The 72,089-nt window shown below is 37.7% G+C and overlaps 4 protein-coding genes across 11 annotated transcripts in view; 2 read left to right on the top strand and 2 right to left on the bottom strand.

The window, feature by feature from the left end:
- The first annotated feature begins 11,520 nt into the window (after nucleotides 1–11,520).
- Nucleotides 11,521–42,892, top strand: pot1 (protection of telomeres 1 homolog). 8 transcript variants are annotated; one of them, XM_081355406.1, is made up of 23 exons: nucleotides 11,525–11,584; nucleotides 13,278–13,331; nucleotides 16,588–16,716; nucleotides 17,165–17,286; nucleotides 18,264–18,342; nucleotides 18,775–18,872; nucleotides 24,459–24,566; nucleotides 24,697–24,741; nucleotides 25,261–25,366; nucleotides 26,483–26,613; nucleotides 27,207–27,500; nucleotides 27,592–27,747; nucleotides 36,056–36,225; nucleotides 36,561–36,652; nucleotides 36,742–36,765; nucleotides 36,947–36,979; nucleotides 37,364–37,520; nucleotides 39,352–39,542; nucleotides 39,622–39,757; nucleotides 39,907–39,989; nucleotides 41,741–41,835; nucleotides 42,081–42,186; nucleotides 42,276–42,886. In XM_081355406.1, exons 4-23 carry the CDS (start codon nucleotides 17,167–17,169, stop codon nucleotides 42,380–42,382), a joined length of 2,331 nt encoding a protein of 776 aa, XP_081211532.1. In that variant the 5' UTR covers nucleotides 11,525–11,584; nucleotides 13,278–13,331; nucleotides 16,588–16,716; nucleotides 17,165–17,166; the 3' UTR covers nucleotides 42,383–42,886. The 8 variants fall into 8 exon arrangements, with proteins under 8 accessions (XP_081211531.1, XP_081211533.1, XP_081211532.1 ...); XM_081355402.1 differs by having other exon boundaries at nucleotides 11,531–11,584; nucleotides 16,588–16,846; nucleotides 42,279–42,495; XM_081355404.1 differs by having other exon boundaries at nucleotides 11,531–11,584; nucleotides 16,588–16,846; nucleotides 25,297–25,366; nucleotides 42,276–42,494.
- A 389-nt stretch (nucleotides 42,893–43,281) lies between these two features.
- On the top strand, nucleotides 43,282–48,454 carry gpr37a (G protein-coupled receptor 37a). Its single transcript, XM_081355409.1, has 2 exons — nucleotides 43,282–44,264; nucleotides 46,950–48,454. The coding sequence occupies exons 1-2, from the start codon at nucleotides 43,428–43,430 to the stop codon at nucleotides 47,772–47,774; spliced, it is 1,662 nt and encodes a 553-aa protein (XP_081211535.1). The 5' UTR covers nucleotides 43,282–43,427; the 3' UTR covers nucleotides 47,775–48,454.
- A 14,843-nt stretch (nucleotides 48,455–63,297) lies between these two features.
- Nucleotides 63,298–67,694, bottom strand: spam1 (sperm adhesion molecule 1). The gene is made up of 4 exons (XM_081356916.1): nucleotides 67,656–67,694; nucleotides 65,802–66,722; nucleotides 65,079–65,168; nucleotides 63,298–64,066 (listed from the first exon to the last, which is right to left on the bottom strand). Exons 2-4 carry the CDS (start codon nucleotides 66,720–66,722, stop codon nucleotides 63,761–63,763), a joined length of 1,317 nt encoding a protein of 438 aa, XP_081213042.1. The 5' UTR covers nucleotides 67,656–67,694; the 3' UTR covers nucleotides 63,298–63,760.
- Nucleotides 67,695–69,948: 2,254 nt separating this feature from the next.
- Nucleotides 69,949–72,089, bottom strand: part of hyal4 (hyaluronidase 4) — a 10,212-nt gene continuing 8,071 nt past the window's right edge. Inside the window, exon 4 of the mRNA XM_081356915.1 lies at nucleotides 69,949–71,675. Within this exon, the coding sequence (XP_081213041.1) occupies nucleotides 71,205–71,675 (471 nt within the window). The 3' untranslated portion in view covers nucleotides 69,949–71,204. The remainder of the gene's footprint in view (nucleotides 71,676–72,089) is intronic.

Genomic DNA, 72,089 nt, shown 5'->3' with positions numbered 1-72,089 from the left:
TCAGCCACTTACTGGTTGTAAGTAAGGGATTGATCTGTAGAGCTTACAGCCTTATTGGTTATGTACTTATGCATTTCATTGTGAGTGCAATGCTCTTCTGATTGCCAGTGATTTTTGATTGATATTTTTGTCTCTAGAATCCCATCTGGTTAGGACACGTTGTAAGAAATTCTTACATCAACCACATAACAAAGAATTTTAAAAACATTAAAAACACCTTAGAAATCACATAATGATGCACTACTGTCGTGGTAAGTTTCACAGTTTCACGTATGTTTTTAGGAAAATGCAGGCTATAATACCATTTTCTCTTTTAAAGTTTTCATAAATGCTTCGTGTCAGACTTTAAACCTTCAAGAGGTTAAAATACATGAGGGAAAAAATCACCTCAGATCAATAATCTATAGTTTCTCCAAGAATGACCTTTACTAATGCTAGCAGTAATATGAAATATGAAATAAAGCTGTAAGGGACAATTTAGATGAGGACCAGTTAAAAGTCAACTAATCCATATTTAGAATAAAAACACCATTTCATGATTTAGTATCAAACTTGATCTTTACTAAATTGTGTTCTTTATCTATTACCCTGTCAGTTTAGTCTAAGGGGATTTGTACTTAAATTCATCACTGTTATTTACCAAATTCCTCTTGGGGATTTAGTTTTGCTGAGGGTAGAGTAAGTGGAACCTCCATGCTGGATGACAGAGAGCCCTCAACCGGAGGGTGTGTGACTGTAAAACAGTACATAAGAATAAGAACAGGTTAGGCATCCACTGCATTCATGTTCTTTTTTTTTTAAACCTATATACTGAACAATTTATGAAATATATTTTTGTTAAGTGCTTGGTATTGTCTTCTACTATAGTGCCACTGAAAGGCTAATATACATTTTAATGTCTTTTTAGACATTGGAATATTTTAAACTCTCAACAATCAATTACAGTGTTCTAAATTCCTACAAATGTCAGATATAACCTGTAGCTGAGGCTTGCCACGTCCAACAAAGTCCTTTTTTGAGGTCTGTGGAGGATCTCCTCCAGAGCGTGCACGTTTCCTCTCCACAGCTGCTCTCTGTGTAGTGAATATTTCTTGTAAGATGAATGTTGTTAAAGGTACTGGAAATAAAAGACAGGTAACTAGTGAAAGGAAAACACAACATAATGTGTTATTAAGGTGTTGAATGGATTAAATGAGCCTTGGCATAGATTTTCCAAGTCTGTAACTTGGGGTGGAAAGCTCCATTCTTCCAAAATATATTCCCTCATTTACACACGCCACAGAGCATGATATGATGTTAATTGCTTAATTGAATCATGCAATATACCTGTATGAAATCTTCTGCACTCATCCTTCTTCCACATTCATCACAGTTTTTACTTTAATTTGTCCCCCATCCGTTTGTTCAAAATGATTGAGATATATAAAAACTCTAACCCTGGCTTCAGCTAGAATGTGGTCACGTTTCATTTCAAGAGCCATGCGTCTCCCCTCTTGGTAGTGGGGATCCTCTGAGTCAAGGCTATGTTTGGTGGCCATAGCAACGCAGACATACAGACAGACTGACTGACAAAGACGGATAAGACAGACAAGTCAAGGAAAGATTAAGGAAATAGATAAAGACTGAGATAGATAAAGATATAGATATAGATTGGAGAGATGGATAGAAATACAGATAGTGAGATAGATGGACAGATAGTTTGCGAGAGATATACAGAGATAGAAAGAGTTGGCTCTTAAAAGTGCCTATGGGTGTTGAAAATCAGGTGTAGCTTGGTTCGAAAAGTGAAGTTTGACAGAATCTGCAGGGATAACAGAAAATGTAGTGTAGGCTAGATAAGTTGATAAAAGTTTTAAAAAGTGTACCCCAATTGTGAGAGATTCCCATTTCCTTATAAATACTTAAGAGAAATGAATAGAAAAATAACGATTTAAAAGATGTATACATATGAAATACACTACACATGTGTAGTGATGTTAGGCCAAGTGATATTGTTATTAGCCTACTGACACATTACAATGACATTCGAGAGAAAATACATCTAGATAATGAGAGTTAGCTTAAGTTGAAGTTAGCTAACCATTTAGCCAGCCTAATTTCACAAGAGTTTTTTTGTTTGTTTGTTTTGTTTTTGCTGATAACGAGGAAACCATTGGTCGGGCTTTAATTCGTTCCCCTAACATGTAAACCATCTAGTATAATGACAAAGAAAGGCATCAGTTATAACATTTAAGCAAATAGTGATTAGTAGGCCTACTTATGAACCTAATAACTTGCCTGGACAGTGGTTTGAGCGCAATGAGAAATCGCTGAAGAAATCACCCAATCGCAAAGTGGACTGGCTCCGTCTCCACAGCAACGGATGCTGAGGTTCATGGGTAGTGCTTGCGTCAACTAATTATTTAAATTATATTAATTTATTTTATTTTAATTAAATTCATATCCAAAACTAATCCCCCGTTCTCACAACTGAAGGAGAAACAATTTAAACTGATGGTCTTATCAGTCCATAAGGCTCATGGGTAGGCTACTGTAGATTTCCATTAGATGACATACCAAACCATGGAAAAACGGTATTTCTCAAAAAATAAACAGCAACATTTAGAAGCGATAGCCGTAGCACAACTCTGCAGTCTCGTTAACTGAATATATTTACTATATTTTGACTGGAAGGAACCACGGACGATGGTTTACAATGGTGAGAAGCCTACAGAATATAAAGCAATAAAAACAAGGACAACAAAAACATTTCTGATTAAATGTTGAGTAATGTAGCGCTTAAAGTTTAAAAAAAAATTATGAGAAAAAACAATGCTCCAGATTGGCAGAAAGAAAAACGAGATGCAGACATGACATATTGCGGTATATAAACTCGCAATTGCGTGTTATAAAGTCAGAATTGCGATAGCCTCTAAACTCGCAATTGCGTGTTATAAAGTCAGAATTGCGGTATACAAACTCGCAATTGCGTGTTATAAAGTCAGAATTGCGATAGCCTCTAAACTCGCAATTGCGTGTTATAAAGTCAGAATTGCGATAGCCTCTAAACTCGCAATTGCGTGTTATAAAGTCAGAATTGCGGTATATAAACTCGCAATTGCGTGTTATAAAGTCAGAATTGCGATAGCCTCTAAACTCGCAATTGCGTGTTATAAAGTCAGAATTGCGGTATATAAACTCGCAATTGCGTGTTATAAAGTCAGAATTGCGGTATATAAACTCGCAATTGCGTGTTATAAAGTCAGAATTGCGATAGCCTCTAAACTCGCAATTGCGTGTTATAAAGTCAGAATTGCGGTATATAAACTCACAATTGCGTGTTATAAAGTCAGAATTGCGGTATATAAACTCACAATTGCGTGTTATAAAGTCAGAATTGCGATAGCCTCTAAACTCGCAATTGCGTGTTATAAAGTCAGAATTGCGGTATATAAACTCGCAATTGCGTGTTATAAAGTCAGAATTGCGGTATATAAACTCACAATTGCGTGTTATAAAGTCAGAATTGCGGTATATAAACTTGCAATTGCATGTTATAAAGTCAGAATTGTGGTATATAAACTCGCAATTGCGTGTTATAAAGTCAGAATTGCGGTATATAAACACAATTGCGTGTTATAAAGTCAGAATTGGTGTATATAAACTCGCAATTGCGTGTTATAAAGTCAGAATTGCGGTATATAAACTCACAATTGCGTGTTATAAAGTCAGAATTGCGGTATATAAACTCACAATTGCATGTTATAAAGTCAGAATTGCATGATATAAAGTCGCAATTGCGAGAACATGCAATTTCGAGTTTATATCTCGCAATACTGACTTTATAACACGCAATTGCAACTTTATATCGCGTAATTCTGACTTTATATCTCGCATTTCTGATAAATAAAGTCAGAATTGCGAGATGTAAAAAAAAAAATATTTTTACATTTTTTTTATTCTGTGACGGAAACAAGCTTTCATAGTAACAAACAGGGCAGTACAATCTGAATATTATTTTTTCACAAAGCCAAGAATTTCCCTATAGGAGTAATGTGTGTCCATTTGACTGTTGAATTTACTGTCCACAGGAGTCTTGGTCTCTTGGAATGTCTCATTCAGTCTCCGTCTCTTTAGTCTCTCTTTCATATTTGTCACATATGGACACACACACAAGCCCAGCGCTGACAGATGCCTGTGTTCTCCATGGGCTCATTATGTGTCCACCACAGAGTTACTATCCATAAAACATGCGGCATTTCATCAGGAAAGTGCTGGAAGCAAAACCTCTGTCCAGGGGCTGCTCATAATAGGTCTCCGAGGCTCTGGTGTTGATGCTCTGAGGAACCCCAAGACCTGCATGCAGTCATGTGATGACCCCAAAATGACAAACTCTTCATTTGTATTGATTTCGACTAGGACCCGAGGTCTGTCAGGTATACTAATGTAAGTGGCAAGTTATTTGTATGCTTTGGAGTTATTCAGCCTGAGAGAGATTCTTCCTTATGCTAATTGACTCCACAAAAACATACAGGTTGGTTCCTTTCCTGAAAATGGACCCTCAACACCCCATCATCAACATTCACCTGACAATTGTTATTGAGTCAAAAAAATCGTTTGCATGGGAATTCCTTGTAAATGGAACATTTTGCGGTCTCCATTCTGCACGCCTCAAATAGCGCTATTTAAATGGATTCATCTTCATCTTTTGTACATCGCTGGGACTGAAAGCATGTTTGCAACAGTATCAGACGAGGTGAAATGCTGACATCTAAAGCAAAGTCTGTTTCCTGTGCGTTTTAATGCTTACCATTTAAGTGGGATAAATAGGGTTTAGTTCATAGAGAAGGCGTTTTCGTATTGCGCTGCATGCTTTTTAATTGTTTTTATGTAAACGTACTAGATGGACATCTTTGACCATTCAGCATTTCGCACATGAGTACTGCGTTTTTAATGCAGTGAAATGGCTTCTCAGACAAGAAAAAATGTTGGGCGGGACTTGATTTTATTCATGGGGAATTGATTGGATGGTTTGGTTGTGGTAGTTTTTAAAACCGTGGACCAATCAGAAGAAGCTGCATGCATTTACAGTATAGCAACTGTCAATGATTTTTTTTTTCATTTAATAAAAAACAATAGCGTTGAATTAATCTGTTATTTATCATAGCATATTATCTTTGCTACTTTTTTACTAGTCTTTTTTATACTTTTTCACAGATAATTTTTGAACTCATGGAGCTCATTTTCCATAACAAGACCCGAAAATCGAAAGCAAGCAGACTTCTGAGAGAATGCTGAATCACCTAATTGGCCAGCTTAAAGCCTTACAATTGGCTGTCATCTTCAGTACTTTTTGACCTGGAAAAGTTTGTTGAGGAGAGACAAATAAAAATGTGATACCCATGAAATACAGTCATATCCCCAGTGTCTCAGCTTGGGGATTGTGAGAATGTGTGAATAGGTTCTACAAGACTATAAGTGTGAAATGAGCCAAACCTGTCTTCACTTGTTTGTCACGAACTAAACACAGCACAAACTTCAGACGGATACACTTATTTCTCTCATCACAGTGTGCTTTATGGTTTACTTAGTCAATATTGTTTTGTTTTTTTATTACAAAGAAAGATCTAGAAACGATGCATTGCCATAAGATTTATTTTGCTCCAAAATGATCATGTCAAGTCTGAGATTCATGAGATTGTCTATAAACCACAGCAATAGTAAACCACGAACCATCCAATCAATCACCGATAGACACAATCCTGCCCTACATTTGTTCTTGTTTGAGAAGCAGTTTCTCTCATGAGACAATATGGAAGAAAAGACTATTGCAACTTCCGTTTCATGCCGATAAAGAGTTTAGATAACATTCTCTTGCGAATGCCACTGCAAATGACCAATTTACATATATATTTTTTGCATTTTTCATTTAACATGCCTGATCACGAAAAGGTGTAAATTACAAACACATCTGATGGAAAAAGCGGATTAGTGCTATGGAAAAGTGTCTGGTTTACACATTATCTGTGCCTCATTAATGGCAGCCCCTTGTGTCCAAAATCTAACAGGATCATGGTCTTGAGTCAGTCAAACAGCCAGCATCTTATAGCATGTGCTTGCATAATCTTAATTTAGTATTGAGCAGGCAGACATATTGGAGTAAGATCTTTGAGAATCTTGGCTCACTCATACAGGGATCCTGTCATAGAATCCTATGGGATACAGAGAGGAACCTGATTCAGTATCAAGCAGGTGGGACGCTGGAGGGCCTGGCTGACATTTTATATGATTTCACAGTGTCTTTGAGTTTCAATGCAGCAATGCCAAGAAAGTAGCCAGAGGCGACATCCTATCAGACAGAGACCAGCTTAGCACAGGACTCAATTATCCACGGTGATGTGCCAGAAATGCGTTGAAACATGGTTAAATGGAGAACAGATGAACCTTATATAATAAATTCCGAATAATCAAACATTTTCAGGAGCAATAGCCTATACATGTCAGCCTTATTAATCTAAAGAATTGATAGGCTACTACTTTACTGTTCATGGACCTACAGCGTAGTACGGAGCCCCTGAAGGGACCTGTGCAAAAATCGACAGACTTTCGTGTGTGCATGATAAACTTTTGCGCATGAGAAAACTATTGCGTGCTCACGAGAAACTTACTTTTGATGGGAATGATAGGCTATGTAGATTTTACTATGATAAAAAGGTTATTTTATGAGAGAATGCAAAGAAGGGAATGTCGTGACAGGTAGGATCCATTTGCGACATAGTATTTATTAGTAATATTGAGTGATATTGTGTATGGTTTGAAGAAAGTATAAAATACAGATGTTTTCTTTCTTTGACTTTCAGGTTTTGATAAGACTTAAATTGTAATTGCATGTATGACGCTGATATTATGCATTTTAATGAATAAAGACAACATGAATTTAATTATAAATATTTGTATGTTGTTTAATTGAAATAAAACACGAAGTGTTGTCAGCTGTGTGCTTGATGATATAATGCTTTGTCATGAATGATGGTATAAAAACATTTTGAATGAATTAAATATGTAGGCCTATTAAATCACAATTAAGTTTTTAGTGTAATCTTAAATGTAGTTTTTTGCGGCCTGCAATGACTAGTACTTTGCAGCTAATAGAGATATTCATGCTTTTTTTCCCACAGTAAAGCACAGTCCACAAATAATGCAGTCCTACTGTACCTTTACTAGCGATATTACACCAAATATAGAACATTTATTCACAAGATCAACGTGCTAATATTCCACAAGAAACTGACTGTCATAAAACTTTGAACTGCGTGCACTGACGTCACTGCCACCCACTAAGGTGCCACCCACGTTCAACGGCTCTGGTGTGATCCAAGCAGGGGGGTAATCCAGCGTCCAAAAGGCATACCACCCCTGAGGACCGCCATTGGCTAACAAGCCATCACCTGCTGTTAGCATTACATTGACTCCCATTCATTTTGGTGTCATTTTGACAGCAAATAACTTACATCTGAGGTGTTTAAAGACTCCATTTGTCCATTATTTATTTCCAAAAAAACACGAAAATGTATAAAAGGCTCCATTACCTTGTATCTATGGCCCAGTAGATGCAGTTTTTATAAAAATAGGCTAACGATTGTGTCATAACCGTGCAACTCTCTGTCGCACAGTAGAGAAATTACCGTATGGACAGGAGGAGAAGCTCGCGGGCAATCGGGGGGACGTGGAGGCAAAATGACAAAGTAATTAATCAGAATACTTGGCAAAAGTTTCTCCTGCTCCTAGCTCATGGACACCTCCTACTCACACTCTCCATATCTGCAAGTTTCGGAGAATGATTCTGATTTCTCTTGGCACAGCTACTAGAAGACAGACGGGTTGCTCACGTCACATGTACGTCGTCAAGCTCAGTTTGAGTCTGCGCAGTACGCTCAGCCATCAGGAAGTGAGAGCTTCTAATTGACTTCACTTTTCTCCGTTGAAGCCTATGGGGTCGCTGTGTCCATTTCTTATACTGTCTATGGATCCAAGTAACAGTTACGCTTTCTCAGATGGTAAGAGACACAGACCCTCTCATCTCCCTATAATAAGACAAATCTCTGGAGGCATGCTCCAAGCACACTCTCATCTCATCCCTATTCCCACATTTGTAGTAATGACACTATAACACAAACCGGAAATTGTAACACGTGAGCACGCATTAGTTTTCTCGTGCGCATGCGAAAGTCTGTATATTTCTTATTTTTGCAAAGGTCCCTTCAGGGGCTTCCCAAGGGTAGGCTACTCCGTAGTATGGGATAAGTAAAAAAAAAAAAAAAAAAAAAAACTTTACATATATGGCTATGTAAGCAAAAAACAGTAAAAATAGATATATGCAGCTCCACATAAAATATTAATAACACTGTAAAAATTACATGGGCAATAAGATATGACAACATATGTTTTTACATTGCTATAACTCATCAAAAATAAGTTAAGCAATTTTCGACTTTTTTTAATAAGTTATACAATATTATTCAATATTAAAGGCAGGGTATAGGATTTTTCTAAAAAAAAAAAAAAAACATTCCAAATTTGTTTAAACTGTCTTTATATACCAATACATAATTAAAATGTAAGTACTCTGAAAAAGAGAGTATAAAAACCAAGTGTCTGTAGACCTCTCACGACTGTTGTAAACACAGCTCATTATTTCCATTCACTCCATCCCCCCCTTCTGAGCTCCTTCCAAAGCCACGCCCCCAAAACACATGAACGCGCGACGCCAAACGCTCAGGCTCAGCTGGAAGACGCATTTATTTACCTGAGACGAGTGGAGAGGAAGGAGCGCAGTGCATGCAGTGACATCATGTCTGAATCACATTTAATAAAATACATAACTTTATCACTATAAATATAAACAAATACGATTTATTTTAGTACTCACTATCAAGCTTGCATATCGATACTGGTAAAGTTTAAAATATATTTTGTTTGATTCGGTAACGAGCTATATTTAGGCTATAGGTAACAAGCTATATTTATAAGGCCAAGCTAAAAACAGGTTGCATTGATACGTTTTCCCATTACCATCAGTTACACTGTGATGAAGGTGAATTTCGTGTAAGATTCATAACATATACGGTGTTTTGCATGTAAGAGTTTCCATGATGAAAACATTGTTGACTCTGATGAGGACTACACTCAGGAGACAAGTACCGCTTCGAGGACAGGTCCGGGGTCGAGGGCGAAGCAGAGGTCGTCGTTCAAGAGTGCGGGCAACCAGGGTCCGAGGAAGTAGTTTTTGCCAGAGCCATAGAGAGAAAGAGTTGCGACACTCTTTGATGTCGCCGCTATGGCTGTCACGTGGTTCCTGTAAGCCCCAATAGTTCCAAAACATACGCTGGCTGTCATGTTCTTCTATGGGACAGACAGCAGCGATTGCATTATTGAACGGTAAATATAAAATAAAACACACACCCAAGTACTTTTTCAGCTGTTATTGCATTTTTATTAATATCAGTTTTGCATTTGGAGATAAGTTTTAGGCTACATTTTGGAGGGAAAAGCTTAGTGTTCATGTTCGCATGGGTAGTAGCACTGGCTTTAGCGGCTCTAACTTAACTTTTCCATATCATTTATCTGATGATGGACGTCTCATGATATTTATTTTAGCACAACTGGGCTGTATTAGGCTATTGATTCCCGTGATTTTGCTTATAAATTTTGATTCAGCCATCAGCCTACCTTCGTGATCACGCAAAGAGGTCTGCCGTGGCGGTCCGTCCGTAGGCTACAGAGTTCGCGTAAATATTTTTTATTAAACAATGACAGACAACAAAAATGTGTGCTTGTGTGAGTTTGTGTGAACAAGAAAAACAAAAACCATGGGGCAGGTGATCCATGAAACAGACAGGACTGGTGATGGCCATAACAATCCTAGAGGTCCAGCATTGTTCTCACAAGCCGCTTCACTCAAGACAATAAAACATAATGAAAAGTTAGTATATCCCAAAAAATTAAAATAAAATAAAAGTTGCTATAAAGGTAGTAGTGATTCATTACCGAACTCTTACTGTCACAGCTGACGAAGTCGCACTAGCTAAGTTAGCAGGCTGTGGATGGCTGAAAATTGGTTGAAACAACCAACATAAAATATAAATAATTAAGCTGTGCATTTACAAATGAAGACCAGTATAAGCATCGCAAAGGGCCTCTGATACAATATAGACAGTTGACAATTCAAAAGAGGTCGATATTTCAGCAACTTAACTCTGGAACAACTCGACGCGCAGCAATGTAAGTGAATGGGGTCCAACGCCAAAACGACAGTGGAACTATTCAGGGGTGCGTTTCCCGAAAGCATCGTTGGCCAACTATGGTCGCAAGTTCATCGCAATGTCCATTGAACTCTATTGGTAACGACGGAACTTGCGACCATAGTTGGCCAACGATGCTTTCGGGAAACGCACCCCAGATCTTCAAATCCCGGAAGTAGGCGGTTAAAAGCGCCGCCATTATTTACAACGGAGGTCTATGGGAGTGTCGCAACTCTTTCTCTCTATGGCTCTGGTTTTTGCCTTGTTTGCCTTCGCTGACTGAATATGCAGGTGCTTTGGATTTTGAATGCTCTTTCTCTGCCATAATTTTACTCTTCGTAGGTTCTGTGCCTCTCAAATCAAACGGGTGCGCGCGCATATGGGCAGATCTAGCAAAAGGGGTGGTAGCCATGGTTGCGAGAGTGAGTGACAGTCACCCAAACCAATCAATTGTTTCGTCCCGAATGGAAATAATGAGCTGTGTTTATTGCAGATTAAAAAGTCTACCGTCACTCGATTTTTATACTCTCTTTTTCAGAGCACTTACATTTTAATTATGTATTGGTATAACAAACCAGTTGAAACAAACTTGAGAAAGTTTTTTATAAAAATCCTACCTACGTTTAAGTCAGTATAATGTAATTAAAGTTGAAATGGCATCCACGTTGATTATATTTTTAAAAATTAAGGCAGAAACCTTTTGTTTACAGTGAAATATTGGCTATCCATATATCTCTCTCTCTCTGTGTGTGTGTGTGTGTGTGTGTGTATTGAATAATCTATTTAATTACTGTCATCCTTACTGACATTTTTTTTTTTGCTACCAAGCCCTGGTTAATTTCTTAACCTGATCACATTATGTTCCTAATTAATTATTCATAAATTCGTTATATCTGTTGTCCAAATCCAATGTTTGCTTTTTATGTTATATATTAAATTATTTACGATTTCATAACTGATTTCATAACTAACATAACTTATATTCGCCTACACAAAAACAACATACATTTCAAATATAACCCATCTTGTGGAATAATGTTTTGCTTTCGTATTTCATAAGTTAGCAAAGGTATGCAGTGTCAATAAATACCATAGTCTTAAAGCAAATATTCACGTAGGCTATAAATAATTTATTGCTCCCTTTTTTTACAGTCTATGCTCCCAAGCTCCCAAGCGATATGATTTCCGCGGGGTTTTAATGCACGGTTTAGTGACGTAATATCCGGTACATTAAGCGCCCGCCGTCCATTCAAACCTCCAGGAGGAGGAGGAAGCTGAAACAGCGAGCGGTGCATGTGAACACAGTGAGTTTGACATTTCAGCTGTATGCAATAGTTTTCAGCTGTCAGAAAGAAAGTATATATGCGGAATGAATATGCCAGACAGCTTGCATTGAGTAACTTAAGCAGCAGTTAGCTAGAGCAGAAGGTAACTTTGTTGTTTACCTCGGAAGTGCAAGTGTTTTACACTTCTGCTGCTTATACATTGGCTCCATTTGCTTGGCATTAAGAAATGCATACTGCAATGAAACGTCTGTTTGTGAAACGGAAGATGCATTAATCTTGCAGTCTAGAAAGTCCTAATATAAAGATTTTAGATTTTAATCAGAGACATAGTTAAGTGATTAATGTTAAAGGTAAACGCGAGCGATATTGTTTCATGTTAATGGCTCATGTAATAATATCGCTAACGTTACCATTGACAGGAATGGCAGCCGCTCTTCTGCATAAACGTCAATGTAGAAACTCAATTACATAAAGGCCAGCAGTTATTGCAGCTAAACAACATTTACCTCGCCAGATTCCGAAAAAATAAAGTGGACCATTTCTCTTTCTCCCCCATTGTCATTATCGTTTAGCGTGTGTCTGTGGTAACTGTGCCTGAGGAGCTGTTTCCTCTAACATTCACTGTTGAGATGTTGGCATTATTACTGAAGCGTTTTGTTAACAGGAGCTCATAGGGTCACATTACCATGTTCCTGAAGCGCTCTGCTATTTTTACACTCTAATATATCCATTTAAACACAGCACAGGGCCATGCATGTGTGAAAGGTTTACTTGTCCAGTCTAAACATATTATATTTATTCAGTGCCCATTTCTGTAAATTGGGCATTTTTACATAAGCACCAAATGCTTACAAGTCTACAACCATTTTTTTTATATCACGCATAAAAGTCCTTTTTGTACAAGACTGAATTATATGGTAGCCCATTTCTAAAACATAAGAAAAAATATGCTTTAGTAAATCTTATTTATGTAATAAGAATTCAAAACTATGACATAAAAGTCAAAACTATGACATAAAAGTCAAAACTATGACATAAAAAAGTTGAAATTAGGACAAACTAAGTTATAATTATGACATATGAAGACATAATTATGAGACAAATAGCAATACTAAATTGTATGTGCAGCACATTTGTCAAAACAAACTCCACGAGGCATCAGTGATAGCTTTTATTTCGCCAGAGTCCGCTCTCGAACTGTATAATGACCCCTCTCAGACGCTCCAGCAACGGACGCAACCCGACAATCGGTATGGATTTCTGCCGATAATCAACTGTTCCAGCAATCCGTTATCGGTGCCGATCAATCGGTCAACCTCTAAAATGAACTACAGTTTGTTGATTTGCATGTTGGTCTGATGGCTCGGCTTAACTTAACTCGACCCTTTTCACACTGAACGCAATTGATTGTTTGCCTTTAGCTAATTCACGCCTTCACGATTGGTGGCGCTGACCGAGAATACATTTTTCCTCATGTATGTATCTCGTAGGTTTTCCCATTTGGCTTTAACCACAGCATAAATTAAGATAAATGTTGGGAATTTAATTAAATAATTGGCATACACGCATTATTTGTAGTGTTTTATACCTGCTCAGCATTTCTAGAAATGATATGTAAAGAACATTTAAGAATAATATCTGTTCTCAGGCACCAGTGATAACACTCAACACCCATTCTCTTCTGGAATATTTTTCTTCTGTGTTCACACAGGTTTTCAAAACAGTGCCTCAACTCTCACACTTTTGTGCAACAGCAGTGGCTCGGGTAAGCTCAAATCTAATTTGACAGTTTGTTTCTTTGCGGGGTGATGGGGGGGGTATCACACACTCATTGAAAAAAAATCTCGCTTTGTCACGCTGCGATTGATCGCGCCCGGTGAGAATGGCACCATACGGATCTATTGTTTCGATTCAAGAGTGTCATCACAACATACATTTGCGTCTCTCAATGTGAAAGGCCCTTAAGGGTGTGTTTAATTTGTGAGTTCTCAGCTGTTAAAAATACCACCAAGTGCACATTTAGCCCAGCACACAGCATTTGTTTAGTTAGGTAAGTTCCATCTCAAATATACGTCATAAAATCTGTCCAATCAGGTTGTGACCTTATCCTCATTCGTTATGTTTTGTATCTTAAGGTCTGGTGTTAAAAATGATACTGTGAATGCTAAGCGAACCAGGACTAAATGTATAATTCTCTTTTTTGGTCCGAACCAAGAGAACTGAACTACAAGTGCAAACACCCTAAGTTGGTGGTTCTTGGCCAGACTTAACAGAAATCACTAGAACTAGAGTAGTTTCAATGAATTTTAAAAACCTTTTTAAATTCTTCCAGTAAAAACAATTCTTGCCCAGCAAACTTGATTTTTCTACTGTTGTCCATCAAGCATGTTCAGATTGTTCAAGATGCAACTGGTTGTGTGTTGCTGCGATGTTTGTGGTGTAAAATGGTGTATTTACTTTGAATCATAGTGTTTTTAGGTTATGATTTTGGAAAAGGGAGGAAAAAAAATATCCGGTCTAGGTTAATTAATTCTTGTTTGGAGTTGAGAAATCCCTTCAGGAAATAATTAGACACACAATGTATTGATTTTTCTGTCTTTTCCTGAATTCTGTGCTTTTAACAGTAAAGCCTAATTCACTTTGTGCAGGCTTAGTTCCTTTCCGTTCCACTTCGGAGGTTTCAATTTCCTTTTTGGAGTGCCTGGGAGAAATGCGTAGGAATATTCATAAGCGCTACATAAACAACATCTCTACGGTTCATCCTGATGCCCTGTGTAATGATGTCTTCTGTACGCAGTCTTGGGGCGAATAGCACAACAGGATCAAAATGTGCAGTGTAATATATCTGCAGTGCCAAGACATCTAAATAAGTTTTTTTTTTTCAGGGACATATTTGAAACTGGGAATGCAAACATTAGTTCTGTCATTGTTTATTGTCATGGTTCTTCAGTTCTGAATTGAGGCGAGGAGACATGATTAATTCCAACCCTTTTAAACAACTCTAAGAATCATTCAGTGTGCTTTCAGTGAAGTGTAAATTGTTGGATTTATCGGCTTTTCGATCTGAGGAGATGTCCTGTCAGAGGTGGACTTTCTATCACCCGGAAGCTTTATTTTGGGTGTATTTAAAAACACTCTTCAAGGTCAGTGAAGATGGAGACTGTCTTGCCCATAAGCCCACTCAGTTTAACACACTTTTACCCAGGGGTCTCTAACTCAAATTAACAGGGGGCCACCAGTCAGGTGGTGTTTTCAACAGATTCATCCAAATCGAGTCCCGAATTACTCAGTGTTGCCAAGAGACTGAGAGTTTAGGCTTAGCCGGCAGGTTTGAAGTCCATTGGTTCCACTTCCAGCTTGCTCTGTTGCTCTTTATGGTCTGTTTAGAGGTGTAAATATTTGTTCTGACATGTGATTTTGGTTGCAATCGTACTATTCAGTGCATTGTGAAATCAGAAATTGGGCCAAAATCCGATCAGTTTTGATTGATTCATAATTACCGAAAACGCACACACTTAAAAAGTGCACTTTGTAATAATGTCAAATTAAAAGTTTTTCTTTAAAGTATATTTTAAATAATTGCACTAAAATGAAAATTCTGAGCCGAAACTTAAAATTCAGGATGCACTTGGCTGAAAACTGAAACGGAAAATAAATGATAAATTATAATCAATTAATTAATAAATCTTGTTTAATAATAAACACTCAAAATATTATCATATTTCCATAAGAGTGCTACATTTGATCACTAAATTAATGTTGGTTCATGTGCGCTTGATCTGCGCTGCCATTTCGTTTGAAATGAGGCGGCTACAGAGATCTGTCAAGCCATATTAAATAGTGCCTAAACAACATTTATTGTTTGAATTTCATAATAAAATCAACTGATTTTAAAGTTTAGGCTTTGCTTCATATTAGAAGTAACAAAGCACAAGCTTTTTGCAATTATTGGATGGCAGGCGAGCTACTACTAATGTTTAGTGAAGTTTTGTTAACGCATCAGTGGAAAACGGAACAAACTAAAAGATTTTAGACTTAAAGGGTTTGTTCACCCAAAAATGAAAATTATGTCATTAATGACTCACCCTCATGTCATTCCAAGCCCATAAGACCTCCGTTCATCTTCGGAACACAGTTTAAGATATTTTAGATTTAGTCCGAGAGCTTTCTGTTCGTCCATTGAAAGTCAATGGACGGCATACTGTCCATGTCCAGAAAGGCAATACAGAGTCAGACATCATCAAAGTAGTCCATGTGACATCAGTGGCTCAATCTTAAGTTTATTAAGCGATGAGAATACTTTTTATGCGCAAAAAGTAAAGAAAAATAACGACTTTATTCCACTATTCATTTCCTTCTCTTTGAAGTTGACGTAGTGTTTTTGCGTAGCACGTCTGTGTTGTACGTCACACGCATCACACATGACCAGCGTCAGCCAATAGTGAGACTACGTGTGACGTACAACACAGACGCGCTGCGCAAAAACACTACGTGAAATAGCTCGAGGCCCAGAGAGAAGGAAATGAATAGTGGAATAAAGTCGTTATTTTTCTTTACTTTTTGCGCATTACGGTCTCTGTAGTTTGTTGGCTAAAATGTACTTCTTTTTCCTCAAGGGTAGTTGTGCAGTAATAATCAGGCTTTATATTAACAAAAAAAAAAATATATATATATATAAATGATTATTGCATTATATTATTGAATTGATATAATACAAATTATTTAATGTTGGCAAACTAACAGAACAAAACACAACTAACTCAAACTAAATAGACATTAAGTAAACTGTTAAATATGCATTATAGATTTGTATCATATAACAAAAAAATTCCTGAACCACATCTGTTATTTATTGGGCATAAAGACCATCTTTAAATCATGCTTAAAATCAAGATTCATTCATAGAATCTAAGATTGCATGATAATCAATCATTAAATTCTGTGATCAATGCATTTAACTTTTTTTATTAGATCAATGAATTTTTACACCTCCAGTCCTGTTTTGTGATTTGATTCATCAGAGATTAAATCGGAGCCCTTTTGCACGTGCATCCAGCAGATGTTGTTTACGAGGGGTCGAGATTCGAGACTCTACAGTGCTCAAGGACGTTAAAGGCCAGAAGGTCTATAAAAGATCAAGCCCCTCGATGGTACGCTCTCCCAGATGTTCAGGTCTTCAAGAAGCTCATCCAGTTCATGGAATGAAACTTCGTTTCCTCTGGATAGGCTGTTGTGCATGCGCGTGTTTCAATGGAGCCGCTCGAGAGGTTTTCATTTCAGGTTTGCTTCCACTGATTGAAGGCGAACTGCACCGGTAGTCTTTTCAGAATTAATTAGTATAATTTGTGATCCACACCATTTTCTCAAGATGCTTTTGGTTAGATGTTTATCAGTTCAAACACAAGGACACACGCATGTACATGCAATTCTTCATTCTCAATTATTCAAACGTCTATTTTTGTGGCTCGATGCCACATGGGCTTAATTGTTTCTGAGAGGTTTGCCATGTGACTTTGGCACAGTATGTTGCTTTAGTTCTCATGACGCATTTTTTCTTTTGCTTGGAAACATACACAGTTATTTTTCTTATTGTTACAGACATGCCAGTACAAAAAGTCAATGATTCATCTGACCTAGATGCCAAGGTCCCTGCTCATCTCCAGCGCACATCTATAACAGGCCTCACAGTGACCTCTGACCCCTCGCACAGATGTGTTAAGGTTTGATGCTGCTCTTTCAGTGGTTTCTGTTTTCTGCCTGTTATTAGGCATATTATATGCAGTTATATAACAATTATATCATGAGTTATAAGGAAATCATTTGTTAAAATTTCTCATTAGATTACAACTATAAAAAATTCATTATTTTTATTATTTAATTATTTGTATTATTATTTATTTATTATTTATTATTAACTTCTAAACAAGAATGGATTTCTATTATTATTATTATTATTATTATTAATTATACATTTTTAAAATATCATAATAATAATAATGATTTACTATATTGTTTTGAGATCTGAATGGTCAAAAGTATTACATGTATATTAAAATTCATATAGGCAAATCAAATGTTCAATTGTTTTAGGCACTTTTAAATTGTTAGGCTGCTGTACATATTTGATAATGGATACTGTATATATATGTATATATACATACTGTGTGTGTATATATATATATATATATATATATTAAGAATAATTATAATAATTATTATTATTATATATATATATATCCCTATATATATATATATGTCCTTTATATATATATATATATATATATATATAATTTTTTTTTTATTATATATAAATGCATTTATGCATTTCCTGTAAATATATCGTTGTTGGGTGATATTCCTTGGAGACCCACCAAATGGTGTGAATAAAAACTGCTGTTAATATCAGTAAGAATTGTTGGTTAAACCAATTATTGGATGCCTTTATTTATTGTCTGGTCTGTATTGATGGTCTTCCAATGTTCACTTTAAGTGTGCATCTGCTTTTGCATGAACTACTAGTACATCATACATTTGACAAAACTTATCAATCCTCACAGATCTTTAATTGAAATGTAATTTAGAATTTTCTTTGATGTGCATTTGATTTAAGGTTATATGGTGAGGAATTGGCTTAATACTTCATAACTCTTGCTATTCAGTTCTTCAAGTGCTTATTGGAGTTATTTCCTCTGGATAGGCTAGAGTGGTTCACAAAGGTCCTGTGATATCCTGCGCACAGAAAGATGGCATCGAAATGCTTAGAGCTGAGATCAGAGGTGAGTTTCCCCATTTGAATTTCAATTCAAAGACAAAGATCATGAACAAGCTTGAGATATATCAAGCTGATCTGTTTTGTCAGCAGCGACACTCAATCTGTCTGGCATTCACACCTCGCATCCTGTTTAAAGCTGCTCTGGCGCTTTGGGTTTTAAAAGATTTGTATAGAAAAATCTGCCGTCCAGGCTGCATGGCTTTGCTCCATTAAAATGTTAACTAATATACTGCCACTGGGTTTTATGCTGTGATGTATCTAGAGAAAAGAGGCACAATATGAGGCCAATTTGATTGCCTGGAGTGGCTTTTTCAAAGCATGCTTCAGACTTACTCATGTCTATAATTTTTAGCTCTCAGCCCTGCAGATTTTGAGTCTTGAAATGAAAGCATAGCCAGTCTCATTCTGTCCTTGCTGTTTTCTCTCTCTTTCTCAGAGGAGGACCTCCCTCAGAGTACCACTGAACATACATCAATCAACGTCATTTTCTTTGGCACATTGGCCAAGGACTTCTCCCAGTCTGTCAGACAGGGGGTAGGCTTCTATAAAACTTTAAAATATTCTTAGGAGTATTTGGAAAATATATGGAAATGTACATATTTTTCAGGCTGCCAAGATATAAAAAGGAGGAGGAGGACAGGGTCATATAGCTAAAGTAGATCTTGATGGTTTTCATCTGTGTTTGTGTATTTGCTCTATAAAGGCTCACTTGTGTGTTTTATTTTTTTCAGCATTTTGACCAAACAGTCATTATACCCAAAAGATTCAGAATGCTTAATTCAAGAAGCAAAATTCAGTAAATATTTTGGTAAAAATAACAAGGCATGGTTTCATGCTGTTTATTCATGCCAGTATTTTTCAGTATCTCACAAAAGTGAGTACACACCTCACATTTTAGCAAACATTTTAGTATATCTACTCAAGGGACAATACTATTGTATAGCAGTATATATTTACTGTCCTCTGAAAATAACTCAACATACAGCCATTGTCAAAATAGCTGGTGACAAAAGTGAGTACACCCTAAGTGATAATAGCTGTACGTCATTTAACTATGCAAAGCCACATGTCTCATAAAGTTCATCATGTTCATGTTTTTGTCTGCTTGACAGGACCTTACAAATTTTTGTATCTTGTATTAGAGCAGTTACAATTTGTGCTTTTGAGTGCATTTCTTTCATACTGACCACTTCAACATGGCACCTCATGGCAAAGAACTCTTTAAGGATTTGATTATTAGAATTGTTGCTCTCCACAAAGACCTAGACCTAGGCTATAAGAAGATTGGTACTGTACAGGCAAGGGTCATACAGAGGTTTTCCAAGACAAAATTTTCAAAGAAGTTGAGTCCTCGTGCTGTGCATCAGGTGCAGAACTGGCTTCATAGAACAGACGCATGAGTGCTGCCAGCATTTCTTTAGAGGTTGCAGAAGCGGGAGGTCAGCTTGTCAGTGCTGAGACCATACGCCGCACACTGCAACAAGTCGGTTTGCATGGCCGTCGTCCCAGAAGGAAGCCTCTTCTGAAGCTGGCTCACAAGAAAGCCCGCAAACAGTTTGCTGAAAGCAGCCTGTCCAAGAACATTAATTACTGGAACCATGTCCTGTGGTCTGATGAGACTAAACCTGCGTTTCCACCGTAATTACCCGGAACAATTTGTCCCAGGAACTTTTTTACCAGAAACGTTTTTCCCCCAGACCTGTTGCTAGCCGCGTTTCCACCGCGGTCTAAAGTACAGTGAAGATTAGGCAAATAGTCCGGTGACGTAGGACTGCGTGCGACTTTACAGTTCCCACTGGATTCCATCCTCTGAATTTAAGCTTAATAAAGCCTGAACCTCGTCATCGGTCCATCAGAATTTTTTTAAAGGGCACCTATTATGCAAAATTCACTTTAACATGGTGTTTGAACATAAACGTGTGTTGGCAGTGTGTGAGCAAAACCACCCTAGAATGATCAAAATCCACCCAGTGCTTTTTTTACAATCTCAATAAATCATAAGCACTGTCTCAGAATGAGCTGTTCTCAGATTCTATGCAATGTGACGTAGAATTGCACAGGCCCCTACCACGACTGTTGATTGACACTGCAGTTTGAGCATAGACCCGCCCTGATGAAGTGGGACACAGTCCTCCATTGTTTCGACACTTGAGCAGCTGTAGACAAGAATGTCTCCTAAGCGATTGAGGTGTTTTGTTGTTGGATGTAAGAATGAACATAGCAGTCTTCATTTACTCTCGATACTCGAGGATGGATCTGTGCCAACTGTCCATGATCCAGCTTACGGTCTCCGGAGCGACAGGCCTGACGTTACTGACCACGGCAGAAATGAAAGTGAGAGCGCGCACTTTATGACAGCTCATTGAATAGTTTTACGGATTTACAGTGTAACAGTTTTTTAAGCACAGACTGAAAAGGTGTGTATATATTTGTTTACTGTTAGTTGTAACGAGTGTTTTGTGTACTTCGCTGTGTATGTTCCATGCTAATGAAAGGGAGAGAGAGAGTTTTGGATAAGACTTAAATGCTCACATCTTATACTGTGTTTATTTAGCTGCTCTTACAGTGATTTTCTGGAGTAAAGCTAACGCTTCATTTGTGTCATGTTCAATAAACTTAATTGAACTCAGAGTAGTATAGTAGTATCAGTATATTTTGTTCATCATTCGGACGAGGTCTGCTACAGCAGGCTTGTATTAATAGTGGATAAAAACGGATGACAAATAAGTCATACCATAATTAAGCTAAACTATACCTGTTCAATCTCAATACAGTATATATTCTCTGGCTCTGTGGGCATTATTGTCCGACTCCGAGTCGAAATGAACACCGCAACTGAGAGTTTCAGTTCTGATATCATCAGATGAGATTGTCCTGGCTCTGAGCGCGAGCTCGCGAGGCTCCGCCTTTTGGACAGCAGCAGCAGTTAATTTGCATTTAAAGGGATACACACTAAAACGGCGCATTTTCTGAGCCCCAAAAAATGACAATTTAAACATGCTGTAAAAAATCATGACATCTTGTGAAAAGGGTCATAATAGGTGCCCTTTAAACTCTTTGTTGGTTTGAATAGCAAAACTGTGTCTTGCCTACAGTCGAGCATGATGGTGGTAGCATCATGGTCTGGGGCTGCATGAGTGCTGCTGGTACTGGGGAGATGCGCTTCATTGAGGGAAACATGGATTCCAACATGTACTGCAACATTCTGAAGCAGAACATGATGCCCTCCCTTCAGAAACTTGGCCGAACAACATGATAACGACCCCAAACACACCGCCAACATGACAACTGCCTTGCTGAGGAAGCTGAAGGTGAAGGTGAAGGTGATGGGGTGGTCAAGTTTGTCTCCAGACCTGAACCCTACTGAGCATCTGTGGGGTGTCCTCAAGCGGAAAGTGGAGAAACGCCATGTGTCGAACATCCAGCAGCTCCATGATGTCATTATGGAGTGTCATTATGGAGTGGAAGAGGATCCCAGCAACAACATGTGCAGCTCTGGTAAACTCCATGGTCAGGAGGATTAAGGCAGTGCTAAATAACAATGGTGCTCACACAAAATATTGACTCTGTGGACACTGTTTTGACATGTTCACTTAGGATGCACTCACTGTTGTTGCCAGCTATTTTGACAATAATGGCTGTATGATGAGTTATTTTCAGTGTATATTGCTATACAAGCAGCACAAAGACTACTCTAAAATCTATCCAAGTTTCATTTCAACAGTATTGTCCCCTGAGAAGATATACTAAAATGTTTATTGAAATGTGAGAGGTGTACTCACTTTTGTGAGATACTGTATATATATTTTGAGCATTTTAATGCATGACAAATGCTTCAAAAAGACTCCTACTCAAAAAGAGTTTTGATTTGGGAATATTAAAAAAATGCTCTCAAGACAAAGATTGCTAAATTACTCTAATAAATAAATAGCCAAATAAAAAGTGCATTAATATCATCATAATCAAAATAATCATGAATACAACTTTTAGTTAACTACATATTAACTGACCGTCACAAATGGCATTTGCGACTGTTTTATTCACAATAGAAAATTGGTTAAAAATAAAAAATCAAAGAACTTTTAATTTGTCCTTTTTTCAATCCGATTAATTGTTTAATCCTAGAAATAATCAACAGATTTATCAATAAACAAAATAATTGATAGTTGCACCCCTAGTGATTAAAGATCTGCACTTTAACTGTTTTGTCCAAGTCTGGTGTGGCAAATCACATCTCGTCTGTTTTAATAGGAGATTTTGTCCTAACAAGTGTGGGAACTGTGACAATTGAGGCATGACAAGACATTTTGTCAGTTTGGTTTCTATTTTTGTCACATCGTGTTGAGTAGCCCTACCCACAGCGTTGTTGGTCCATAATCTTGAAATCTTATCATGTTGCACCTGGTTAAGATACAATGCAAGTGGTTTGTGTCCCAAAAGGGCCAATTCAAGAACAAAAATTGTACACTTGAACAAATCACTAGAAGCATCTTCTAAATGAATAACCAGTTTAAAACGTAATTTATGGTAAAAATATTAAATGTTCTCATAAATAATGTTGCTATGTTGAGAATGTCATATGTTTCTAGAAGTAGATTAGTTTAAATGCTATCTACCTACATGAAAGCCCTGCCATTTCTATGTGGCAAATATTTCTGCCTGAGTTCACTTACTTTGAAAACAGGTCATCTGATGTAACCTAATTTGTGTGAAGATGGTTTGAGAGGGTGCAAAGCACTGCAGTTGCATAGCCAGTATTTTTCTGCCTTTCTCCTCCAGCAACACAATGGTCACAGCTCAGATCAGCTCCCCACTGACAGACAATGGCTTTGAGAGAGAAAATCGGCCTTGAGAGACGTGCCTTCAGTCAAAACTCTGCCGTTTACTCCCCAAGGATCCTCTTTTTTGTCACTCTCAAAATTATCTGTTACTTACTGGAAAAAAACATGCCATGTCACCATTTATATTTCCCAGAAGGGTCTAAACTTTGGCTCTGAAACCTCCTATTCTCGAAGTTGGAGGTTGAACATTGTGAAATGCAATGGTTAGTCGTCATTAGCGTTTCATTGTGTGACAGCAATAAAAAAAAAAAGAGTAATTTATGAAGTGCAGTGTAGAAAACAAGTTTTTGACAAACAACCTCCAATTTTCTTTGTTGTTGCCAGGAGCTTTTTGGAAGACAGATTATAAAACTGCCATTTGGCATGGGTAACTGCGATTCTTAAAACAGTGGCATAAGATAAAGCTTTGAATTGATGAGCTATCATGATACTTGGCAGCTCCTATATAATGATAGAGCTAAACATTATCGGTCTAATCTATGAATACCTGTGAGCAAGGATTAAACTCTTAGATACGTTCTGTAAATCAGCTTAATTTATCCAGATGCTGAAGTCTAAAAATAATCACAAACTTGAATTTGATCCTAAAGATTAAGGGATGAGATGCCATTTGTTTAGTAGTCCTTTCCACTCAAGGTCATTGTTAGTGGTGTTTGCCAAAGCAAGAATCTCTATTATTGCTCATACTTGTCTTTGGGGACTTGAATAAACCCGTTTGAGCTATACACATGAATGATACCTCAAATCATGTGGCTTGTTGTGCAGATGTTTCTAAGCCATCGAATTAGATTTTTTCCTGGTGGGTGATAAAGCAGGCATAGAAAATCCCATATACAGGACAAGGAACAAATAAGGAAATGTAATAGCCAGAAAAATCTTTAGGCAAAATAGGAGAAAAAAAAATCCTTGCTTTTTGTCACGATACAACAGGCTTTTTTTTTTTTTTTTCTTGTTGTTCTTTGAAGAATTCATTCTTTGACATTGAAACTCTTGTTTTAAACTACCAAAAAAAGCTGATTATTAATAATATATTTATTTATATTTATACACACAGTATATAATGAAGTTAAAAATGATATAGCAGTCTGCATATTTAAAAGCTGCATATGAACATCCAACCCGATCTCACGGCAATTCGGACGTATTTTACGAGGTGGCTAATTCATATGAATTCGTACGAATGACCCGCACCTGAACCTATCTGTCTCTGAGGTTTCGAAAAATCGTACATCATGAAATGCATTACAACAATGATTTTTATTTTTATTTTTTTATTTAGGATGTTGTCCTATTGGCAGACTTCAATATCAGAAAGTCTCCATCTTTTCTCAGAGACAAACTACATCCTTGTCAGCTAGAGATGGATGGCAATGATGCCTGTGTCTATGTGAGTGTTATGTGCTTGCATTTTTAAAATCCCCACCATCCTATTCTTAAACATCATGAAAACCATATTTCTTACCATAACAACTTTTTCTAATATTTTTTTTAATTGCTTGTTTTGTGATGTTTGATAGGTATGTCCCTTGGCTGCCCCCTCCCAAGGTCCCTCCTGTTCAGAGGTGCAGTATGCATTTCTTTTCATGCAGATCCTTTCCAATTTGTTCTAATACCATATATGCAGTTTATCCGCCAGAGATCAAGGAGATTCTTTATTTAAATTGGCTTGTCTACTGTCTCTGTCAGCTTGTCTCTGTATGATTGTGTGATTGGCTGTTTCTTCACTTGAGTACAGCGTCCCTTTTAATTTGCCAACCTCTTTTGCATTTGCTTGAGCCAGATCAAGTGATTTAACACTACATGCCTCCAGGCACTTTCAGTCTAGACTAAATGAAGAAATTCAGGGAAACTTGCTCAGTGTTCGTTTTCTTGCCTCCATTGGATTGGTTGACATTGACAATTGATATCTGATATAATTATTGTACATTATTGTAACCATGTTATATTATGGTAAAATATTTAAGTTTTCTGTTTGTGGTAATCAACATTAGGCCATAAATGAGATTTATAGAGCTTAACTTTATTGAATGTATTGAACCCAGAACATTCCTTTAATGGCAATATTCCCTGTTTCTGTGAAGGCCAAATACACTTATGTTCCTCTAAACAATTTGAAGCACAAGACAGTGGTGAACGTCTATGGCGTGGTGACCTTCTTCAAACCGCCTTTCCCCTCTAAAGGTTCAGGTCAGTGAATTTCCTTCATCCCAGCAAGGCTGTAATAGGGTTTCCCATTGTTATTTGAGCTCTCTGGAGAGTGAGTCCAAAGGAAAAATGTCTTTCTAAATGACTTTTATGGCCACTTACGAAATATCCATCAAAACAGAGGGAAAAAAACGTGGTTAGACTTTATTTAAGGTGTCTATGTAACAGTGTAATTATACATTTAAGTACATAGTAATAACAATTAACTACATGTACTTACTATAGGGTAAGGATTAGTGTTTGGTTTAAGGTTAGTAGCATGTAATTATGTATAATTTATAGTTATTACTACATTAACTACGTGTAACGTGTAACAAGGACACTGTCAAATAAAGTGTTACCAAAAACTAATTAATATTTAGTTTATACATAATTTTTTTGTACTCCAGTGATCAAATAATGTTTCAAAGACAGCCCAAACAAAACTGCGACCTTGGCTTGTACTGCTGATCGTGAACAATGAGGTTTGCTCTCTGCAGTGTTTGAATAAGATCATTTATACCATCAAGTCGCAGACTACATCTCAAGAAAAGCTCATGCAAACCAATTATTGTCAAACCACTATACTACTATACTACCTTCATGCAATTTCATAATCAATACATTTTAGTTCATTGATCATGGCTTAGATTGTAACATGTACGCTGTGGTAAAATGCCAGAAATCAGTCTCTGTCACACTCAATTGGCTTGTTGAAGTAATATTTTTTTGATAAGTGAAGGAATGTATGCACCCATTCAGTGTAATCAGTGGAGGGAGTTTTGCATCATCTCCAAAAGGTGACCAATTGATCCTGGATCAATGCATTTTCTCAGTTTTGAAATGCTTGTGCAAACGCAGAAGTGATGTTTGTGCAAGCAAAATCATCATCAAATTAAAGAAAATTGCAAAATGTGGTCAACTGTTTTCATTCATTTTATGTAATCAAAACACTCTTAAGTGTTTATAAAATGTTGATGCATAAGTGTGGCTACTTATGTGTTTAACAGTACAAACGGTACTTTAAGCCTTAACTACATTTGGTCATTTGGCATAGTCACAACAGCATAAACCTCAAGCTAGAGTTTTTTTAGTCAGTACCCCATTATTTGTCACTAGATTACTGCTCTGCACTAAAGATCACAGATCAATCAGATGTTAAAGTGAGCTGCAACATCTTCTCTAAAAAACTGGAGGATCACCCAGTCATCTTCAGAGTTGGGGACATTATCCGACTCCACAGATTCAAGGTGAGGAGGTTTGACCTGTTTATTCATTCTTCAGAATATTGAAAGTGGGCCTAAACCCACTTGTGCTTTAAGTAGAGTTGTCCAGTTCTGGTCTTGGAGGGCTATCTTTGCTGTAATTCAACACACCTGCCTACTAGAAACTTCCAGACAGTTGCGATGGAGCAAGTTGCATCTGAACTCTGCTGGAGTGCAGCCCTCCAATTGCAGAAATTGACACCCCTGACTTAAAGCAATCTAGCAGTACCACATATTCCCTGAAATCACAAATACATCACCAAGATATTTGTGAAAGAGTCTCTGGAAAGCCTCATGTTTTATGTGAAGCATCTCATTTGTGTAGAGCTGAATAATGTGTCCTACATGAACTGCATTTGAGTAGGAACCGCTACTAGTGTGCAATAGCACAGTAGTTTGCCGACCTCCCAACAACTAAAGATCTGTTCACCCTAAATCTTAAAAACGTTGGTCAAATGTAGTTCTAAAACCCAAATAAATGTCTTGGGGACATGTATCAAGATGAGTTTCTGGAGTATCTTGACTTACAAGTCATTCAGACTTTAAGGCTAAGTGTATCTTTTCCCATTTCCTCCCAGGCAGAAATATTCAATGACTGCATGACACTCTTGAACACTTATGGTTGGTCTGCAGTCACATTCGATGGAATAATTGACAGCCCAGTAGCCCCTCGTACCTCCAGCAAATCATTTCACTTTGGAGAATCTGATAAAAATACAGTGCAGGAGCTTCGCCAGTGGGCTGCCAGCCAGTCACTGATATCCAATGACCCCACTGTCTCGCTGTCCTCGGTACATCCCGGGATGTACTTTGATCTTACCTGCCAGTTGCTGGCCAAGGCTGTCATGGATAGTCGTTGTATCCTACTGAAGGTGCTTTCTGCTATTTTACCTTGAATCTGAATCTTCAAAATCTGAATCTTAAATTCAATTTGTACAACTAACAGTTTCCCAATTTGATCAGGTGTGGGATGGGACCAAGTGTGAACACCCCCTATTGAACGTTGCTGTTGCATCCGACGCATTAGAAGGAGAATCCACTGTTGCTAAAGACAGGATGAACCTGACAGCCAATGTTATGGTCTATGACAATCACATGGAGGCAGCTCAAGACTTACAGGTGAGTTTTGCCATTGATCCTGCAGTGGTTCGATAGCAGGAGTGTCCAATCCTGCTTGTGGAGGGTCGTAATTCAGCGTTAACTAAACGCATCTGAACCAGCTAAGAAAGGTCTTCAGGAGTACTAGAAATGTACTAGGCTGTGTCCGAAATCGCATACTTCACGGATGACCTACATTTTCCGGTAGTGCATTTGATGGAGACTTTACTGTCCCATGAGGCCGTGGGAGAGAATTTGTGAATGACAGTGAAGCTACGCAACTGATGCTGGCAGGTCATATGACAACATGTTGAATGTAGTACGTCCGGATTACATTCATACTACACACAGTCATGCTGTATAGAACCATACTTTTTAATGCTCAAAATAATGAATAATTGAATGCTCAAAATAAAATAATATTCAAAATAAGTACCTTGACAGTTTGAGATTTCAGACGAAAACCTAGAAACTTTCTGAGCAGGTGTGTTGGAGCTAACCTTTGTAGAAAGGTCTTCCAGGAGCAGGACTCGATACCCTTGTTCTATAGATATGCAGGATTATGTTGCCTGTTGGTTTGAAAACATGTTTATAAGGACAAATGTTGTCAAGCTTCAATGGGGAACAACTCAGGTGCACTTCCTGCAAGAAAGCCTATTCTACAGAAGCAGTAATCTCATTTGATCAGCCTACAACCTCTACCACATGAGCGTCCCTTATGATACTGTTACTATTAATGCCTGTTTGAACCATCCGTCGCAGGAGACCCACGCACCTACTCCAGCACTTTTAATGATGAATTAGGTGTCAGGTAGGACACTTGTGGGCACATCTTCTCATGGTTTATTTGGTAGGCGTTCATTCTGCTTCAGTCTACTGATTGTGTTTGCTGCTCACTTCAATCCTGCCCTGCCTGTTTCCATTGTAAAAACCCATCAAAATGTCCTCTCCAATTGATTGTCTTATAACGGCTTCTGAAACGCATAGTCTCCAGAACTACTGGCTACATTTTTGTCTTCTTTCTATAAAAATTTAAACAGGAGCGGTGCTGAAAATGCTACTTTTTTTAGCCCCAGATTGTTACTTTTCTTTTTGTTATTGTACATTTTTTGGTTCATTATTGCAATATTTCAAAGAGGATGGTGATTTTGGTTTTTGTTTTAAGCAGTACAGCATTTTCTTTTGGCTCTCAGCATATTGGTTCTTTTGGATATGCACTGTGTGAGTTATGAACAAAGGTGGGTGGAGTGAACAGAGTGTTCAAAAGAAGAAACAGCAAGTTTCTGACTATTCAAGTTCTTGATGAGAGAGCTTCTATTCAGCCATGACCTGCTGAATTCCTTCATTGTATTTTTAATTAGAATACATATGTAATTGATCTAATTACTTCCTCAACTGTTGTAGTCCACTGTCTGAGCCTGTATCAATGCTGGCTTTGCAAAAGGCCACAGAGGGAAACCCTATGTGTTGTTTTGTACAGTCCCTGTAAGACCACTTGAATGGAACAGCGCCATATTACATTATGGTCAGTCTTGCTTGAGCTTTGCTTTTTGGGATGGTTCATAGTTCATGTTTAGCCTAATGTCTGGTCCACTTTGCCACTTAAAGTGTGGTCATATTAGCAAAATTTCACTTGCAAAAACAGATCCATTGTCAGTGTTGAGATGTATGAAGCTCTGCTCACACAGAAGTCACTTTCAAACCAAGCAGCTTTCTGTTGGTCAGTGCCACAAATTCACATGATCAACTTGAACTTGAAGGAAATCTGAATGGGAACTTTTTTGCCCTCACACAAAAATCCCAATTATGCTTATTCCAATTGTAATGACTGGATTTCGCCTGCAAAATCTCGCTGAGCAATGGTGACAGCAGCTTTATTCTTGCTAAGAACCACTGGCACATGTCTGATCAACATGCAAAGCATCAAACAGGTTGTTTCAAATTGGAAATTGATGAACAATGCATTAGGGTATTTAATAATCAAAGTATCAGTAAAATACACTGATGAAAATGTTTAAGGAAATTAAGTTTTTTTTTTTTGGTAACTTAATCCCCAATGATCCAAAATGCAATTTTAACCACTAAAGACTGCATTGAGTCAGAATATTTCCCCACCATTATCAATATCCTTGGCGAAATCATCTCTAATATTGTGTGAAATTGCTTGAGCTCAGTGTTGAGAAGGGAGAAAAGGCGAATAAAGCCAGCCATTAGGATTAAGTGGTCTGAGAGAGATAGCTTTATGAGAGAGGAGAGAGAAGGCCAAATCAATACGGCTGTCATATTGAATGGGGGCCTTCATTGTGGGGGTTTGCGCGCACACACTTTCTTGACTTCGACTTACAACATAAATCACTCACCCTCCACATATCATATAAGTCTAGTGTGGCACACATTAAAGGAGACATGCAGTATATGATTCTGTTTTATTACAAATCACCTGGAATGTTCCACTTTAATGGCAATGAATTATACTATTTTGACTTTTTGTTGCATGAAGCATGTAAAGGCCTATTTTAGTCAGAGTTAGAATTACTATTGTGGGTTTTTTTTCTTCTCCACTGGATCTTCTTGAGGAATCTCTGAGGACACACCAGATCTTTCACCTAATGGTTTTCCCTGTCTGTCTTGTGAAATTGTCTCTGTTGCATGCTTTTTGTTCCATTTGCATCATCTGAGTCCCAGGCCAGTTGCCAAATGCCCTTGTCATCTCTTTTATAAACTGGGAATGGATGCCTAATACAATAATAATAGAGATTAAAGTAGTGCCAGACGCCTGCATGTGCACAATGTGAAGGGAAAGAAACACTTTTACTACTACTTTTACTTCAGATTTGTTCAACTCCCCTAATCCGAAGTATTACAATTCAGGGCATTCAGGCATGCATGATACCTCAAATTGTGTGGCTTGTTTAGGAGAGGTGTGATATTACATTTCTAAGAGATGTTACAAATCACAGAATTACAAAGGAGGAGAGACCTGAGCCATGGGACTAGATTATCATAGGCTCCCATGATAGCCTTTAAGATTTAGCATTTTGGTGAGACAAGATCAGTTGCTGCTTACACCAGGTTGTAATATGCATCTCAAATGCAACTCCTCTGGCCACTTGGATTTCAAGGAAAGGGTGTCCGATCTGCTTAAAACATTCTAAATGAATACGAGCACCTGCAGCATGACTGGAGCTGATGCAGTATACTGTGACATCCTGCCTCTATACACATGTGACTATCAATTATTCATAGTGAGAGAGAAATCAAGCACCTGGGTTAACTTAACACCCAGACTGTAATCGCTTCAGACAGCCTCCATATGACACTTATCCATTGAGAGAGATTGTATGTGTGTGTGTGAGGATGTGAATGACGTTTTATGGCTTCGTTTGGCAAGACATTTGTTTTGCAATTGTCTGAGATCTTTAAAAATACAGATGTGCACAAATATGTACAAATGAACAATCAATCAAAATCCTGCATTTTTAAAAAGATATATATTTTTCTTTTCCATTGTCATTGATGGTTCAACATTCATGAAATCTTTCCACTGCACCAAAAGTTTTTTATATCTAGTGGAAAAGGTCTATTTAGATTAGATTATTAAAATATTCTTTATAGTAAGGAACACATTGTTCTTTTAAGAACTGGTCACAGAAAGGTTATGTTGGGGAACCAAAAATGGTTGTTCAATGGCATTGCTGGAAAAAACACACAACAAAAAAACTTTTGAAACCTTGATTTTTAAGCATATGTGCTCATTTCTCTTTTTACAGATTGCTTTCATCTAATACTCATTTAGAGTCAATCTTTAAAACACTAATAATTTACACTGCTTAATCTTGCAAATCTAAAAATTAATATTCTTTTTTTCATACTGTACGTTATAATGGTATACATTCATTTATAGCATTTAAAATTAGTAATTTTAGTTTAGTGTTTTTTCATTTATTTATACAAAATAGATTTATTTAAATTTTGGCTGTTTATTGATTACCTGTCAGAACATTAAAATAATTATTGTTAATGGACCAGAATTTTAATATTAGTGCATTTTTGACTGTCTAATGATTCAAGCACAGCATACTGTCAGCAGGCATTCTCGCACTCATCTAGAAATAATAATAATAATAATAAGTAAAAATTAAATCTTAAAATTATTTTACACTGATTTAAAAAAAAGAAAAGAAATTATATTCTAAGCACTCTTATTAGATATGACTTGTGCAAGCATGTGGTAGGGCACTTCAGGAATTGTCAGCTGTCAGACAATGGAGGGTCTGTCTTAAGCACAGTATTTGCTGACAAAAAATGCAGCGGGTTTTTGAAAAGAGAAGCGAGAGCAGAGAGAATAGATGCAGAGTTACAGACTTTTTTAGAAATCTGCACAGCTAGGGGTTTTTTTTATTATTATTATTTTTTTCTTCCAAGGCTTGGCAGCCCATATTCTAGCCTGGACTAGAAAAATAAAAACACAATGCTTTTATGATGCAGTTTGTAGTCTTAAAGGAACACTTGAGGTTAAAGTGAACACCCCTTTTACATTCGTAGTACACATTATTCCATATTATTATTCTAAATATTAGTTTTTTTTTATAGTTTTCAAAATATAGTAACTTGCTCTGCATCTGAAGTAGTGTCACATTATGGAAGTACAAGAGATTATGAATGGACCATAATCACACATTAAAGCAATAGTTTGAAAATTACAATTATTTTTGCTCCCCTTCATGTTGTTCTCCTATATATATATATATATATATATATATATATATATATATATATATATATATATATATATATATATATATATATATAGGGTTAGGGCATTTTTTTTTATATAAATGCACCCAAAAACTTGTGCTTTTCAATCAATTACCATAGAAAATATTTTTTAATATAATAAAAGAAAAATCAAGTATATTCGTACCATGTTGACTTCTATTGTAAATTCATAACTATCATACTTGTGTTTAAAATGATTTTATGTGGTACATGCTGTCCATAGAGCTTAACTTATATTGAACCTGGAATTTCCTGCAAGTTTGTGGGTGTTGCATTGGCCGTTTTGTTATTTATTGTGTGCTGTGTCATATCCATATTGATGAATGATCCAAGTGTATGTTCTTCTGGTCATGAAACACTTCATTATGTTGCAAAACGAAGCTTTTTTCACCCATCTGGTCAGCGCCATATGTTTTTCAGTGAGTTACCTTTAATATCTATTATATTTATACATATACCTTAGGCTGTATTCTTGTGGGTTTTGAATTATTGTTTGATGTCTTTACAAAATACTTTCTCAAGAGTGCGCTTTGCCTCTATTTGTTCATTTTCACCAGCGCGTGTTACGGGAATTGGTTTGTTTGCGGGAAAGGCATCTTTTCTTGTTTACGGAGCGTGCTTCCCCGGCCCCATTCGTTTTTTTTTCCATATAGATGAGGGTCAGGACAAGGTTTGTGCTATCCAGCCACACACATCAACAAAGCTAGGGGTAAGTGAATTTTCCATGTAGGATGTGAGAGTTGAGGAACGTTGGCGTTTTTCTGCTGCTTTTGCCAGCACCGCCAGAAGAGCTTCACGCCAGCTAGTGCACACCTGTGCCGAGCAGCCCGGCTCCTTCCCCTGCTGTGCGTAACCAACCGTGCAGTGAGCTCGAGTAGGAGAATACCAAGTATATGTAGATCTGTCTCTACCATCGGCTTTATGTTCAGTCATTTCTCAAGGAAAATGTTGCAAGCCTGATGGGATGGGATTTAAATTGTCATCATGTACTCATTCTCATGTCATTTTCTGCAAAGCTATAGATGCTCATAGAAGCTCCTTTTTCATATAATAAAAGTGAGTTGGGACATGGGCTTGAAATGCATCATAAAAGTGGTTCATGCAACTTTGTGTGCTATGTTCCAAGTCTTCTGAAGCCGTACAGTAGCTTTGTCTGAGAGAAACGGATGTGCTGACCAATCACCATTGACATCAATAACGAATGAATAGAATAACTGTTTAAAGGTACACTGTGTAACTTTTGGCACTCTAAAACAGAATTACATGCATTTTGCAGAAGAACATTGTTATGGTTGTGCTTCGGCTCTGCGTGACTACATGGATGAATATGCTGATCCTACTGCTCATAAAATATTCACTACTTGGTTTAATCAGATATAACCACTTTAGATGGAAAGGATCTCAAGCTGACTAGCTGAAGACGTTACTGTCGCTATACCCATTAATAGACACTTGAAAATAAATGATTGCATAGCAACCATAATGTAGTGACCCTTCACAAAATAGATAATGCTTACTATAAACTCTGTTAGAGATCTACATATGGATCTTTACCTGTTCAATAAAATACCTTACTCATCTGTTGAGTTATAAAAACGCCATCACTGCTTTTATATTGAAATGTAAAAGCGACGCTTTTTACATTTCAAATCCCTCAGTTCTCAACATCTCCAAAAGTTAATGTTGATTCTCATTTGTTATTCCCTGGAGGTTTGATTTATTTGCTCCAACTTTCTCGCTCGTTGTAACAAGTAACCTATGCCATTCCCGGAGCAATTTTTCTCCATTTATGGATATGATGAGACGCGCACGGGTGACTGAGGCGAGTGATGTATGTTCGCAATTTCCCTCAAATATCCCAACATGTCTAAAATATACTGGTCTAAGCACTTATTTATAGGCTTACCATAGTGAATCAGGTTAAGACAAAAACACGTTTTGGAAGAAGGATTGATGATGTATTGACTCATTTAAATGTTGTTAATTTTGTATAATTTTGTACCAAAATTATTAAAATGTTTCCTCAGAGTCAGACTAAGAAAATAAATGGCTAACTGTTCATTGAAAGGTTCTTTGAGGATCCAAAAATGGTTCCCTATATGACATTGCTTTAAAAACTCCCTCTTTTTGAAGCTTTATTACTTTATTTAGTGTATTCAAAATCAGAAAGTGATGATGATAATGATAATGGTTGTAATAAAATGGTACAGCATATCCATTATTTGTTTTCTAGAACAGACTACAGTGTATCACTCATATCTCAAGATTTTTTTGTAAATAATGGTGGAACAGATTAACATTCTGATCAATTCTTGTCTTGTCTGTTCAGAAGAAGAAAGCACTGAGTTTAGTGAGACTGTATTGACTGTTTTTGCTGTTGGATATGATGAAAAACATTTGGTTCTCTCAATAGATCCAGCCATGTTTCTTCAAGGCCAACTTTATCAAGCCACACTCCGAGTTCTCTTTTTAGCTCGAATCTCACACCCCAGTTTTCAGTTGTCAGCTTATCAAGATGGTAATGAGCTGAATCAAATTTGCACTCTGGGATATGGTTACCTTACCTTGTTCCGTTTATGGAATAAGTCTGTTTCAATCAAATATTGATGCCACCATTCAGTTTATTCAATTATTTTGGTTGGCTCTGTCATAATGCCTTTTTAGGCTGTTTAGAAGCACTGCCTAGGGGCTGTATTGCATCCAACCAGTTCTTGTGAATGCCAGCACTATGGCTTACTTCAAATCTCTGTACAAACAAAGACTTGGAGGTAAATCGAGTAAACAAAGAGATGGCTTTCGCCCGAAACCCCATATATGACGTCAGAATTGTACAGCTATAGGAGGACTCCCAGAACCTGATTGCAATCTGACACCATCTTGTTTAGAGGTGTTTTGATATCATATCCACTTCTGTTCTATTTAAAGTCCATAATATGAAGACAATCTTATTGCACAAGAGTTCATTAAGTGATTCTCGGTCTCTCTCTATCTTCATGTTGCTCATAGTGATCTCAGGGGACCAAGATTTCTTTTCTTTCCATCTTACTGTAATGTTGAGACTCTGTCGCTCAACTCTAGTGCCGTAGCTCCCCCTGCTGGATTGATACTTGCATTTATTAATTGAACTACTAGAACAGAGATAAAAAAGGTCAAAGTACAGGAAGTACTGATTAGTTTATTTTTTATTTAAAAAAATTATCCAAATTACAATGAACACAGACAGGCTTTATATAGAGAGAAAAGTGGCCTCTTTAAAACTTATATAGGTACAGAATGTTGCATTAAGACTTTTTCCAAAACAGCTGAGGGTAAAGTTGAGGTATAGCAGTTCGGAAAGGGTTGCAAAGCCGTTTTCTTTGTCTGAATGGCTGAAAATAAGCTAAATAAAAGTTTAAGAGTGGTATAATCAAAGTCTCGACTTGACTCCTGTAAAGATATTGTGGCAGAACCCGAAAAGATGAGCTCGTTCTTGAAGAAATTCCATATTCATCAACCTTTAGATTTAAGGAATCTGATGTTGTAATGAAAACATTCTTCTGTTTGCGTTCAGCCTGGCACGTTCCTGCGGTTCTACAATCTCCGTTCACTCCTTCAGCGAGCTCCGGACCAGCAGCCGGATCAAGCTGAACATCTCAGTTTCCACCTGCATGGGGGGACGACGTATGGACGAGGTTTACGCAGCCTTCCTGCAGAGAGCCCGGATCTACAGTCCCTCAAGAGGCGAGTCTGAAGAACACTGAAAATGCCTGTTTTTTTTTTGTTTTTGTTTTTTCATTACAAGAAATATATTACCAGCATAACAAATGTCATTAGTGATGTAAAAATGCAGAATCTTAAATATTCCTTATTTTGACTCATAATGTTACTTTGTACTTATGTATGTATATATAATGTATACACACACACAAACAGTCTGGATAAATAAGAAATTGATGAAGTCATGAATATTTTGATGGCAAATTAAATGAGGCACATTAAGCCAAATTCATTTCCATTTAAAATAACTTCTGTCTCTTTCTTTTCTTCTTTCTCACTCTCTACTGATCAATATTCAGTGTGCTAGAGAATCATGTCGATCTGGATGAGTATGATGAAGTGAATGATGGCACGTTACTGGAGATTTGGTACACACCACCAGAGGCTGTAGGTTGGTGGTGCCTCTTTTGCTTTCCAATTTATATCCAGTTTTATGTCATGCTCAGCTGGCCTTCATTATATGCTTATGTTTCCTTCTAGTATTACCAAATGATGAAGAACCAGGTATAGACATATTATATACTATATAATAGGTTTATATATGACTCTAATATATGACTTCTCAAAGCTTTTTCTCCACCACAGATGAAAAAAATGATTAAAAATAATCATGTATGTATATCTCAAATCATATCAAAATAATAAAAAAATGTTAATGTTTAAATGTGTTTTCTTTTCTTTTCAGATGGAGAAGCAGATACAGGACTTTCTTATACAGGTAAAAAAAAAAAGTCACGTCCTGCTCATATTAACCCACAACGCTGAATTAATATTAGGGGAAATGTTAAGAGACAGATTCAAACCTACTGTACATCACCTTCACCACAGCTCGATATGTCGCATCACATGTCAATATTTATTAAAAATGATTTATCCGTGCACACAATGATTTTTATACTTTTATACTATTTCCGATGGACAAAATCGAGTCCCGCCCTACTATTTTTCTTTTTTTGACAAGCCTTTTCACTCAGATATACATAACAATAGTAAAGACTATCGCATCTTCCATTTAATGGTGACTCTTACCACTAAGCCACAGCTCTGACAAACTGTTTCTACAGTATTATAATTACTAATATTTGAACATGTGATTGTTCAGTGCGGACATGCGAGCACAACACGCAGCAGCTCGACCTGGCCCGGGTGAAACGCTCCACGCCGCCGCTGTCATGTCATGTCCGAGCCCGGGTGAAGAAGTACCATCCCCAGCAGTTATACCAGTGCCTGAAGCTCTTCTGCTCCAAGTGTAAAACAATGTGAGTCTGACACTCACTGCAACCTGCTCCTGACTCGCATCCATGAAAAGAATACTGAGAAGGTTGAATATATATATACTTAATTGTAGTTGTTTAAAGTGCCCCTATTGTGCTTTTTCGAGTATTACAAACCCCAAGAAAGGTAATGTAGCTGTTTGTGAATGTAAATGGTCTGCAAAGTTATAAATGGAGTTATTTCCTCCCAAAAGAAAGAACCGGTTCTGAACTGCCTGAAACGATTCGTCAGTCATTTCAGTCTTACTTCGGGCTTGAACCTATGTAGGTTTGTAAATTAACATAATGGCCACCTATGGTCTTCACTGGCAGCTTGTGAACAACGTCTGCTTTGACCCTCAGACACTGTATCTGTAGCTGAGACTGGAAGAGTTTGATTCATGTTGTCAACATGTCGAGAAGACACTGTTTTCTGCGCTGCCAAAGCAAATCCACTTTGATGCACTTCCAAAGGATGAGGACTCAACTTGAATTAAATGTTAAAACCGACGCCAAGTGCTGAGGCTGTTTCTTTTCAGACTCTCGCTGTAATCAGTAGACCAATCACAACAGACTGGGCTATCTTACCAATCAGAGCAGAGTAGACTAATCACAACAGACTGAGCCATCTGACCAATCAGAGCAGAGTGGACCAATCACAACAGACTGGACCATCTGACCAATCAGAGCAGAGTAGACTAATCACAACAGACTGAGCCATCTGACCAATCAGAGCAGAGTAGACCAATCACAACAGACTGGACCATCTGACCAATCAGAGCAGAGTAGACTAACCACAACAAACTGAGCCATCTGACCAATCAGAGCAGAGTAGACTAATCACAACAGACTGAGCCATCTGACCAATCAGAGCAGAGTAGACTAACCACAACAAACTGAGCCATCTGACCAATCAGAGCAGAGTAGACTAATCACAACAGACTGGGCCATCTGACCAATCAGAGCAGAGTAGACCAATCACAACAGACTGAGCCATCTGACCAATCAGAGCAGAGTAGACTAACCACAACAAACTGAGCCATCTGACCAATCAGAGCAGAGTAGACTAATCACAACAGACTGGGCCATCTGACCAATCAGAGCAGAGTAGACCAATCACAACAGACTGAGCCATCTGACCAATCAGAGCAGAGTAGACTAACCACAACAAACTGAGCCATCTGACCAATCAGAGCAAAGTAGACCAATCACAACAGACTGGGCCATCTGACCAATCAGAGCAGAGTAGACCAATCACAACAGACTGGGCCATCTGACCAATCAGAGCAGAGTAGACCAATCACAACAGACTGGACCATCTGACCAATCAGAGCCGAGTAGACCATTCAGTATTCCCTTTAAACAGCATTTCAAACTGAACAAGGTTGCCTGGCGAATATCTTTTTTGATCAAAACATTGCCGTTTTATTTATAACAGTGTACGGAATTTCCTCATGTAAATATCACAAAATAAACATTTGAATACAATTTAATTTGTGTGATTTGTACTGGTTCAAGGGCATCTTTATCTTTATCTTTTTCTGTATTTCTTGAACTTTCTTTTATTCTTCTAAATTTGTTCTGTCTTGTTTGCCACCTGGTGGCTATTAAGCAGAACAAAACTGCAAAAGTCATCACAGGAATAAATTAGATTTTAAAATATATTAAAATAGAAAAGTTATTTTAAACTGTAATAATATTTCACAATATTACTGTATTTTTAATCAAATAAATGCAGCTTTGGTGAGCAGAAGAGACTTTCAAAAACATTCAAAATCTTACCATCCCCAGACTTTTGAAAATGGTAGTGTACATTTTGTTTGTTTGTTTTTGACAGGAAAGACGTCCCCGATGACGGCGCTGTTGCTAAAGTCTTCCGGGAGTCTGCGAGAGAGAACCAGCCTTGCGATGAGCAGTGGGCCGCCACTTCATCAGCGAGCTCTAGAGAAGCCGGCAGGACCATCTCAATGCACATATCCAGAGACATGGTGGGGCAAAGCACTCACATGCAGCTGATATTCGTTGAGGGTGCGTCCAACTACATAGAAAAGCTTTTTTTAATATATATTTGTGACATTAGTTTAAAAATATAGCTTTGTATCTACAGGAACGACGCTGGATGAGATTTGTGTGTTATCACGCGATTACAAAAACCTGGTTCCCGTGAGATCAGAGAACGGCAGGATGGCCCTGATGGATCTCACAGCTCCCTTCCTGTTCTCCGGAGACAAAAGATATTATGGGTAAGAAGACAGGCCTACATACTTCATTTTAAACTCCCCTGGTATTCAGTGTGTACATATCTTATCATGTAAACACCGCTTACCACCCCCAGGGAAGGATACGATCACGTCTGTGTTTAGTTAATTGGGTATTTGTGTGCGTGTCTCAGGTGTAAGCGGTGCTCTCTGAACACGTTTGAAAACCATGTGTTTACTGGAGTGGAGACCTATGATGGGCAGGCGGTTGCTGAAGGTACTTCCTCAAAAAAATGAATAACTGGATCATCATTTTGGACTAATTATGCCTATTTATTACCTACAGTCAAACCAAAACTTATTCAGACACCTTCAACATTTCTCACATTATCACAGTTTATTCGCTATACTGTAGTTTTGAAAATGGTAATAATAAAATATGACAAGAACTCAGTGTTATAAAATCACTGGTTTTGGCCATCCTTCTGTTACACTGTCTCACAAATGAATTAGGTTGAAGCTGTCAGCTGTTAAATTTAAGAACACAATTAGATAATACCAATTTAGATCAACCAATTACCAAGCAATGCTTAATTTTGTTCAGTCTGTGGTGTAAATATGTCGCATTAGCAATTAAGGTCAGGTCAAAGTGTCTACAAATTTTTAGAACTTTTACTGGTAGTCCACTGTATGAAGAATTTTTGGTTATGATATGTCACAGTTTACTTTATTTTGTTATCGTCACTTACATAAATAAACTATAGAGTCCTGCACCAACTAGTAAAACTAGTTTGGTTTGACTGTATAGAATATTTGTATGGTTAAACATTTCTCTTATCGAACTTCTGTATTGTCAAAACAATTAATACAGCAATCAAAACACAAAATATGTACCATATTTTCAGATACATTTTTAAAATTCAAATTGACATCAAAATGTTTCACGGTTATATTATATAATATAATAAATTGCTAATTTACCCAGTATCAGAAAATGTATATAAACTAAGAACACATTTCTATAGGTGCCACATGAAACACTGATTTATAATGTCAGTTTCTCTTCTTAATTCTAACATTTCTTAATGACTCATTCATATAGAAAAATGTTGTGTATTATTTAATCACATTTTTTAAATACACTTTATAATATGTTAATTTTTTTACCTACCTTTGCCTTCATATTAAAATTAAAACTAAAATTTTGCATCATGTTTGCAACCTCAATTCAAATTCACACATTTAAAACAACATTCTCAGTTCAGTTCTGAATGGCGCAACCCTAATGAAAAGAGTCTATTTATTTAGATGATATTAGACCCTAAATATAATCAGTCTCTTTAGGATGCTGGAGAAGCTGTGGCGTATTTAAAGCACATTATACAAAAATGTTTTAACACTTGTAAAATAATAAGACAAAATTGGACATAAGTAATTAGATAATAGAAACCAAATGTTGTAAAGAGGCAAAATATAGTCTTGGGTATAGGACCTGTGTTACTTAATAAAGATGAGTTATATTTAATTCGAACATTGAGAATTACAGCGCTTAAAGCAAAAACAAAAATAGAAGGCAAGAATCTCCAGTTGTAAATGATTGGTTAGAGTTAGTTTCCAAAGTATGGAGATGATAACATGAAATTAAGGGCTTTGGGCTTAAGTTTTATTAGGTATAATTTCTTACAGGTGTAGTATAAAGTGCATGATATAAATATGTGAATACAAGTTACTTTTCATTTTGGAGATGTAATTTTTTTTTATCTATTTATTGGGTGTTTTGTTTTAGTTTTTTTGGTGGTGGGCATTATTAAAGGGGTAGTGAATATTACCCCATGATTTCCTCACCCTCAAGCCATCCTAGGTGTATATGAATTTCTTCTTTCAGACGAATACAATCAAGAGTTATATTAAAAAATACTTCACTTCAGTGTTTCCTTGTCCAACATTTTGAATGTCTATTGTGAAGAGAATTTAGACACTTCCGCCTCATGTATATTTCGGTGGTTCATCCGTGTTTCTGTCACACAGCTCTGGGAGTTCAGATGATGCAGTACGGCTTGTTAATCCAGTTTGAACTGGACGACGGGACGGACACATTAGAGGCTCTGCTGTGGGAGAACGCTGTGAGTATATCAATGCCATTTCATTCAATATCTGGAAAAACTGCACATTTGTCCTTAGTATAGAATTACTTCTGTTTAGTTAAAAAACACCCAAAAAAAAATTTACAAAACATTTTAAGTTAACATTTCATTTCTGAAGCCTCTCAAAAGGGTACAAATGCTGTACAGTACCTGATCAGCAGAGGGCGCTATTTTCTCTTTCGAAATGTGCTTTAGTCGTTGTCTCTCTGTCTTATTCTTTGCAGGAGAAGTTCTTCCATGTTTCTGCTGTCGATGCTTCAGGCAGTCAGGATTTGCAGGACAAGATTCAGACCATCATGGACACAGTTCAGCCACCACAAAGCAGTTTGGGTAAAGATTTCATTCCTAACATTTTTTTCCGTTACATTCCTTCGGTATCTAGAGTTAGATAATGTCTTTTTTCTGTATTTTCTTTGCAGAAGAACGTCCATGGCTGGATCTTTGCCTCTCTGTCTACAACGTAAAGGACAATGACAGAAATAAAGTTTGCTACCAGATCACTAACTCAGAAATCAGAGAGGAATAAAGAAGTTAAGTTACAGACAGTTTGATTCAAAGTGAATATGACAGATGGCCACTTGCAAAGAACAAGAAAAAAGGAGTTCCTTGAAATATTTTGTGTTAAAGGAATAGTTCACCCATAAATGACAATTTTGTCATTACTTATTCACCCTCAAGTTGTTCCAAACCTGTATGAGTTTCTTTCTTCTGTTGAACACAATATAAGATATTTGAAGAATGTCGGTAACCACACAGTTGACGGCACCCGTTGATTTCCATAGTAGGAAAATAATATTATGGAAGTCAATGGGCTTCATCAACTGTCTGGTTACCGACATTCTTCAAAATATCTTCTTTTGTGTTCAACAGAAGAAAGAAACTCGTACATGTTTGGAACAACTTAAGAGTCAGTAAATGATGACAAAATTTTCATTTTTGGGTGAACTATCCCTTTAAGAAATGTAAATATGTTTTATGGTCAAACACATTCAATTAATTCATCTATAAAATAAAGTATATTTCTATTTAGAATACATAACTACTTGTTCTGCTTGGACCTGCGTGTGGCTTTATTTAACAAGCCATCTGGAGTGAAACTGATGAGCATTGACAGCAGGTGGTTGATGCTGGAAACAAAATGTCGTTCTGTCTCAGTCCACTAGGTGGCGCGTTCACTGTGTTGAATCTGTGAAAGCGGCGCCTCCCTGGCAGAGCTTCATATTCAGAGATCCATCAGGAGATCATAAACGGCTCTTCAAGGACTTTCACTTTATCGAGATGCTGGATGCTCGTTTCTTGACGTCTATTTTTCCTCTTGTATGAAACGCTTGGAAATATCTCTGCGGTTCAAGGTCGTCAACTAGCTTTGTTTTGTTTGGCTGAACACCTGTTTGACCTGCTGTTACAAAACTATTGATTTAAAAAATGGAAACTAGCGATGTTCATCTAAACGAGAGACCAGTGAGTGGGACGAAGCTTAATGTTAATTCTACAAGTACGCCTTAAAATACTGGATTTATCAGGTTTGGATATTTTCAAGGGATATAGCCTACTACTTACTGGAAAACGCAATGGAAATGCAATTTTTAACTGTATTTTGTTTGCTCATTAGTTGTGAGCTCTCAGTACTCGCGAGTAGCAACAAAACGACTGATTTAAAGTCAAAAATAGTTTCCTATAAAGTACGTAAAATTAACACAAACAGCCATGAACGACGTCGTGTGACGTTAAATAAAATCAGTTATGAAACAGGTAAGGAAACTACAGATGTGATTTCATCGGCCGGTACTACACAACATTTAATGGTGAGCGCATCTTCCAGACATAAGTACGAAAAAACTTATGTAATGGACAAATCTAGCAACACAAACTCATTTCTGAGGGAAATAACAAGTGGAATTCGTCGACGAGAAAGAGCGACGGCGGGAAATGAAGGCATCGAGTCTCCGGAGAATGAACTTGAGCGCGTGGAGTCACTGCCGAAGCCCGCAGCACAGATCCAGCCTTCAGACTTCCCTACTGATGTCTCGTCTATTCCTGAATGGGGCACCTCACCTGTGGAAGACTTTGAGGAAGTCTTCACTCCGTTCATTCCCTTTAACACACGATCAAAAACTCCTGGGGTGAAGAATCCGTTTTTCCCAGTGACAGGTGAATCGTATGGTGCATATGCTGTCATGTGCATCTCCATCGTCATTTTCACTGTGGGGATTGTTGGGAATATAGCAATCATGTGCATAGTGTGCCACAATTACTACATGAGAAGCATTTCAAACTCCTTGCTGGCCAACCTCGCCCTGTGGGATTTTGTCATCCTCTTTTTCTGCTTGCCACTTGTTATATTCCACGAACTCACTAAGGATTGGCTCCTTGGGGAATTCTCCTGTAAAATCATTCCATACATTGAGGTAAACTCCATATTGGATTTAAGAGAACTGTGGTTGGTCACTTTCAATGGGTGATTGAAATGCAGTTATTTCTGTTACTAATGTGTCAAATTGGTTAATATTTGAAAAATATGTTTATGGTAGCTACATGGAGAAAGACCTCTAAAAAGAATCAGTAAAATAAGATAGTCTGTTTTGATAAGTTAATGAGGGCTATACCTGATCACATCACACATTCTATGTATTTTTCTATTGCATATGTTTAACATGTTTTTTTATGTGTGTCAAAGTGTCTAGTCCTATCCTAGGTCCTCTCTGATATAAGTTGAGCTATAAGATTAAGGGTGGGTTAGACTCATGATTGAGTGGGGCAGGTTCACCTGTAGAGCCGGACCTGGTTTCATGATTGAGCTTGACTTTAGTCTAGCAAGTTCTCGGACGTACAGTAAGCTTCTTTTACACCTGAAACTGGTTAAATTGCTGGTTTATCCTTTCTGGTAAATGCACATGGGATTCACATGTAACTGCTTTCATCATTATATACATTTTTATTAATTGCTTGGTGCTCAAGGAAGGTGTTAGTTTCCTTCAAATGTCTGCGCTACTAAACCGTATATATGTTAGGTCAGGTAACTTACTGTACATATTGACTTAAACAAACTTGCTTAGCAAGATTTTTGCTACTGTTTCTCAGCCAAGACAGTTACTGACATGAAAGTGAAACGCCATTAACAGCTATGGCACTTTTTGTGGCAACGTTTAAATTGAAAATACTTGCATTTGCGTTATTAAAGGGGAACTATGCAGTTTTTTTTAGCTTAATTTACCTTAACTGAACAGCTTCGGAGTCATTGGAATGGTTACATGACTTTTTTCGGGTCGAATGGTGGTCTTCTCGCACCCCTCTAGCGCATGTGAGCGGAAAAACCACCCTTGCAATTTTGGGCTGGCGGGCCGCCGGCCTCAGCGTCAGGAAGTATTGCGTGATATCTATAGAACGTATATAAACTGGACACAGCGACCCCATAGGTTTCAACGGAGAAAAGTGAAGTCAATTAGAAGCTCTCACTTCCTGATGGCTGACTGTACTGCGCAGACTCTAACAGAGCTTGACGACGTAGAAGCTTCAGTGTTTTCCGAAACACTGCCCCCCTGGTGATATCAGGTCTCGCGATGTAACAAATTGCTTTATGGCACTGCACACATACACTATCTGAACATTTATATGCTAGCCTTCTGTGTATCATACATACCTCAGTGGGCATGGCTCCATGCGTTCACCGGCTTCTTTGGAAACAAATGCACATGACCAGAGAGAGAAGATGGGAGGGGGGAGAGTCGCCATCCAGTTTTGACGACAGTGTTGTCAGATATCTATTCCGAAGCTGTAGGGGGAGCTCTATAGAGAAACCTGCGAGAAAACCGCAAAGAAATTGGCAAAACTGCATAGCGCCGCTTTAATTTATGTATTTGTGTAAAAAGCTACGCCATTCAGCGTCTGTCCAATTCCACAATGTAATTCCACAACACAAGATAACTATTTTTGACGTTATTTTTTTGCGTTTGCGTCCGCTACTTAACTTTGTGATTCCGAAGAATTCAAAGCGCCCTAACTGCGTATTGTACATGATCAAAACAATAATCTTATGGCTATTGTTGTCATATAACATGCAAATTAAAGTGTTCTTGCCACATTCATAAGTAAAAAATTTCCAGAGCTGATTTGTTGGCATTTTAATTTAGATTATGCTTAAAAAATAATCTAAATGAAATATGCTGTTAAATTAACGAGAAGGCTGCGTGAAAGTGTCTAGTCAGAAATTCAATGCAAATGTTACATGTGTAGGTCAGGACAGACATCTTGTGTTTTGTCTACTTGAGTAAGGGGGAGTGTCTCCTCTGCTGACACAAAGAGATAGTGGTATTGCCCTGAGGCAGCGTTCAGATTGTATCATGTGTTTTCTGAGGAATTGACCTGAGTGGTGCCATGGTTGTGGCTTTAATCTCTTGACACACTACAGAGCGCAAATGCCTACACCCTTGATTCAGAACAACCCGCTAACTTGATCACAATGTTTCAACCTAACAATGAAGTCTATGGCCCTAAATGGAAAAGCTGTGGGATTGAATTTCCTTATTGTTCCACAGAAGTTCAATTCAAGTTGCGCTCAATCTATTTTATTTGTTATGGTCAAAATTATGCCACAAATGCTTTCAGACTCATTCCTCCTTTTTCCTGAAATAAATAAATCAGAAATCAAGGTTACGTGATAAGGCACTTACAATTTAAGAGAAAGGTGACTATTTTAGAACATTTTAAAAGCAGAAATCTAAAGCACTTATGTCAAAACTTCTGTATTCTGTGAACTGTGAAGTTCTTATCCTTTTTACAATAGCTTAAGGTGTTACGTCGACTCAAATTATTTACGTCTTGAGGCTATACTATTGAAACGGTGAGTATTTTAATGCTTACAAATTAGCCTCATTCACTTCCATTGCAAGTGCCTCAATGTAACCCAGATTTTTGCTGCTTAAAAAAAAAAAAAAAAAAAAAAAGTCGACCTTTATGCTATAAATGCTGTCAATTAGGTTTAGCTTTAATTTCACACGCAGTGTTCCTTTAGGATCCCAACGCTGTTTCCAGGTTTGTCAGTGGAAGGGTTTTCTAAAAGTTTATAATGACCACACATCCCCTTTACCTTGCAGGTGGCGTCTTTAGGAGTAACTACCTTCACTCTTTGTGCTTTGTGCATTGATCGTTTCCGTGCCGCGAGCAACGTCCAGATGTACTACGAGATGATCGAGAACTGCACCTCTACCGCAGCCAAGCTAATGGTGATTTGGATCGGCGCTCTTCTCCTCGCCCTGCCTGAGCTTCTAATCCGGCAGCTGGTGAGAGAGGACCGTGAGCCTCCGGAAGTGACGCCTTGCGAACACTGCGTGGTCCGAATCTCCACGGCTCTCCCGGACACGCTTTACGTCCTCGGACTCACCTACAACAGCGCTCGTCTCTGGTGGTACTTCGGCTGCTACTTCTGCCTTCCCACTCTCTTCACCATCATCAGCTCAGTGGTGACCGCACGCAAGATCCGCAAGGCCGAACGCGCCAGCGTCCGAGGCAACCGCAAGCAGATCCAATTGGAGAGCCAAATGAACTGCATTGTTGTTGCTCTGGCTATCCTATACGGATTTTGCATCATTCCGGAGAACATCAGCAACATCGTATCGGTGTACATGGCTACAGGTGTGCCGCGTCGCACGCTGGATATCCTGCATCTGGTGAGTCAGATGATGCTGTTCTGCAAGTCCGCGGTTACACCGGTGCTGCTCCTGGCTCTCTGTCGGCCCTTCAGCAAAGCCTTTCTGGACTGCTGCTGCTGCTGCTTTGAGGAGTGCGGCCCACCGAAGTCCTCCGAGCCCAACAGTGACGACAACGATCAGGACGGCACCACCGAGCTGGAGCTTTCCCCCTACAGCACTGTAGTCCGCAGGGATCCATCTACCTTCCCAATAGCGGGAACTCACTGCTAAGGTTGTACCTTACCTAAGGGGTGCACATTACCAAGGGCTTAGACATACGGAATAAACCAGTCCAGAGATGTTGTTTTCACAGGGTGCACGGTTTTGTGCCGTTTCTGATTTTACTGTGCTTTGTTTTGGGAGAGATGCCCACAAACTGGATATTTTAACTTGTGAAAATAGGGACAAAGAACATCCACATGTTTATTACACATTGTCTTAGAGATGCAACTACCTATTGATGTTTACAGAAGAAGACATGAGTACCATGTGTAGTTTCTTGGAAGTCTTGAAGGATTATGGATTAACTCACATGCATTTGTTAGATTTGCACAATTTTCTTACCCCAGTGTCTTTTTTTTTTTTTTTTTTTTTTTTTTTATTAGGTGTATTTGTATTTTTGTTCAAAGTATCTCTGAGACTTACTGTACGTAAGGTAATATTTAGAAAATGGCTGTTAGTATGTTTTGGTGTTGTGGAAATTGGCGATTCTTGTGAATCGATTTAACGTTAAGCCTAGCTCCCTTGCTATGTAAGTATTAAATTCACTCTGTATTTGCTAGCAGAAATACTTGTGATGCACTTCAGCCACTGCAAAGCACTGAAGACGCTGTTGTTTTAGCCAAGACATGTCACTTTTGAATAATAATAAAAAAAAACATTGAAATGTCTTACAGATAAAACTTGAGCGTTATACTGAAACTGGACGTGGTGTTTTCTGTTTATCTGATTATGTGATCTAACCAATCAGTTTATCCTTTACCAATCAATTCTTCTCCAATGGCTGGTTCATTCTTGATGGTGTTGGTTCACAGGCCTCTGGGTCATCAATGCCATACAGTACTCTAGTACACAGAGGCTTTTGTTTAAGGCCATGGCCAGTTCAGCATTAGGCATTCATGCTGCAGCGGATTCCATGACCTCACGGATAGAAGTGCGGACTGGATGGGAGTGTAGGGAAAGATGTATGAAGCCTGTTTGGCTTAACAAGACAGCTGGAGTTTCGTTATTGTGGTCTGCTTGTTTATTGGCCATTTAGTATCAAAGGAAAAATTGGACTTTTGCACTGCTTGAGGAACAATCTCCTCTCTTTTACTACACATTTAAGATCAGCTCCAAAACATAGTGCGCTGCCTTGCTGTCTACTTGCTACACGAGAGATACAACACTTCGTTGAGGTATAGCTTGAATTCAGATACATGCAATTAAAAGTTTGGCCAAAACAGTGTCCTAGAAGGTGATTAAGAATGGAAGATTAGAATGATTTTATGAGGATTATGTGACACTCTTTGCCGTCACAGTAATAAATTACATTTTAAAATAACTTAAAATAGAAAAAAACATGTATTATAAGTGGCAATGTTCCACAATAGAACTGTTTTTACAGTAATTTGATCAAATAAATGTAATCTTGGTGAGCATCGAAATGACATTTTTCAATATTTTGTATCGCACAGAAGAAAGAAATAGCATTGTCTCCATCTTCTCTGTATAGTTTTCAATTGTTCCTAGCTTGACTTATCTAATCAATATCTGTTTCTATCATAAAGAAGATTTTATTTGAAGGCGCTCGTGTTCAGTGATGACATTCTCATACATATTTAAATAGATTGCATCATTCAGACCCACACTTTGGCCCAATAAATTATTCATAGGCACCAACAAACAGTCATTCTTTTGAACGGCATGTCATATTAATATTTCATGAACGATGAGTGCTTCATGCCACTACGTTCTTGGGTCCTGCAAGGACTAAATTTATTTTATTGTCTAATTTTTGTTTGTTCTTACTAACTCTTATCACTTCTTATTAGGGCATCTTATTATAATATCATAATTTCTTATATCATAATCAAGGCTTACTATAGCATTTTGCCTCGTCTGGTTATGCACACTATCTTGTTTACGCTGATGGGAACAGTTTTAGGTGTATAGGACACAATGGTACCCACACTTATAAAGACTGTCTGCTTTTTTGCGTCTTTTCTAATTGGATCCATCTGATTGAGTGGATGGCGTTCACGGAAAAGAAGGGCTTTATTGTCTTGTTTTTCCTTTTGTGGAATTGTCCCTTATTTCTAGGTCACCGCCTGTGATGAACGCTTGAATGCGTTAATGAGTTCCCTGTGAACTCTTCCCTGTGTGTGAGCGGCTCTCGTCTTTTGTCACACACACACTGTATGTACTATTTGCAGTCCCCCTCCTCGGCGGCCTTGTGAAGGGGAATTATGGGATTGTTGGCATTGCCAAATTGCTGTTTGTTTTAGGAGAACCTTCAAGTTTGTTTAAAGGTCCCTTTTGAAAAGCCTAATTGAGCTGTTCTGATGTTCACACAACGGAAGCGCCCACATTCCCTCCTGTTGCCCCGTCATCAGCATTATCCCAAACCTTTGATATGGTCCTCAGGGAAATCACAGCAATTTACGTCTTATGGCAGTTTGACACTTTTATTGTCATTTTGAGAATTTTAATGTCATTTTAATGTCATTTTGAGAATGAGCAAATTAAAATGAACAGATTTTTACATTTTATTCCCTGCTCTAAACTGGAAGATTATCCTTGACAAAAAAAAAAAAAGGTTTCTCAAACCTGTGGGATTGTGGAATTGTGCACCACATGACAATGTACGGGAAATGACCTCTGCTCATTACATAATGAGTGTCTCATTAATTATTAAATTCCTTTTATCTCGACTTGGCAAAGTCATTTTCCCAGTAACAAATGCTTTAATTAAAGTACTATTAATATTTATAGGGATTTATGGGCTATTACTTGCTATTTGCATATATAATTTAGAATTTATACAGAGTGTTACTAAAGCCTGTGACCACTGCACTCCTAAAAATAAAGGTTCTTTATTTGCATTAATGGTCAAATGAAGAACCTTTAACATCCATGGAAACCTCTTTTATTACACAAAAGGTTCTTCATAGTGGAAAAAGGTCCTATAGACTATTAAAATGTTCTTTTGCAAACTAGGAAAAACATGTTTTTTTAAGAACTGTCCACTGAAAGCTTCTTTTAGGAACCAATGATGGTTCTTCTAAGGCATCGCAGCGAGAACCTTCTTCTGGAACCTTTATTTTTATCCCCCTAAACTATACCTTTTGTATTAAGCTTATAAAACAGTCATTATTATTTTAAACTAAAACCATATTGTATCTAATCAATAATTTCTCATTAATGAGTGAATGCACAAAAGTTTTGAATGTTAACATGTTTTTACCATGCTATTACTTGATTTACCCCATTTTAATTAATTCAAGAACTACAGCAAAATCAGTGTGATGCAAGAAAATATATATTTGTATCAATATTTAACCCCTTACTAGACACCCCCATTTTGGCAAGTGGGGCATAAATGACATACAGTACCCAAAATAAAAAAGGTTGCTGCTCATAAGTCATTCTGAATAGACACATAACCAACATATATTTAGAAAGTTTACAGTTCAAGACTCAGAATTACTCAGACTCTTATTAATATGGAGATATATAAGCTGACATAAAAATATATATATTAAGAATATATTTTTAAATGTATGAAAGTTTTGTTTGTATGTGGTATAACAACATGCTTCATTTCAAATCTGAGTACGATATCTCTAAAATAATGCATTTTATAAAGCATTTTCTAAGACCATGTTCATGTGAGTTTAAAGGGAAGGCTTATAAGATGCTAATAGAATATTTTACAGCTCTGTAAACACCTACTTCCAGTCTATTGTATAATGTCTGGTGAGGAGAATTGCTCAATTCATGTTCTATTGTTCTCACTCAATGAACCTTTCCCACCTCTGCCGGTGGTGTGCCGAATTTCGACTGCCACGCAAATTATTACCCCCCTCGTTGAAGTCGCTACCTGATTGCCTAATTCTAACCCCACCCCTAACCCTAACCCCTCCCCCACAACTAATACTAGTGGGGTAATAATTTGGCACTACACCAGGACTCGACCTCGGGTCGCCTGAAGTGCAGCGTCATTAAACAGAATGCCATCGGCGCCGACAAAATTAGGTAATTAAGTACATTTAGAAAGTATTCTAATTTCATCTTTTATTTCGCCTCAATGCTTAAAAATAAAGATTCTTTGCTCTCTTTACGCTTGGTAAAGGCTTTCAGGCCTGTATTATGGTCTTATCTGAAAAAATCCAGTTCACTTGTCAGATTAAATGTGCCGAAGCATATAGTGGTCCACAGGACTGAACATGCACCCTGAATAGATGTTAATCAGCATTCTGAGTCACCAGTTAAAAACAACCACCAGACAAAAATATTGTTCTTGAGGCGTTTAGCCATGTAGCATTTATGCTAATGCTGTGCGTGTGCATAAACAAGCATTTCATGAACCAGAAAAAAACAGTCAGTGCTTTTAAAGGAAATTGATACAGTTGAAAAATGAGTAAAATCCAACACATTCCTCTAGTTGTCCCAGATGTTTGGACACAGTTGTGTTTGTTTGGAGGAGGGTCAAATGTGCATCAACATCCACTGGCATAATAACGCTTTCCTGGGTGTATATAAACAATCTCTGCATTGTCTTCCTCCCTCCTTCTCTCTCTGAAATAGAGAAAACATCCTTTTTCAACCATCAGTTGATGGTTTCAGTTCTTTAGTATTCACATGTAAAGTTAAAGCAGCTCAGTTCTGTTTTTATTTACATTTGCAAATACAGAAAGTCTTTTTCATGAAGTGATTCTTCATTTTGATTCACTTTCTTTTCTTGTACAGAATATGGGGGTTCTCACCGAGGAGCTAAAACTCTTTGTCTCTGCATATCATAACACATTCTGACATGGACCTTTTTGCTAAATAGACAAAAATGTAATTTGTAGAGTTTTCATTTGGACAAAGGAAACTGTTTGCGTCACTGTGGCATTTGGGGTCGAAAGGAAACAATCACTGCCCTGTGTGGATGTTTTATGGCATGTGGGAGAAAGCCAAAAGGGCATTACTGGCCTGCGACTCAGTGGTCACAAACAAAAGGACCGCAAGGGACACCGAGGTGTTATAATTCATTTTAAGTATTCGAAGGGCCAATGAACTATTAAGTGACATGCATTGATATCCAAAATCATGGCCACCTTATCTACTAAGGTGAATCCATCTAAATTTTGCGAATATCCTACTTAGTTTTGCTTGCTTTTTGCTTTTTTCATTCCTTTTTGATGCAAAACTCTACTTTAAAAACATCATGGCTGCTCTGCTGTCAAAATCCATCAAAGTGATACAATCAGAAGTGTCTCTGCACAATTCAGTGGGTGAAAAGCTTGAGAATGCCAGAAGGTCACCTTTTTCCATAGCAGACCTCACATGCTTTACACGAAAGACCGGGCAACTTGTGCTTAGGGGTTTCCAGAGAGAGCTGTCATGGAAAGAATTCAAAGGCAATCCTATATATAATGGTCTTGTCACTTTGATGTGGTTATCACTTGTCACTTCTCTCCCAGAATGCAAGGAAGGAAAGGTCGCCATAAAATTAAAATTTTCCCCTGAGAATTTTGTGTAACTCAAAATTGTGTAACAATTTATTGTTAAACATTTAATCATGAAATAAATTCAGATACGTTTTGCATGATAGAGATAGAACCTATACCCATGTCTTAATTACATTTGTTTTATTTTAAATATATTATATGTTAAAGGCACACTATGCAGTTTACGTTTTTCTCAAACAGCGACCCCTAGAGTCACTGTTGAGTACTTGTATCATGTCGTAAATACCACTCACGCAGAGCCGTCTCTGCACTCTTCCGACCACGCTTTCTTCGTTTTCTTTGTCGACTCTGTCATGATTCACGTCTGAAATGCGTGCTAGTGTCTTCCATAGAGGCTGCTTCAAATGTTGTTGATGTATGTGACGTCGTGCCGTAAAGCAAGTCGTAATTCTCGCAAGATTTGGCGGGGCGCCACCTCTCAAACTTGCATTGCTGGTTTTGCCAGGATTTGCTGGATTCGCCCTAATACGAGTTCGTTTACCATAGAAATGATTTCGAAGCTGTTATATTAAGGTACATATCTTGCATAGTGTGCCTTTAAAACGATCCCGTTCACACGGATCTGCGAAAGCGACTAAAAATGTTGTATTCTGCTGCCAGGCCAGTAGTTAGCGATGTCACTTTGTAAAGAAACACTATATGCCTGTAGACTGAACACGTAATACGCACGCGCATGACGTCACCGGTTTCACAAACTACTTTTTTATTGTTAACGCCATTGTCGTGTAAATGAACAGCCTAAACGCATAAAGTTTCTCGTTGAAAAACAGTGTTGTGTAAATGGCCCCTAATTGTTGTAGCGGGGTCCAAAATTCTGAGATAGAAAATTTAAATTAAACAAAGAATATAAACAAAGATCTGCTGCACTGTTAGAAAAATCTGTAGAAATTACAGTATTACTGGCAGCTACTTGCCAGTAACTTACTGTAGATTTAAATTGATGTTATTTACTGGCAACAATTTGTTCAAAATTAAATGAACATTAAACATTAACAAGTCTTTATCTTTACAGAATAAAACTAAAATAACATCCTCATGCAAAGCATTCTGGGAACCAAAATCTGAAGGAAAAAAACAGAAAAAGGTTGATGAAGATTTCTGGTTCCCAGAATGCTTTGCATTAGATTGTTATTTTATAATTTTATTCTTTAAAGACAAAGACTTGTTAATGTTTAATGTTCATTTAACTTTGAACAAACTGTTGCCAGTAAATAACAAAAATTTAAATCTACAGTAAGTTACTGGCAAACAGCTGCAAAACTACAGCAAATTTTTTACAGTGTGGTTTTTTAATTACATTTTTTTTTTTTATGTAAACCTCTTGTGTCAGATTTTTGGATCCCACTCAATATATCCAAAATTATATTTTGTTCTATAAATTAGTTCTAGCACATCTATAAATAACCCCAAAATTGTGCAATATAGAATGCCATTTTATCACCTCAAGCTCTTTAATACACTAAGTCAAACTGTGATTCCACTTTCTCTGAACTGTGTAGTAGTAGATGGAGGAAAGACAGCTGTTTCTCACTCCATCAGCAGAAAGTCACAGGAGGATGAAAAAGAGGGAAAGAAGAGAAGAAAGTGGAGAGAGGGTGATGTTGGATATTGCCCATCTGTGCACAGGAACGGCGATGCATTACTTCTGGCCCCGTAGCTGACAAGTGAAATGAGTAATTATTGAACGTGCCAGGCCTGTGTTAATGAGACTTGATCCCCGAGCAAATCTCTCCTTATGCATGATGGGAGTTCAGTTATGTGTGTATAGATGAGCAAGATGTCCTTAATGAACATTCATTTGAACTTATTAACATATTGCTAGTTATGTCCACTTTAGACATTCTAATAAGAAGTAACTTTGCAACTACGTCAACTAACTCTTATTAGAGTATTAGTAGACTATTAAGTTGACATGTAGTTTCAAAGTTATTTATAGTCAGTAGAATGTCATTTGGGGGACCATCAAAACAATGTATTAGTAGATATTAAGCAGACGGTCTACTAATGAGAGTTAGTCCACATGTTGTTGCAAAGGTTATAGTCAGCAGAATGTGTAAAGTGGACCAGCGAAATAAAGTATTACCATTTTGCCTGATGTTTGAAAGGTTGCAGGTTGGGGTGACTTTTGTGGTGTAATGACACATAGGTGGTGTCAGGGTTCAATCCAATAGTCAGTACTAGGTACTAGTACAGTACTAGGCTCAGTACTAGGACCGTTGCTGTTCACTCTGTACATGCTACCCTTAGGAGATATCATTAGGAAGCATGGCATTAGTTTTCACTGTTATGCTGATGATACTCAGCTCTATATTTCTTCATGCCCTGACGAAACTTACCAATTCACAAAATTAACGGAATGCATAGCTGATATAAAAAACTGGATGACTAGTAATTTTCTACTACTTAATTCAGAAAAAAAAGAGATTCTAATTATTGGACAAAAAAAAAAATCCTCACGTTATAACCTGGAATACTGTCTAACACTTGATTTCTGCTCTGTTACGTCTTCGTCGTCGGTTAGGAACCTGGGTGTGCTCTTTGATACCAATCTTTCATTTGAAAGTAATGTTTTATCTGTAAAACCGCATTCTTCCATCTTAAAAATATTTCTAAATTATGACATATGCTTTCAATGTCAAATGCGGAACAATTAGTTCATGCGTTCATGACCTCAAGGCTATATTATTTTAATGCTCTACTGGGTGGTTGCCCTGCACGCTTAATAAACAAACTACAGCTAGTTCAAAACGCAGCAGCTCGAGTTCTTACCAGAACCAGGAAGTATGAACATATCAGCCCAGTTCTGTCAACAATGCACTGGCTCCCTATTAAACATTGTATACATTTTAAAATATTGCTGATTACTTACAAAGCACTGAATGGTTTAGCTCCCCAGTACTTGAGCGAGCTCTAATCGCATTATAGTCCTTCACGTCTATTGCAATCTCAAAATTCTGGCCAGTTGATAATACCTAGAATATCAAAATCGACTGCTGGCAGTAGATCCTTCTCCTATTTAGCAAAAAAACTTTGGAACAGTCTTCCTAACATTGTCCGGGAAGCAGACACACTCTGTCAGTTTAAATCTAGACTAAAAACACATCTCTTTGACCTAGCTTACACATAACACATTATCAACTTCTATAATTCAGTGATAGGCTGCATAGTTTAGGTCAGCCGGAACCGGGAACACTTCCCATAAATCCTGATGTACTTGTTACATCATAAGAAGAATGGTGTCGACGCTAATAATAGTCTCTCTGTTTATCCCAAGGTTTACCGCAGGATCCAGGCCGTATTTAGATCTGATGAAAGACCTGCGCCTGGACATGATGACAATGCAGTCCTGAAGTGTTAAATAGTCTCTCCCCTGTGAAGGCCTCCTTCCCTTCCCTTTACCTCTGTACAGATAAAACGTTGTCAAAATGATTCCAGTTCACATGGATATGCGGAAGAGACAAAAAAAATCTGTATTATGAATTTTTAATGCCAGACAAGTAATTTGTTGAGTTCAATTTGAAAGACTACACGTACACGCCTGCGCACATATATATTCAGACGCGCATACCTTTAGACTAAACACTTAATACGCATGTGCACGCCATCAGCGTTTTCACAGATTCGTGTTTTTGAAGTTTACGCGGAGATGATAACGTTTTTTTTTTTTTTTTTTTATTCAATGCCTGCACCTTGGAACCTATTTTTAAGGGTCGCGTTCTCGAGCCACTGTTGTTGTGCGAATGAGCAGGCCGGAGCACTTAAGGGTTTTCTGTTAGAATGGTGTCGTGTAAGCGGCCCCAAGTTAATAATTAATGATCTTTGCAACAGAAGTGAGTCAATCAAAACTAACTTTAGCTGGACAGTAACTTTATTCTAGAGCTACTGTATATCCAAAACAATCTCTGTTACTTTAATTTCCTATTATCACTGTAAAGCTGCTTTGAAACAATCTATATTGTTAAAAGCACTATATAAATGAAGGTGACTTGACTTGACAATAGTCACTGACTGGTGCTGGCAAGCCTCTTTTTCAGCCATAGACTGTAAATAAAAGGGTTCAGCCCATGATCAGAACCCTTTACATAGAGCTGAATGAGTTGATCTATGGGAACGCTGACAGGCTATTAGTCCTCAGATGCTCCATGTGGCTGACCTATATGCTATAAATCAAAAGAGTAAAGACATCACTGTCATCCTTATCAAATAATATTTATCTTCAATTCCGTTTGACTACAGTGTTCTGGTCAAAGAAACAGTAAGTAATATGGCACCCCTCACATGACATGCAGGAATTGTGCTCACGATACAGGTGCTTTCTGAAGCCCAGAAACGTTACAACTATTTAGTAAAACAAGGAAACTATAATATTATATTGTGCACACAATATACTTCACCCAATAATGAAAATTCTGTCATCATTTACTCGCCCTCAAGTTGTTCTAAACCTGTATTAGCTTCTTTCTTCTGCTGAACACAAGGGAAGATATTTTGAAGGATGTCAGTAACCAGACAGTTGATGGACCCCATTGACTCTCATAGTATTATTTCTATATGGAAGTCAGTGGCTACTGTCAGCTGTCTCTTTACCCAATATTCAAAATATATATCTTTTGTGTTCAGCAGAACAGAAATTTGTAAACTTTTGTCATCATTTACTCACCTTCATGTTGTTCCAACCCTGTATGAGTTTCTTCTGCTGACCCAAAAGAAGATATTTAAAGAATGCTGGTAACCACACAGTTGACAGTAACCATTGACTTCCATAGTAGGAAAAAAAAATACTATGGAAGTCAATGGCTACCTTCAACTGTGTGGTTACCAACATTCTTTAAATATCTTCTTTTGTGTTCAGCAGAAGAAAGAAACTCTATTGAAAGCAGACTATTGAAAATGTTTGGAACAATTTGAGGGTGAATAAATGATGACAATTTTCATTTTTTGGTGAACTATCCCTTTAAGAGAAGAAACAACTAACCACAACATATAAAAAGACATCTGAGAAAGAAAATCAAATGTGTACTTTTCAAATGGAACCGAGAGAACGTAAGACTGGAACATCCTAAAAGTAGGTCAACGTTCCCCTTTTGCGATTAGTCCGAGGTGTTTTAGTCCACTGAAGTACTCAGACATTTGTTTAACAGGCATTATGAATCATATAACTCAAGGGCAAAACACTGACCATGTGTCATCATTCATTTGTACGTTAGAGCATAAAATTAATTTTACAAATATGATTTCAGGCCATCACAGACCAGTACTTTATTCCTTTAATAAATACCCCCATACCTCATAACGCTGACCCTTTTCATAAATTAGAAAGAGGTAAATATTTTTTTCTGGAAATCAATTTTCATGTCTCTTCATTTGCTACCATGTTTTGGTCCACATAGATCAACGACACCCTTAGGGTACTCAGGGATAAGTCACCATTGATGTAGTATGTCTACTACAATATTATTTCTACAATTGGCGTATAAATAATTGACATGAAAATATTCAAGATTAGTGCAAAAGCCATTTATACAATTACCATTTATTACCATAAATATAGCCTACCATTTATTCGTTATGTACTTGTTTTTTTTGGAGTCCACACAACTGGAGCATTAACTCTTCTGAAGTCATATGATATATTTGTGCGAAAAACATAAAGAAATCATCTTTTCCTTGATGATGAAGGGTTAGTTCACCCAAAAATTTTTAATTCTGTCATCAGTTACTCACCTTCATGTCATCACAGGCTTTTATTTACGCATAAATATTAATCAGCAGTCAAATTTGGTAAGCTCAGGCATGCTTGCTTGATGTGCGAGAGTCAATGAGGTTTGTTCTTGTGGAAAAAAACTTTTCATGGAGCACAGAAATCTCTCAGATTTCATTTCAAATATAGCCTATTAATTTGTGTTTCGAAGATGAACAAAAACCGTATGGGTTTGTAACGACTTGGTTGTGAGTAATTTATGACAGTATTTTAATTTTTTTGGCGAACTATCTCTTTAACAAACCGGACTTAGTTGAACTTGAGAAACGGATATTCACAAGCGAATATAAAGTATCCGAATATATAGAGAATGAAACGATTTTTGGACTCACGTATTCAGACCATTTGAACCAGATCAACCGATTCACGGAACAGATTTCGTTCAAAAGATTGATTCAACATCGACATTCGACAACGAATCAGACATTGTTCACTCATGGGCGTGCCAGGAAAACATTGATTAGCCTAATGAGTTTTGGTCAATTCCTCACACAAAACTATACGTATGACATCAGAAGACTTACTTTTACGATACTGCAGCCTAAATGCATTGAATAAATGACCAGTATTTTCTGTAAAATTATCTTTTTGTGTTTCACGGAAGAAATCATACAGGTTTGGAACGACATGAGGGTGAGTAAAGGATGACAGAATTTTCATTTTTAGGTGAACTATCCCTTTAATGTTGTAAGATGCACATAGTCTTTTGGGAATTCGCATGTGTTTTGGGGAGGTTATAACTAGAGTGAGTCTGACAGATGGCCTCAAAGGCAAGGTTCAGAATCTATGTCAGTAGGTCGGCGTAAAGGGGAGTCATAAACACTACAAATCCTTGTTAGAGCAATGACAGCCCGCATTTTGACCCGAGGCATCGACATATTTGCAGGCATCAGAGAAATCCACTGCACTTCCAATTGAATGTAACCTTCTGTGAAAGCCACAATCATGTGAATACAAAAAAAGTCGGAATTTCACGTTTAGCCTATATGCTACAATATTCCCCTCAGAATTGAGACATTATTGTGAGTTGTGAGTTGAGTTTTGGCTAGCAATTCTGAGAAAAAAAAATCTTAATTGTAAGTTAAAAAATTGCAATTACCTTTTTATTTTATTTTATTCTTTGGCAGAAACAAGCTTCCATAAAAAGTAGCCTAGCCTATCATACGAAAAATTGACTGATATATTGTGTTATTTTTGAAAATGTGTTTTGCACGCATTTATGGCATTACAATCGACATTTGTAGGTTATAATTTTCATGTTAATGTGTGCCCACACATTTCCCAACAGCTGACTTGCATTTTCTCACCCGTGCCTTTTAGCTGCATGTTTTCCTTTATTTTATAGAGTCACTGTTGCAGCCAGTCTCTGTTTGGATACTCAATAGTAAAAGCTGTCTTTTGTCTGTCCTGGGACATTTGCGTCATGTCACCCTGTAGAAGCGCGAACCCCCCCTTCAGAGGCAGAACACTATGCCTGTCACAGGCGGTCACTGCAGGCTCTTTTGTTGATCATGTTGATGTTACAGTTTCAGCTCAAAACATACGTCTGGTCCTACTGTTTGGCACACACTTTACAGATGCATTTTTGGGGGTAGGGGTGGGGGTATTTCCAAATCTTCTTTGAGATTTGTTGAGTGAATTGGAAACAAACAACTGGTGGTGGTCTGCCATTAGAGATCTATATGTTCTGTAAAATAGGCTTACAATTTAGTAACTTTTGGGAACCTCAGATTCAAAATAAAAATGTAGATTCACTAAGATCAGCATTAATGTGAATATTAGGAATGGACTAGCTAGAGCTGTGACGTAACCACACTGCCATCTACAGTCAGGGATAAGTAACAAATAGCAATAGCCTAAACATGAGTTTATATAGCCTATGCTAGGCTATTCAGTGTTTATAAAATATGAAGTATTAGGTCAATTGAAATGAAATTGAAATTTAAAAAGAGATTTGCCTCCTTAACATCAATAAGCAATCATTGTCAAAGAGAACAAAAGCCAATCAGGTTTTTCAGTAGGCTATCACTTTTCAGTACGTCATCAAGCTGCTGGTGGTAAACGCAGAAGAAACTCAAAATTAGGCTTTAAATATTGATGAAATCTGAGATATTGAAGGGTTTCAAAACAAGACTGGGTCATCTATAATTTTACCTCTATAGTGCGTAGGAGTCAACACGTTAAGTAAATGTTAGATGGAATGTAACCTATTACCAATGTTTATATTGGTTATAGTTCAGTAGCCTAATATACACTGTGATTTAAAAATATATAAATATATTGATTAGGATATTGATACTATAGGCTATTGACGTGTTGGGTGATCGGAAAGGTTATAATGTCAATAAATCCAATGTGTGTATTTATGTGTATGTTATATATTGAATTAACTTGAGAAAAAAAGACAGCCACAAGGATGCCAGATGCTAAGGACTTAGCCTATATTGATTATGCAAGTTGTAGAATGATTCAGTGCTTATGTACTTAGAAGTCCAATAGTTTCTTTCAAATTAATAGTTTTACCAACTGTGTAAAGCCACCTTTGCTCTTGAAGATTAAATATTTGCCCTGTTGGGTTCGTAGATAGTGTATTCTACAGATATACACTCACCTAAAGGATTATTAGGAACACCTGTTCAATTTCTCATTAATGCAATTATCTAATCAACCAATCACATGGCAGTTGCTTCAATGCATTTAGGGGTGTGGTCCTGGTCAAGACAATCTCCTGAACTCCAAACTGAATGTCAGAATGGGAAAGAAAGGTGATTTAAGCAATTTTGAGCGTGGCATGGTTGTTGGTGCCAGACAGGCCGGTCTGAGTATTTCACAATCTGCTCAGTTACTGGGATTTTCACGCGCAACCATTTCTAGGGTTTACAAAGAATGGTCTGAAAAGGGAAAAACATCCAGTATGCGGCAGTCCTGTGGGCGAAAATGCCTTGTTGATGCTAGAGATCAGAGGAGAATGGGCCGACTGATTCAAGCTAATAGAAGAGCAACTTTGACTGAAATAACCACTCGTTACAACCGAGGTATGCAGCAAAGCATTTGTGAAGCCACAACACGCACAACCTTGAGGCGGATGGGCTACAACAGCAGAAGACCCCACCGGGTACCACTCATCTCCACTACAAATAGGAAAAAGAGGCTACAATTTGCACGAGCTCACCAAAATTGGACAGTTGAAGACTGGAAAAATGTTGCCTGGTCTGATGAGTCTCGATTTCTGTTGAGACATTCAGATGGTAGAGTCAGAATTTGGCGTAAACAGAATGAGAACATGGATCCATCATGCCTTGTTACCACTGTGCAGGCTGGTGGTGGTGGTGTAATGGTGTGGGGGATGTTTTCTTGGCACACTTTAGGCCCCTTAGTGCCAATTGGGCATCGTTTAAATGCCACGGCCTACCTGAGCTTTGTTTCTGACCATGTCCATCCCTTTATGACCACCATGTACCCATCCTCTGATGGCTACTTCCAGCAGGATAATGCACCATGTCACAAAGCTCGAATCATTTCAAATTGGTTTCTTGAACATGACAATGAGTTCACTGTACTAAAATGGCCCCCACAGTCACCAGATCTCAACCCAATAGAGCATCTTTGGGATGTGGTGGAACGGGAGCTTCGTGCCCTGGATGTGCATCCCACAAATATCCATCAACAGCAAGATGCTATCCTATCAATATGGGCCAACATTTCTAAAGAATGCTTTCAGCACCTTGTTGAATCAATGCCACATAGAATTAAGGCAGTTCTGAAGGCGAAAGGGGGTCAAACACAGTATTAGTATGGTGTTCCTAATAATCCTTTAGGTGAGTGTACGTAGGCCTAGTTTAAAAATAAGTGTGTATTCAATGTCGAGACAGCGACGCCTAGTGGTTGTTACAGAAATCGACAACCTCTTGGGTAAAACACTAAGGGGATGAAGTAGTAGACTAGGAGGTTTTCTTTGTCTCTCAATGCTGTGAGAAATACATGGCTTACTGTACATGTGTGGAACATATTTATGTGAGGTCTACAACGTTCAGAAGAAGCTTGGGACATTTCTGTGACACCAGGAAAAGTCTGCCTGGTGTCTGACATGACAAGTGATGAGAAGAAACAGGGCAGTTTGAAAAAGTTTCAGGTTTGTCATTTCAAATGTGCTATAATTTTTAGATGTAAAGTAACTTGACGATGATGATTGCATTGTAATGACACAACTCGCATGTGTGTGTATATATAGTGTTATCAAAAGTTGTTTAAAATCGTGATGGTTTGACATTTTGTGACATCATTAGACAATTTTAATAGACTGCAGAATGACAAATTCATGTGCTCTGGAAATATCATTAGTGGTAAAAAAATAAATAAAATTAACATGTTGTTATTATCCAGACATCCAGACACTATGAAGTCTACAACTGTTCATATATTATGTTAAATTGTTGCATAATTTGGTCACGTTACATTGTAGTAGTCATGTTGAAGTCAGATCTACTTGAGTTTCTGTCGTCTCAAAGCAAATTATTAAAAATGTGAATGTAGCTGCAACTGATATCCTAAAAGAACAGAGCATGTTTTACTTGTAAGAGCAAATGTATTTATTGCATGTTATATTCAGTCACTTTTTAGTAAAGACTGCTTCTGACATACTGTATGCTCATGTCTTATTTGCCAAATTATAAAGTAACTAAATGAATGATACTCTTCAAATACACTAAATGTGTCTGCTTATTCTAGAACATTTTCTGTTAGAAAGAAGGTATCGTAGCTGTGCACTTTCTGTCTTCATAGCACTGACAGGTAAATTTATTTTCCCAGTAAGTGAGATCACTTGGGGAAGGGCTACCTGTGACCACATATTTCCCATCTTTCCTACGGATTTGGTGGCTTTCTGAACTAATGTAGAGGTAATCGTCCGAGTTGTAGTTTTTGCGGACACAACGTCCATTGCCTTGACAGAGGCTCTTGCTGCATAAATGGGCTGCAGAGGTGACATTGGCGATATAGGGGTTTAAAGTGTCAGACAGGTATGTAGACAAGGCTTCACAAGAGGTCTGAAAGGAATAAGAAGCATTCAAAATATGAAATTTCACACAGTGTTAAAAAGTATTCATGCTCATGTTGTTCCACAAACATACCATTTTTTTTCTACCGTATCATTGCTCTAGAAATGACATTATAGTACCATAAAAAGTGGTCCATAAAACTTATATATTCCAAGTCTTCTGAGTCCATAAAATAGATTTATATGTAGATCAAAATGAAAATGATCTACTGAAAATCTTCTGAGTCGTTGCTCTCAAATCCCATGTTTTTGTGTAATTTAAATATGGCGCTTCACAACGTATGTCATGTTTCAAGTAAAAAAAACATCAATGGATCATGGATTTCATCGAAACATCATGGATTTTGTGACCAATCGTTAGGGCTGGGCAGTATATCGACTTTGTAAAGTATATCAATATAGTATATCAATATATTTCCAAATGAGATATGTAATAGCGGATGATTCAGAGTCAGCTCCGATTAAAAATACACAATCAGAGTCCTAAACTTTTAGACCTGCTTTGTATTAAGCCCTTTAGTTAACTCCTATGCATAGAGTTTAAAGCAAGTCTCCTCCATTTAAATTCATAGACTTCACTGAACAATTGCCAGTGCACACAAACGTGTCAAACAGACACAATAGAATGGGAGAACAATTAGTCTACATAAAGTATACATTTTTCTCAAATATTTTGCATAAACCGAGGTATGTACCAACCCATAATTTTTGTGTACTGTTACACCCCTACAAATTGTCATCGATGTCAGACCTGCCATTGAGCATCTTGATTTGCCTTATTTAAAAAAAAGATGTAGGCCTAAACGTGATTGCGATGTGAGAGCATTTTTGAGCTCAAGAATTTTCTAATTTTCGACAGCAAGAATATTCCACAGAACATCATTTTGTTTTACTGAAGAAAGAAAATAATATGGCTTTGGAACAACATAGAACAGGGTTTGGACACCCCCGACATAGAACAACCATTTTTGGGTGAACTGTCCATTTAAGAGAAAAATTACCTTGTCGTTGTAATCAGCACTAGCCCCCCACATCACAGCACCAGAAGCCCCCAGAGCTGCACTCTCACCAATACTGCTGACCAAGTCAAACTGGAGAGAAACAGACAGCCTATTACTGCAAGTAACCTATGTGGCCTAGATAAGGGTGTCCAATCCTGCTCCTGAGAGTTACTATCCTGCTGAGTTTTTCATGTAGAAATTACATTGTTTTTTCTGTGGTATTTACTTCACCACAAAATCATTTTTATCAGTGTAGCTTTCTAGTAATCCTGAAGACACTGATTATCTTGTCCAGGTGTGTTTGATTAGGGTTGGAGCTAAACTCTGCAGGACCTTGGCCATCCAGGACTGAAGTTGCCCATCCCTGTCCTAGACTATTCTGTGCACCATAGTTGCCAATACAATGCTCTGTTGTGGCCTATAACAGGGGTGTCCAATCCAATCCTGTTTAGCTCCAACCACAATTAAACACGCATTAAACAGCTCATTTTTGTCTTACTAGAAACTTCCAGGCAGGAGTGTTAAGGCAAGTTGGAGGACTGTGGCAAGTTAAGGCAAGAACTCTGCAGGACTGTGGCCCTCCAGGACCGAGTTTGGCCACCCCTGGCCTATAACAACCAGTAGTCTCGGTCAGTGGTTAAATTGGCTTTTATAGGGAGGGGGAGCCTTTATTTACGGTGAATGCGCTCCGGCCCAATTTAACCTCTGGTCTTGATACTGTACCTCATTCATGTAAAGCTCCTTTTGGTCTCTTAAGAGAGGCCGTAGGTAGACGTAGACCGGTGCAGTGTGGTGGTGTTTTGGCAGGGCCGCCACCCTCATTGCTTCTTGCACCTGGTGACGTACGAACAGTGCAGCACTCCTGCTTCCACTCACGGAGACCGGCAGGTATGCTGAGGGGTAAAGGGCAGTGCTAACCTCCCACAGCCACAGCAGCTCGTTGTTTAACTGTTTTGTCTTCTCTGAACAAGTACCTGTATAGTTTGACTCTTCAAAGTCATAGTTATAGCAGTCTGGGTACAAGTAGTAGCCCCACAGGTACCAAGGTCGATGATAGATTCCTATCTTCAGAGTTTCCTCCATGAAACATCTGGCTTCCTTCTGGAATTGTCGTTTGGCTTCGCTGCTTGCTTGTTGCAGGTCGAGAGAAGCGTTCTGCTCCAGGGTGTAGTTGATGGACAGTTCTTTATATATCTCCCTGACGTCCAAATTCTGGTCAAACATTGGAAGCCACTCTTCCCAATCCATGACAGCCAGACCAGCAGTGGAGTCCGGAATGTATTGGGTAAACTCTTCCTTAGCTTTCTCCAAACTAGCAGACAGGTTGCCCCTTTGCGGGATGCCACCGTTATTCTCCTTCAAGGAGTGGAGGTCTACATAGGGGTAAAGCCCAAGTCGATTTTTGTAGAACAGGGTCAGGGATTGATTGCGTACCCTGGAAGGTGTGGTGACCACCTGGAACATCGATAAATCTAGAGGGATCTTCATTTGTTGGCATTTGGAAATAGGAGCATTCCATAACAGCACAAAAGACTTATGAAAGAGAGGCGCTGCTGTTGGTGGAGGAGACGATGTGTTAAGATGCCCGAATGTCATGAAGAGAACAGTGTAGAATGGTAACCATTGCTTCCTTTGGTCTTCCATCTGTGTACATTGATTGAGAACAAAAATGTCAGTTTTAATGATATTTTGAGATGAGTGAAAAGTTTGTGCTATGGTAGGGTGATTCTATAATTGCAGGTACATTTGGTGTACAAAGTCATTATTTTTTTCTGCTTTTTATTATTTTAATTATTTGTTACTCGTTACTCAAAGGGAAAACAGAATTTATCACTGATCACACAGTAAGTTGTTTAAAAGTCTTTTAATCATGATTTCATTAGTGCCATGTGCTCTTAGCATTTATGCTAGCAAGTGGAGTTTTTGAAAAGTTTAAAATTGTCAATTCTGTTACCGTCAAACTCTGTTACCAAGGTAGAGTAACAATTTTGACAGTATGTAACAGAAATTACAGTAACAGAGTTAACAAACAATGCAATAAAAAATCCGTTTTTCGTTAAAAGTAAAAAATGGAAGAAACTTTCAATAAGATACTGGAAAGAATTTAAGTTAGTGAACAGTTTTTTTCCTTAACTTTTTGAAAAGCAAAATGCATCTCCAATTATAGAATCACTCAGTAGCTTATAAGATTGTTTTGGCACAATACTGGAAATATAATGTTGCAGAAATAAATTCATGGTTGTACTGTATTTTACAGTACGTGCACTTTCAGTGTACTTACCGACGAAAATACTGAGTAATGTAAGGTTGATTAAGGTTAGGTTTAGGGGTAGGTTCAGGGTTAGTACCTAGTTATTACCCATTTAGTGTCAGTACTACAATAAGTAGATAGTATGCACATGCAAAACAGGACTGGAAAATAAGGTGCTACAAATTCATTTTACCAAACTATCTTTGCTAGAACAACATGGCAAACTGGGTGCATTTTTAAAATTCCAGATGCCTTTGTTATTAAAATAAAATGCATGTTTTTAAATGGTGGTTTTGTTTGAGATTTAGAAATAATGGGTGTCTTACCGAGTGAAATGGGCAGCAAGGAGAAAATGTAGCTTGTTCAGGTTCCTGTTAAATATTAACAGGGGTCAATGTTTAAAAAAACACAAGACTATGCATATATGTAACTGGAAAAGTATTAGTTTAAACGTTCAATATGTTCTTGGGCTACAAAAAAATGGAAAAATGGAGACTCTGGGTGATAAAAATGTTGTATTTATCTGGATTTTTGAAGCTCATCACAACTACATCCCAACTGTAATGTACAGTATGGTGGAGGGGTCTTTGGGGCTGCTTTGCTGGCTCAGGGCCCGCCATGCTTGCTATTATCAATGGCAAAATAAATGGTTTTGCAGGAAAATGTATGACGTTGTCACATTATGTTCAGTTAGTTTCATTATCATGGACTTTTACTTAGTTTTCCCGCTCCTCATTATTAGTTAATATGTGTCAGCTGTTCTATTGATCATCCTCATTTGTGTTTGTTATATAAGTTGGTCCCTCACATTCTTTCTCTGTCCGATCACCGTTACCTTAAGTGTGTGTTGCCCTGCCTGTTTTCCTGCCTTTTGGATATTTATCATTAAACTTAGTGTTGGAACTTTATTCTTCTGTCTGTCTGGCAGTTGAAGCTCAACAGAAGTTGGTTAAAAATCCTGACAATGACTCAAAGAGGGAGGCTCCACTATTTAATTTTGTTTGTAAATTATGGTACAGTTAACTTAGTCACAATTCCTGCGCATTCAAAGAAAATGTTGACAATGAAAATCAAGACCAGGTTACAATCCTTTATTTGCAGTGCATCAAGAGTCAAGCAACATTTGTCTTCGAGTATTTGGTTAATTGTATTGCTTAATGTAAAAAAATGTACACATTGCATAAGACTTTGAGATGAAAAAAGAGCTCTATGGAAATATATTTGGACACTGGCAAAGTTTAGCACTGAGGTAAAAAAAAGACACTTTGACAGATATTGAAGGCTCTGATAATAATGTGCCACATTAACTACTGTCTACATGCTACAAAATGCAGTATTTGAGAAAAACGTATATCTTGAATCAAAACGGGTCAGACAATAGGGATTAAACACGGTCCAATTATCCTTCAACCTGAAACTGGACATGTAATACAATCTGTAGACATCTAAAACGGTTTCGAAAAATTTGCAGATTCTGCTAATCGAAAGTATTCAAAATACTGAAAAGTTTTGAGGTATATACCTTTCTTTGTTTTCAGTATCAATCATTCTGGCTTCATTTAGACAAGAACAAAAAAGACAAGCACAGTTTAACATACAATCATAATGTGTTTTCACCCACCACAGCATTCTGTAGTTTAATAATGCAAACTTACATGTGTAAACGCATACATCTTTATAATCTTTGGTTAAACACACATTTCAGGAATTTGAGGGACAAAAAAATAATAATAACATGAGAGATTTTTTACTTTTTTGTAATGAAATTTAACTAGCTTCAATTCTGGTTGCGTCCACTGAGTTTTCTCATCATTAATCTGACGAGTACAATGATTTATTCTATTGTGCAATATTGTTAAAAGCTTAAAATATGACGAATTATATAATGGTTAATTTTCGGATAATGGTAATGACATCAGTCATGTGTTGCGTTTGTACTGTATTTGATGAGGACAGTAACATCTGAACATGATTTTGTGTATTCTATCCACTTTTCTTTTTTATAAATATGAATATTATAAATTGAGGCACATCATATTTTATGACTATATCCAATAGGCTAAGGATTATTTTTCTCCATTAGCACAAGTCAGTAATATAGTCTGTAATTATATTATGTTGAACGATTTGGTATGTAGCTATTTTGACAGATATACTATTTGGCCAGTTTAGATCATAAAGCATGACACGTATATTATGTGTGGATCTTACCTAATTTTAAGTAATATTTGAATACCCAGCGCTCCCTGACTTTGAAGCATCTTGGTGTCAGTGCTTTGTAAAAACAGCATAGATTTGACCTTTCCTGTTAGAAAACATTGACAAATTAACATAATCATTGAGCATTCATCCAGAACAGTTATTAGAATCTATTCAGCCTGAAGTTTGTGCAAACAAGGCTTGCATATTATCTACATTATCACACAGCACCATTGTAACAATTAACATTTTTCAATAATTCAAAATCACAAATATTAAAACCAAAGTCATGATGTGCCATCAAGTGACGCTTTGACCACTTTTTCTTAAAGGTGAAGTGCCTTTTATATATACATTTTTTTTTCTAATATAAAAATGTCACATTTTTATAGTTAATATTTTTTTCATATTGATTTTTTTCAAATTATTAATTTCTAATTTTGTAAATATTATGTAACATGTTATTTAGTATCTTTATCACTGATGATATATGTAATTTAGTAGCCATTCTGCTCTCTATAGCCCCTTTCACACAGAGCGTTTATCCCAGAAAATTGCCATAGAATTGCCAGAGTGCCTTTTGTGTGAACGCAAACACGTCCCGGGATCGATTCCGGAATGGGGACCTAGTAACATTGCTGGGATCAGTCCCGGAACGCATCCTGTGTGAACAAAAGGCAGGTCCAATGTCGTAAGGGGTGTGCTGTAGTGATGACGCATGTGTCGTTGCAATGATGTAGTTATCTTGCGACTCTTTGATCGCACGTTTTAAATGCAGATCAACTTCACGTTGCACAATAACAAAGAGGAAAGTTTGTTTGTCAAGGAACAAAGGAAGGATGAAACAGTGTCTGCAAAGTTAACACGTCAGGAACCTGAACGTTACGTGTCTTTACGGGATCTTTACGGGATGTGTGTGAACGCACGCACAGATTCCAGAAAATCACTGGCAGTGTGAATCAACCAAAATCAAATGATCCCGGGACACATTATCAGTGTATTTTCTAGAATCTCTGTGTGAAAGGGGCTTAAGAAATTGTCATTGCCTATCAAAAATTCATATTGGTTGACCACTAGTGTAAATATTTGGCTCTGTAGAGTTTTCAAAACATTATTCTGTTCGTTTTTTAATCAGTCCAGCCCAACTATCTGTTTGATTGACCAATCACAGACAGGGGGAGTGTTTGGGGAAACATTTAAAGCTATACACTGTGTAGGATTTTCTCCCATCTAGCGGTGAAATTATTTATGACTACCAACTGAATATTACTTTCTAGCCCCTCCCATTCCGAGGGCGTTTTAACTCCTACGGTGGCCGTATTATTTCAAATCTGCCGGCAGTCGCGAGTAATCTCCCCCTCGCATTCGTCACGGTGCCACTGAGTGTAAAAACGCGAAAGGCGAAGCTTGAATTTCCAGGTATGTCCCTCTTTGGCACATGTACTTTCAAGATGGAGGCGCAACATGGCTGCCGCCATTCGAGCGACTCGCTCGTATGTACTCTAAATGGCAGATTCTACGCTTACGAGAATACTTGATTAGTTGGTAGAAGTGATTACACATTAATGAGCACATATGATTTTGAAAGAACAAAGTGTTTTTTGCTAAGAATCAACTTAAAAAATTACACAGTGTAGCTTTAAACATGATTATTGTGCAAATTTCACACTTCACCTCTAAATAAAACTGAAGTTCAACAAAAGGAGTAGAGCAGTGAGGATGAAGGCATTTTGTAAAGGCACAGCAGTATCCCTTATGTCTTTGTGGACCTCCTCTGGTTCGTTCTTATTCTCCTCGTCCACGTCCTCTTTTATCATGTTGTCCTCTTCGGTCTCCTCGGGCTCTATGTTATCGCAGCGGTCTCCCTCGTACCCCTGATAACAGTGACAGTGGAACCTGTCGGCGAGCAGCTGGAGCTCGTGCTGAGAGTGCCATCCGGTCACGGTGAAGGTGCCGTTCCGGTTGGACAGGATCCGATAGCTGCCGCGGCTCAGGTGCAGGTAGTGTGGTGCCTGTGGGTCTCGACGGACACAGCGACCGTTGGACTGACACAGGAATTCGCTACAGACTTCTGCTGCCCGGGTAACGTTAGTAATGTACTGACCCAGTCTGTAGTTCAGAAATGCCTTCACTTTGGAACAGTTGTGCTGAGGGGACAAAGGAATTTTCAGGAAGTTAAAAAAAAGTAATTAAACTGCAGGGAACTTGGTGTAAAGTTAGCTGGCAAGTATATAGGTGTATTAATGCATTCTCTATTGAACAAGAAATCAATGTGAATGCCATATTGTATTGCACTCACAATGATAAAGCGTATCTAGTGCCCTTATGCATGCGTAAAAGTGTGGCAGAAAATATTTAGTGCGGGCATTTTCAAACTTTTTGATGCCACGGACCCCAAATTTGACAAATTAAACTTAAAGAGAGGTATGAAAACAGTTCAATAAATAGAATAAACATAATTGTAATTAATCTCATAATTGCAGTCTTTAATACAAAGCAGGATCAAAAAGGTCAATTCTGTAAAAAAAATGAAAAATCTCTGAATTGTTCCATACACCCTT

This window comes from Scardinius erythrophthalmus, assembly GCF_964197995.2.
Source record: "Scardinius erythrophthalmus genome assembly, chromosome: 24".
In the NCBI taxonomy this organism is placed as follows: Eukaryota; Metazoa; Chordata; class Actinopteri; order Cypriniformes; family Leuciscidae; genus Scardinius; species Scardinius erythrophthalmus.
The sequence above is the reverse complement of the archived record's forward strand: the minus strand, read 5'-3'. Positions and strand labels throughout refer to the sequence as shown.

Bases quoted from the DNA above. Each gene is read 5' to 3' on its own strand.
- pot1 (XM_081355401.1), top strand. From the start codon at position 16,714: ATGGTACGCTCTCCCAGATGTTCAGGTCTTCAAGAAGCTCATCCAGTT. The intron at 16,847-17,164 runs GTTTGCTTCCAC...TTATTGTTACAG, and splicing joins TCGAGAGGTTTTCATTTCAG to ACATGCCAGTACAAAAAGTC. The intron at 36,226-36,560 runs GCGAGTCTGAAG...ATCAATATTCAG, and splicing joins GATCTACAGTCCCTCAAGAG to TGTGCTAGAGAATCATGTCG.
- gpr37a (XM_081355409.1), top strand. From the start codon at position 43,428: ATGGAAATGCAATTTTTAACTGTATTTTGTTTGCTCATTAGTTGTGAG. The intron at 44,265-46,949 runs GTAAACTCCATA...TTTACCTTGCAG, and splicing joins AAATCATTCCATACATTGAG to GTGGCGTCTTTAGGAGTAAC.
- spam1 (XM_081356916.1), bottom strand. From the start codon at position 66,722: ATGGAAGACCAAAGGAAGCAATGGTTACCATTCTACACTGTTCTCTTC. The intron at 65,169-65,801 runs GTACAGTATCAA...GTTTCTCTCCAG, and splicing joins AGGAGCTTTACATGAATGAG to TTTGACTTGGTCAGCAGTAT. The intron at 64,067-65,078 runs GTAATTTTTCTC...TATTCCTTTCAG, and splicing joins GTGCTGATTACAACGACAAG to ACCTCTTGTGAAGCCTTGTC.